The sequence below is a fragment of the Natator depressus genome, chromosome 25, assembly GCF_965152275.1.
Source record: "Natator depressus isolate rNatDep1 chromosome 25, rNatDep2.hap1, whole genome shotgun sequence".
Lineage (NCBI taxonomy): Eukaryota > Metazoa > Chordata > Testudines > Cheloniidae > Natator > Natator depressus.
In genome coordinates this window covers 11,983,958-12,053,445 of record NC_134258.1, presented here as the reverse complement: position 1 = coordinate 12,053,445, position 69,488 = coordinate 11,983,958, and the positions used below count along the sequence as shown (strand labels likewise).

Here is a 69,488-nt window from a genome sequence, read left to right as displayed (position 1 = left end):
CTCTGTGCCTCAGTTTCCCCTCCCACAGGGGTCCTGAGAGGCTCAGCCGATGCTCACACTGGGATGCCACAACGAAGGACCAGCTCACTCAGTTGACTGGCCAGTTTTGGCCGTGCCCTGGTGGCAAATGGAGCAGCAAATCAAGTGCGTAATGAATGTGGGTGGGCTCTCACGCCTGGGGACCCAGGGGGCCCCCTCCCCCTCAGGGGAGCCCTCATCTTAACAGATGAGGACACTGAGCTCGATGAAAGCTGGAGCCAGCCAGGGGGCTGGGTGGGTTCCCAGTGATAGCCCTGCTCTGGGGCATGGCACCACTGTGCAGGAGGAGGGGGGCAACTGGCTACATTGAGGGGGTAGTGCAATCCATTTCAGGGGCATTAAAGTCCACTCCAGGATTTCCCTGCGACTCCCTATCCCAGCTAGTAATCTGCAACCTGGACTGGGAAGGGGACAGACTCCCTCTATCTGACCAGGGATTCCCCTGGGGGGCCCTGAAGCTGGGATGGGCTGGAACAGGGGGGCAGACGCCTGCCCATGGGGAAGAGCTGACGGGGGGCTGGGGGACAGAGTCTTGTGCCCACTTGGGCTGAGCTCTGTGTACAGACCCCCCCAGGGAAGCATCTGGAGGTGAACTCCTGGCTGGTGCCTGCTTGGCATGGATGGGCACAGGGGTAGAGCGCCAATAAACACAGCTGCACTGGGTTCCTGTACCCCCCTGCCCCGCCAGGGCACTGCCTCTAGCTCCATGATCCTTCCCAGACCCTGTGCCCCCCTACCCCACATCCCTGGGTCTCTGAGCAGGGCTGGGTCCAGGGCTGCACACTGCCGGAGGAGGGCTGGGAGCCCGAAGCCCGGAGTGCTCACTGCCACCAGCTAAGACCAAGACATTAGCATCTCGGCAAGTGGGAGAGGTGGGGTGGCCACCAGGCTGGTCCCCATGACTGCAGGGAAGAGGTGCCTGGGGCCTGGGAAGGGGCAGCTGGGTTGCAGCAAAGTCTGCACCAACCACAAAAGAGCAGGGCCGCAAAGCACACTGAGAAGAGGAGTGTGTTGAGTTGCTGGAGCTGGGCACCAGGGATCAGGACTCCTGGGTTCTATGCTCGGCTCTGAAACAGGGGCGTGATCTACTGGCTTGGGTGGGGAGTGGGGAGGGCTGGATGTCAGGTCTCCTGGGATCCATCTCAGGCTCTGCCACTGACTCACTGTGTCACCTGGGGCTAGTCATGACCTCCTCTGTGCCTCAGTTTCCCCATCTTCAAACTTGGTCTAATAAAAGTCGCTCACCACCCTGAGGGCTTGTGAGAGGTAATGAAGGAGAAAGTGCTGAGAGCCTCGCACAGCCGGTGCCATAAAGGGCTGGTCATGATTATTATTAACCCACCCAGGCGTTGAAATGCGGTCTGGAAATTGGGCATGAATATGGGGTAGATGCGAATAGGGATAGAGGGGAGTGTAGAAGGATGGATGGAAACACCCAGCTCTTATCTAGCACTTTTCACCAAAGCACTTTGTTAAGGAGGGCAGTGTCATTGGCCCCATTTTACAGAGGGGGAAACTGAGGCACAGAAGTGCATGGTCTAGGCTTAGCCAGCAGCAGAGCTGGGAATAGAACTCAGGTCTCCTGTGCCCCAGTCCAGTGCTCACCGCACTAGGCCATATTGTCTCCCCCGTCGCTAGCTAAGAATGCAGGGGAGGGGGCCTGGCCAGCTAGCCCGTGTGGACCAGGGCAGAGGGCAGAGCCCCCTCCCCCAGCGCAGCCGGCCACAGCAAGCGGGAGCGCGTCTTGGCCCCGCTCCTTGGCGACGCAGGTTGGAGCTGCGCTCAGCCTGGCTCCAGTCCGGCAGCGCCTCTCGCCCACACGCTGCCGGAGGGGTCACGGCAGTTCAGCAGCAGCCGCCGACGGTGCAGGCTGTGCCGGCCCCCCCCCCCCGCAGCTCTGGGTTCGATTTCCCCTCCGCTTCCCAGATGAGGGCATCAGCTGCAGCCCAGACACGGGCCTGGCCTCCAGATGGGAGAGCGGATGTGCTGGCTGGGCCAGGGGGGTGGGAGATGGGAGCTTCCCTGGAGACATAAGCTGAGGTGGGGTCACCGGGGCGTTTGGGGGGAGGGGTCGTCCGTGTTTTCACGTTTACGTGGGCAGAGCTGAGGGGGAGCCCAGGGCTGGGATAGCAGGGGGCCTATGGGTCAGGACCGAGGGGGCGGGGGGCACCATCAGCGCTAGGACGTGGAGTGGCAGGGCTGGAGTAACGCATGGCGCATGAGCCCGGGAGCTGGATCACCAGGCGTTTCCAGATGCCCAGCTCTGGCCCTGGCTCTGGTGGGGCCTTGCGTGAAGTGAGACATACGCTCCTTCCCTGGCTGGGTCTGGGCACCCCGGCTCCCCATAGCCCCCCCTCTCCTTCCCTCACCTGCCATGGGTCTCCTTGGCTCTGTGGAAAGGCCATGAGAGGACAAAGGCAGCAGCAGGGGGACAGGCTGCCAGAGCTGGGAGCCCCGGGGTGTGTGTGTTGGGGGGTTTCCTAGACCTGCAGCAGCTGGTGGGTCAGGGGTGTGGATGCACAGGGCCCAGGCCAGCCCTGGGGGGCACCTCTGCCCAGACTGGGTGAATTCTCACCTCCCCAGCCCTGAGGAGCAGGGCCCCAGTAATCCCCTGGCGGCAGCTGGTTTGACAGCCCCCAACGCCCTCCCGTCCCAAACAAGTAACGGCCCCTGTTCCTTGTGGGCCTGCCGGCCCGCCCCCAGCCTGGTCGGTGCCCACAGCTACTGTCACTGCCACTGGCCACCTCAATTTTCCCTTCACGGAGCTTGCTTGAAATCCCAAGAGGTGGTGGGAACCGTAGATCTCCATCTGCCCGGACGCTCTGGTGATGGGCTCTTTAGCGACAGCAAGACCTCTGTTAGCAAGCGCGGGAGTCCCCTGGAGACAGGCTCCTTTGCTGCTAGGTCCCTGCTGTTTCCCCAGGCTGGAGCCCAGCACCATTGGGTGCATGCGGGGTGGGGGGGGGAGGTACGTTGGCCCCCATTTGGCACGTGGGGCTTTGCTTCCTGTTTGCTTCACTCAGCTGGCACTTCGCCATCCTCCCCCACGGGGCGACTCTCCCCTGAGCCCGCGGCCGAGTCCTAGCCCAAACCCCTCCGGCTCCATGTCCCCGTCCCGTGCTTGGCCAGAGAAGGATGCTCTGTTTGGTGGCTGTGCCAAACCCCCATGGGCCTCACTGGTTCCTGGAAAGGAGGGACCCGGGAAATCCGGGCCAAGGCTCTGGCTTTCCCGGTGCCAGAGCACAGCCCAGCCTCCCCCAGCGAAACTGGCTAATGAGTGGGTGTGTATGGGGTGGGGGGCTCAAAGACCAGCCCCACCCTGCCAAACTCTGCCTCCTGCTGGCTGGTGGCCAGAGGTTCGGCTGGCCCAGCCTCCAGGCCTCTGCTCGGCTCTCCTGTTGCCGCACTGGGCCCCCTTGTGCTGGCTGCCCCCGGCCCAGCTGGAATGTGACGTGGTGGGGTATTGGTTGTATTCAGCCCCCTTGCTGCAGCATCAGCCCCTGTCCCACTGCTGGAACGGGGGGGGGGAGGAGGGGTGGGGGGGTTCCACAGGAGAGAGAAATGCGAGCTGTCTCCAGAGACTGGCCCGGGGCCATTCCGCAGACTTTCCACACAGCTGTGCAGAGTTAGCAGCAATTGCTTAGGAGGGGCCCAGGGGCTGGGAGAGGGCGGGGGCTGTGGGTTGAGATTGAGGGGCATGGGCTGGGCTGTGGGTGGGAGGACTGGAGTCGCCGTGGGGCTGCAGGACGGGATCGAGAGGCACTGGCTGGGCTGTGGGTGGGAGGGCTGGAATCGCCGTGGGGCTGCGGGTCGGGATCGAGAGGCACCGGCTGGGTTGTGGGTGGGAGGGCTGGAATCCGCCATGGGGCTGCAGGACGGGATTGAGAGGCACCGGCTGGGTTGTGGATGGGAGGGCTGGAATCGCTGTGGGGTGTGGGTTGGGATTGAGGGGCGCTGGCTGGGCTGCGGGTGGGAGGGCTGGAATAGCTATGGGGCTGTGGGTTGGGATTGAGGGGCACCGGCTGGGCTGTGGGTGGGAGGGCTCGAATCGGCTGTGGGGCTGCAGGACGGGATCAAGAGGCACTGGCTGGGCTGTGGGTGGGAGGGTTGGAATCGCCGTGGGGCTGCGGGTCGGGATTGTGGGGCACCGGCAGCAGGTGATGGCACATTGCTGGCTGCGCTAAAATATGTTGACCGCTTCGTAAGAAGGAAAAGCCCCGGCAGGGAGGTGATGTGGCCGGGGCAGAGGAGCCGGAAGGAGCCGGAGCTGGCTGGGGCAGGGTGGGGCGGGAGACGGTGCTGGAGCAGGGATGCCCATGAGGCCAGGGCTGCTCGGGGTTTATGGCTTCTCTCATTGAAACCACAAACATTCCCCGGCAAGTGGCACGGAGGCAGGTTTGGCCCTCGCGGCTGGGCATTGACGCACTCCGGGAGGCATGTGAAGCGGAGTCCAAAGGGCGGGGGGGCTCTGACAATCTGGGGAAGGGGAGCAGAGGAGCATGTGTTGGGAGACCTATAAACCCCAGCCCCTCGTGCCCCATGTAGGCTGGGGGCTCTGAGGGGAGAGTGCGTACTAGGGTCTGGACTCCTGGGTTCAGTCTCTGGTTCTGGGAGGGGGATAGGGTCTAGTGAATTAGAGAAGGGGGGCTGGGACCCCGGACTGCTGGGTTCCAGAATGCAGAACAAGGCCCCTTCTCCTTTTCCCCTCTCCCCACCATTGTCAGAGCACGGCTGGGATGGTCCCAGCAAGCCTGGGCACCATTCCATGCCCCCTGCCCCGGTTGGGAAGCCGGGGGAAGGTCAGGCGCACGGCTGGGTGCCAGGGGTGGTGAGGGTACAGGGACATTGCAGCGTTAGAGGGAGAGTTCTCGGAAGCCCTGTCCCGGGCCCTGGGGCACGTGGCTGGGCAAGGCGGGAGGGTGGCATGCCGCTGAGCCATGGGAGACGGTGGCACTCCAGTTCCACAGCAAGTGGAGCGAGTTCAGGGCCCCAGCTCACCACGGCTCAACGGGCACCATGGCATGGATGCCTCCTAGTGCGGGAGGCCGCAGCATACCCAGGGCCTGAGGGGAGAGTCACTGGCCAGGCAGGGTGACCGGCCTTGCCTGGGGCTTTTAGAGCTGGGGGGACTGGCGATGGGGGAATCCCCAGAGAGCCTCATTCCCCCCACAGGGGCCAGGGCTGGCTCATCTGCACTCGTGCCCCAGTGATCCGAGCTGGCCCTGGCTGGGGCACTGACCCCCCTCCCAGGGCGGGCAGGGTGACAGGCTGGGGGCCGCTGGGCTCCAGGCACAAAGAGCATCCTGTTCCCAGCGCTGGCGGTGAGCTCATCGCTCCCCGGGGCAGCCCAGGCTTGGTCCAGGGCCGGCCGCCCGGGCCGAGGTTTCGTGGCAGTTCCCGGGGAGCGGGGCTGGCCTGGCTGCCCCTGGCTTTGCATTCCCCCATGATATCACTGCCCAGGCATCCCTGGCTAGCTTCCCCTCCCCACTGACTGGCAGCTGGCCGGAGGCCACTGCAGGGAGCCAGGCTGCGGGGAGGGGAGCAGGGGAGGAGGAGAGGGAGCAAATGGGAGAAGCAGCTGGACCTGGGGGCGGGGCAGGGGGAGCACTGATGTCTAATTCAGGCCCCGGGGGATTGTGCCGGTATCTAGTGCGCCTGGGGGCTTTGTGCTCTGCTGTCACCCTGCACCGCCTCCCAGCTCCCCAACTCGCCTGCCACTCCCCTTCACCCTGATGTGTGTCGGTGGCCCACGCCCTCCTGGATGCAGGCTCAGTACATCCAGGCAACACACCTGCTCCTTGCACACATGTGCACTGTGTGGATGCGAAACAGCGCCCCCCCCACCACACACATGTGCGTCCGTGCCACATAGACACGTGTGCAGATGCCCCCTTCCCTGCACCCAAACACGGGTGCACATGGGATGGCTTGGGAGGATGGCAGAGCCGAGAGGTCCTTTGACACAGGCCGGGGCAGCTGACCCAAACTGACCTCATCTGCCTTTGAACTCATGCCCGGTGCCAGGAGCAGATTGGCCTGCGCCAACCTGCGTGGGTCGGGGAGGGGCCCCGTGAATAGGTCAGGCTGGAGCCTGTCCCAGCTACAAAGGGAATCCAGAGGGAGAGAGAGCAGAGAGGGGGAGGACGGAAAGGGGGAGATATCAGGGGTGTGTGTGTTGAAAGCAGGGGGAAGGGAGGATGTGAGTTGACTTGGGTGAGGAGGGCATCATGGGGAGGGGAAGGGGTGCAGGCCAAGTGGGGAGGGTCGGGGGTGCTGCAGGGGAGGCGAGGGGAGAGGCAGGCAGCTGGGGGGGAGGGAGAGGGTCTGAGCCAGCGTGTTTGTTATTTTATCAAAGTCAGTTCCTGGAATGTTTTTAATTCCATGATCCCGTCCCTGCCCTGTGCCAGCCCTATCGCTCCCGGCCATCTCCCCATGCCAGGCGAGGGCTGCCGGCTCCCAGCCAGAGCGCTCTGCAGCTCCCTTGGCACAAGCAGCCTGGTCCTGGCACAACCCCGTCACCTTGGCTGCTGCTCCCGGGGGGTCCTGGGAGGCCGCGGATGCTGGGGGGACGGGGAGGCCAAGCTGGGCCCAGACGGAGGGGACACTGGGGCAGCACGGGCAGCTGCCCTGACGAAGGCCCAGGCAGGCCAGAAGGGGCCAAGGGCCGGAGCCTCCAGGCAGGGCTGGTTCGCTGAGCCGTGGCGCCCCGACACCTTGTCGGCAGCTTCAGCAGAGGCCACGGACGCAGGGTTCATGGCAAGGGAGGTGTGGGGGGCGCTGGATCTAGAGGTAACCAGAGGCCTCAGTCTCCGGGGGTGGACAGCTCGGCCCCTTTTCCCAGCTCCTCCCTCCTGGTCTGGGCGCTCTGGCCTCTGGGATGGGGAGCACGAGAGAGGGGTGACCCCGCCACACAGGCCCTGTGTCCCCATCACCACCCTGCCCAGCTGGATAGATGGGCTCTTCCCCCCCCCCGGCTGGGAACGCCCCCCATCTCCACGGGCGCACCCCCACTTCCTGCTGAGGGCTCTTCCCACTCCCCTGATGAGAGGGACACAGGGCTGCGCACCCCCCACCCCATCAGCCAGCCTCCTTCCCTTCCCCCTCTTCTGTCTTGCTTTCCCTGCTCCCCTGCCCCCACCTCTGCTGGATCCGCCTCCCACCTCCTCCCTGCTGTCTACCACTCCCCCCACCGCCCCCTCACTCCTCATCTGTCTCTGCCACCCCCTCTCCAGTCTGGGCCTGCCCCCCACTCCAGCAGAGCCCGGCTCCTCAATGACTTGAAGGGAGAGAAGGAAGAAAGAAACCAGCTCTCCCTCCCCCCAGCTCCTTTGTGCAGCAGGAGCATCTGTGACTCTGCCTCCCCTGCCCCCATTCTCCCCCCCCCCGCACCTGTCGGGGGGTGGGGGGGTGGGGGAGCAGGACTGTAGCATACAGGGCAGAGCCATGAGCCCAGCGGAGTCACCCCCTGGGCCTTGCCTGGCCTCCTGGGCATTGCAGCTTGTGCAGAGAGTGGAGGGTGGATGGGAAGGGGCAGGAACTGAGCCACCCCGTTCCCCCCCAGATCTGAAGACTTCACAGAACCCCTGCGCTCCTCCAGCGGGCGCTCCATCTCCCAGCTGCTGTCCGAGGCACAGCACACACATAGGAAGCTCACGAGAGACACTGTAGTTTATTCCGCCCCCCTGCCCCCCCGCGAGGAAACTGAGGCACAAAGCGGGGCAGTGACTTGCCTCATGCCACGCAGGGGAAGAGTTGGGATTAAAATCCAGGAGTCCTGGCTTTTAGCTCCCTGCTCTCGCCACTCAGCAACACCTCCCTTCTAGAGCCAAGAATAGAACCCAGGAGTCCTGACCTTCCTCCCCCTCCTACTCTAACCACTGGGCCAAGTTCTCTTTAAAGAAGACAGGCATGTTGTGGCTAATGCAGTCTCTGATTAGCTGGGCTCTCTAGGGTATTCCCTGAGCCAATCATGCCACAAAGGGGTCGGTACCTGGAACAGTTGCCCTCTGGATCAACCCATCCACCTTGTCCCAGCCACTCACTGGGCGGCATGGAAAAAAAGTCACAGCCGGAGGACGTTGTCTCCCGCTCGGCCCAGTAAGCTTCTCAGCTGTCTAGGGGCCGGGGGATGCCCACCCTGGCAAGCAGCAACTGGATCAGTCAGGCACGCTACTCCCAGCGCTGTCTCCATGGCTGGGGCTTGTAGAACTTGCCCGGGGAGTTTAAATGCTCCCCCCCACACACAACAAAAACAGCTGATGAGAAGCAGCCACTGAAGTTGAGTGGCCTGGAGCAGTGAGCTGGGGGGGCCTGGCTCCTCTCCCTGACTCCGGCCCTGTCTAGGGGAGGAAGGTCAGGATCCCCCCGCAGCCTCACGGGGTGACCTGGGGCCAGTGGCTTGGCAGGGCGTTTTCACAACTGGCCACTGATGGGTGCCCAACATGAGCCACCGGGGGCCCCAGTGTCGTCACTGCTCTGGAGTCAGGGCACCTGGCCCCCCAAGTCCCAGGGGCCATGTCAGCGCTGTGCTGCTGACGCAGGGGGCAGGTAGCTTGGGGAGCCAGTGTCTGGTGATAGTGACGGGGCCTCCCATGAGGTGCCTGCCACTCTCTGCCCCAAGCCAATGGCCAGAGAGTGGTTCTAGATCCAGTGTATAATCACAAAGCAGCACTCCAAACTGTCCAGGCTCCCAGCCCCCAGCTCTAACCTCTCGGCCATATACGCACCCGGCCATCAGCCACGGGAACAGAACCCAGAGACTGTGGCACCCAGCCCCCTAACCACTAGACTCCCCTCCCCTCCAAGAGCTGGGGATAGAATCCAGGAGGCCTGACTCCCACCCCCACCCTGGCTCTAACCACTAGTCACCACTCTCAACAGGCAGGGCGTGAAGGGCGGAGGAGTTCAGACAGGCTCCAACCTCTGATAGCACATACCATCTCCCCCCGCCCAAGGACACCGAGGCAAGGAGGGCCATGGGTGGCTGGGCTGATGCCTTGCAGAGGCCCCTCTTAACCTACACCCTTGTCTCTGCTCCCTCCATTGCTTTCCAGACCCCCCTTTGCCCTGCCAACCAAGGCCTTCCGCTCCCCTCCTGGTTCTGCAGGCAGCTGCGTTTTCCTTGGGCAATGCAGCGTGGGGAAGCCCATTCACACACAACCTGCTGGTGCCCAGCACCCATCAGGCTGAGCTGGATGCATGCAGCTTGGGGACAGATTCGCCATCACTTTCATAACCTAGTAGGGCCCGCAAGATTAAGGGAGAGTGACTAGTAGCCCACCATTAGCTCCAGGAAGCCATAAGCAGGTAAACAGAGTTTCTGCTATTAATAGTTTTGTTTATTGGATGAGTCACAAGGTTTTGAGGTGCCACTGGATTACAAAGTGCAGAGCCATCGACTGGGAGGCAGGACTCCTGGGTTCTATTCTCCACCTAAACTCATTTTGCCCTGGGGGCTGCCAGTCCATTCCCTCAGTCACCCAGTTTCCACCCCTCCTCCGGCAGCTCCTGATTCTCTGAGGTTCTGCCCCGCTTTAGGAACTGAAGTTGCCCCAGACAGTTCTGGCCTGCGGCTCTGGCCAGCACTCGCTGCTGGCCTGACTCCTGCAACCTCAGTCCCTGCCTTCCCCCCCGCCCCACACCTGTCGCGTCTGTGCAGCGTCAGGAACAGAGAGCCCCCCAACTCCCACGCTCTGCACTGACCCCCACGTGGCTGCAGCATGACTTCATTAGCAGCTGGGCCCCAGGCTCCCATCCCCACCCCAAACATCCCCCTCCTAGCCTCTCCTAATCACACCCAGACACAGGCTGACCCGCTCTCCAGGTCGCCTCTCCCCATCTGGCCCGAGACTGCCCAGAGCTAAACGCCCCCCGAGTTCTGGGCAGTTCTGAGCTGGGGATCAGACCCACCCATTAGCCAGTGAGGGGTCAGCTGGGAAGTTCTGACCCATGCCCCCTAGTTCTGGAATGCCCTTCCTGGGCAGTAACACGCCCTGGCTCAGGAACTCTGTGAGGGCTGGGGATGGGAATCCCTTTTCTTGGCAGAGCAATGGGATAGTTGGACAGGGCCAGGAAGGGGCAGCCAGTGGGGGCTGCCAGGGGCGGTCAGGAGACAGACGCCCCTTCTGCTCCATCTCTTTCTCTCACACACGCATCAGGATCCTTTCGGTGCTGGGACCTTCCCGCTCTGGAAGCAAAATATAACAGGTCCCGACTTCCCTGCCAGCCCTGTGGGTTGCACAGAGAGAAGGGGCTGGGGGTTGGGGGATTCGGATCCAGGATCCCCTGCTCTGCACAGGCAGAAATGGGGGGGCAAGGCAACAGGGATTGGGCCCCATGCTCCTTCCCTAACATGAACATCTCTTGGTGGGACTACTCTGAAGTTGGGGGAGGAGGGAGGGAGACAGGGCGGCTCTGCCCCCTCCAGTCACTTTCTGTCTCCTCTTTGCCTTTGTGCCTTTTCCTCTGTCCCCTTCCCCAGCTCCAGCCACAGAGAAGGAGGGAGCGAAGCGGGGGAGAAGAGGCTGGAGAGTAGAAGGACCAAACATCCCAATTTTCGGGGCTTTTTCTTATATAGGCGTCTATTACCCCCACACACACACCCTGTCCTGATTTGTCACACTTGCTCTTTGGCCACCCTAAGGAAGGATCAGGCTGAAAACTACAGTGGGGGCGAAGGAGAGAGGGAACATTGGGGCGAAAGAATGGAGCCAGGGTAGATTTACTTAGACCGTGAGCTCTCCCAGGCAGGGACCGGCTCTCCCAAAGTCTGTGTACAGCGCCTGGCACAGTAGGGCCCTGGCTGGAGCCATGCAAAACAGGGCCCCTTGTGCCTGTTTATTAGGGGCTCTCACATCCCTAGTACAAACAGAGATCCTGGGCAGCCATGGGCCAAGGCATCCTAGGGGGGCATGGGGTGGGTTTAACCCCAGCCCAGCTCTGAGCACGGCTGGAGGGCGGCGGCGGGGGCTGTCGATCCAGGACTCAATTCACCCCGACAAGGATCGTGGGTTTCCGAACTCCCAAGCAGACGCCGTGTTCTCCGCTCCTGCCAGGAACGTGCTGGCAGCTCGGCCGCCCACCCGGCGTCTGGCAGAGCCGCGCCAGCCCAGTCTCTCACCAGCGCCCGCCTCAGACGCCAGGTGCCAAGGCACAGCACCCAGGCAGCTGCCAAGCCGCGTTCGGGCACCAGCCTGCTGGGGGTGGGGGGCGGAGGCGGTGCCCGCGTGTGGGAGGTGGATTCGTTCTGACTGGGTTTGGATTTTTCCTGAACAAATCATTAACCCTGGAAGAGAAAAACCCTGAAAGCAAAAGGCAGACGGGGGCTGGGGGAAGCACAGGGGAGGCTGGGGCGGGGGGCTGGGAGCATCCTGATGGGGCTGGGGTATAATAGCGGGGGAGGGGACTGGCCAAGTTACAGGCACTATTCCCCCCCACACACTCCCCCAGTCCAAGGGGGCCCCTCTCTGACTGACCCCATCAGCCCCAGCCCCCAGGGGCTCCCTCACTGTCCTGCCCTGGTGCAGATGTCCCTGCTTCCCAGGCCTGGGGCTTCTGAGACATGGGTCCCCTGACGCCTCTCACCTGGCAGCCCCTTCCATACCAACATGGCCTGGTGGAGATGGGGGGGGGGGTCAGTGCCGGCCGGGGGTGGAGTGGGAGTCGTTCCAATGGGAAAAGGCTTGTTATAAGAGTGTTTTCTAACGCCGGCCGGATTCTGGGTTCATCTGATCCCCTCTTGGAGGTCGTCCCACCCCCCAGCCCCCTCCCCTGAGAATCCTTCATCCCCCACAGGCTAGAAACAGTGAGGGGAGCAGGTTTCAGACCAGGAGCCACCCGCCCAGGCTCTCCGGGCTGCAGGCTGGGCTGATGGGGAGCTCCGAGGTCAGCTGGAGGGGTCAGGGCGAAGCAGCCAGGGCTGCAAGTCTCGGCATGCCCGCCCCCGCCCCAGCAGCCAGCATGGGGCAGAGGTCGTGAGCTGCACTGACCCGAGGGGGCAGGGGGAGGTGGGAGGGCTGGGAGATTGCCAGACAGTCCATGTGGGCGTGTAGCCCTGTGCATGCCAGAATGGTGGGAGATGGGCGGGGAGGGAGCCCAGGGGGAGCCATCGGCCTCTTGACCCTGCAGGAATCCAGGGCGGACAGAGGCGGACAGTCCAGACTTGATCAATGAGATAGGAGGGCCTCGCTCAAGCTGCCTTGCCCTGTTTTGTCCCAGGCAGCCCCCCTCCCACCCAGCCTGCTCTGGATCCATGGACCCCCCCAACTGAGCTGCACCTGCATGGATCCATGCCCCCCTCCAGCCCCTACCTGCACTGGATCCGTGCTCCCCCCACCTCCAAAGACCCATACCCCTTCCCCTGGCCCCCGCCTGCTCTGGATCCATGGGGCCCCCCCCCAGCCCCCACGGGACCTGGATCCGTGCCCCCCAGCTCCTCGCCTCTCCATAACTTGTATGGTCAGGTACCAGGCAGCAGCTCCCATTCTAACCCAGCTCTGCAGCCTGGCAGCTCCCGTCACCTGTTCCCCCAACAGCCGGCCCGGGGGCTGTGTGCTCTGCTGAGCGCAAGGGGCTGTAATGGAGCTTCTTGACCCCTAAAAGCCCCATAGATGTCATGTGACCTGGGGGGGGCAAACCCTGGGAGTGCCCCCCCCCTCCATGCAGCCACAACAGGCCCTGGAACTCCTGGTCTCCTCTCCAGCCTGCTGTGACCCCCTCCGGCTCCCTCCCACAATCCTCCAGCTCCCCATTCTGATCCACCCCATGCTTGCTGCCAGCGCCCTCCCCTGCCACAGCCAAGCACCCCAACCCTGGCTGGAAAGCCCGCCAGGTGCCAGCATCCAGCCCACCCCCTTGCCAGACCTTCCTGTCTCCTGCCCCCACCCCAGAAAGCAAAGGTCCCCGGCTGAGAGCTGGCTCCAGGTCGGGAACCGGGTCTAGCCTGGTCTGGGGAGTAACAAGGAGGGTGGGGCATGGGTTTTTGCACACCTTAGGGCTGGTTCGGGTCTGGGTTGTGCATGATCGGAACCACCCCGAGCTCAGGGCATAAATGGGCCTGACTTGGCCCGTTTCTGCCAGGAGGCAGCTGCTGTGAGTGCTGAGACACTGTCTCCCCATTGCCCCCAAGGCTGGGCGGTATTTTACGTAGGCCGACAGAGTCTAATCTACGGCTGTGCTGCTGTGAGACGCAGGAGGAAAATTAAACACAAGCTGCCTCCCCCCCCGCCAGCTGCCTGGAAAGGCTCAGCTCGAGCAGGGTCTGGGAGGAGCGGGTGGCCCCAGAGATTTATAGGGGTCTGCACCCAGGGGAACAAGAGATGTGGGGAGTGTGTGTGTGTGTTGTGTGCTCTGGCTGCATGTGTGCGTTCTGGGTGTGTGCAAGGTCTGGGTATGTTGTGAGCTGTGTGTGACAGCTCTGGGAGTGAGCTGGGTGTGCAGGCTTCCTGGGTGTCAGCTGTGTATGTTAGAGATCTCTGTGAGTGTGAAAAATGTGTGATCTGTATGACTGTGTGTATGATCTGGGTGCGTGTTTGTGTGATCTGGATGTGTATGATATCTCTGTGTGTGTGAGAAATGTGTTCAACCTGTGTGCTTGTGTGTGTGTGATTTGTGAGCGTGAGAAATGTGTATGATCTGGGAATGTGTGTATGTTTGTGTGATCTGGGAGTGTGCGTGTGTTTGTGTGATCTAGGAGTATGTGTAATCCCTCTCTCTGTGATCCATGGGTGTGCGTGTGTGAGCGCTGTGTGTGTGAGCTGTGTGCATGGGTGTGTGTTCGCGGGGTGTGTGATTTTCTGTGTGATCTGAGTGTAATCTGGAGGGCTTCTTTCTTCTAGTCCCATAGTCCCTAGAGGCCCCCATGGAGACTGAGCCCCCAAAGTGCTGGGTGCTGCACACATGGTCACAGTCACTCCCTGCCCCAGGGAGTTTACTATCTAAATGGACAAGACAGACAAAGGGGAAACTGAGGCACAGAGCAGGGACGTGACTTGCCCAAGGTCACTCAGCCAGGCAGTGGCAGAGCCAGGAATAGCACGCAGGTCTCTGGACGCTCAAGCCACTGGAGCGTTGTGCAGCAGAGGCTAAGTGCAGCCGGTGGTCCTGTTCAGACAAGTGATTTGGTCCTGCTGGAGAACTGGGTTCTGCTCATGTCTCTGTCATTGATGGGCTCTACGAGCTGGGGCAAGTCCCTCCCTCTAGTCTAGACCTCAGGCAAGTCATGCCCTGGCTGCTCCCAGGTTATTTGCACTGGTGTACCAATACCCTTAGTTCACACAGGGCCCCATGCCTCAGTTTCCCCTTCCGCCCACTGCGGGCGAAGACACTGGCCCCCTGAGTCAGAGACATAGAGAGGGGCAGATGAAAATGTGGAGCATTGTCATTAGCTGTCACGGGACAGATGCGGGGGCTGGTCTCAGACCTTTCAGCCTCCCACTGCCCCCTGCCCATGCACCCCGAGGTTTCTTTGCATCCCCAGTGACTAGTCAGTGCTGTGGAGGGCCCTGGCTGCCTGGCAGGCACCCTTGGGCCTGAGTCTCTAGCTCAGCCTAATGCCTGTGTCTCTCTCTATCTAGGGTTCCATGCCACTACCGCCCCCACCCCCTCATCCAGGTCACTCCCCAACTGGGAGCAGGTGTTGATTATTTAAGGCAAATATTTGCCCTGGCCCTGCCTGCCCAGGCCCTTCTCCGGGGTGGGGGCCTGAAGTGTTTGCATTGCTCAGTGGGCTGCTCCCTCAGCCGCCCCCGCTACCTGCAGAGGTTCAGGTAAATCAACCTGGGTGCAGAAGGGAAGGGGGGCCAGGGGGATCCGGGAAACAAGCAGGGCAGGGTGAGGCTGCTGCAGGCTGAGCGCCCCTCTGTCCAGCAGGGGGCAGCCACGTGCACCAGCCTCACACCCTTGCCACAGGGGATTTGCTGCCCACGGGAGCAGGGGGGAATGTCTGCCCCTAGCAGGGGCAGGGAGTTCACCTACTCCCCACTGCCCCGCCGCCATACAATGGGTCTCGGGGTTGGACCACACACTCCCCACGCTCAGACAGGAGGCCTCAGACACAAAGCTGGAGGGTAACTATGGAGCTAGCTGGTACTTTGGTGACCCCTAGAGCTGAAGTGTCTGAGCACCTCACAGTCTTCAGGGCATTTATCCTCACATCCCCCTTGTGAGGCAGGGCAGGGCTGTGATTCCCCACTGGGGAAACTGAGGCACAGAGCGGCTAAGGGACTTGCCCAAGGTCAGACAGGGAGTCTGGGGCAGAGCAGGGAATCAGACCTGGGGTTTTCAAGTCCCCAGCAGGCCTACCAGCATGGCTACAACCCCTCCCCCACTGCACACATCTCACCTGGAGCCATGGGGCACAGGTGCACAGCCGGCTTTGGGCCTCAATTGGACGGGCCCTGTGAAGGAAGCAGGGCTTGGGGAGGGTGCAGCCAGCACTCCCCCTCCCCCCAGGTTGGATGCTTGTGGGTGGCCTACAGGCCCCCTGGCTGGCCCCATTAGATTCCTATCCCACGGCCCCTGCACCCCCCGAGTCCCACATTCCCGCTGAGGTGTGTGCAGGGGGATGTCGGTCGGAGGACTCCCACGCTGCTCCCTGTGGGCCCCACACTCCTGATCCCAGCTCTCCCTCCTCAACCCCCACCAGCTGCAGGAGTCCCAAAAACTACCTGGAACTGGACAGAGCAGGAGGTTCCACACCCCCCCCAGGCCTCCCGGCCCAGGTGCCATTGTCCATCTCATTCCCGCACAGATGGCCCAGGAGCACATGTCACGGCCTGTTCCCCCGGCATCCCAGCAGCTGCTGTCACCCCCCCCACATGCCTTCCCTAAAGCAACCACTGGGCCCCAGGGTCAGCTCCTCCCTCCCCAAAGCACCCCCCATACACACAACACCCCCAGGTGTCCTCGGGGGGGGGGGGTCTGATTTCCCCCTTCCCCCAGACACCCCCTCCCCAAAGCACCCTCCCATACACACCCACAAAGCATTCTCTGGCCCCCAGAGAAGATCCAAATCCAGGCCCCTCCACCGACGCTTAGTCCAACGCCCACCCTCCAATCAGCCATTGTGCCCCTGCTTTCCCCACCCCCCGCCGCCCCCCAGATGGGCAGAGCTGACAGGCAATCCCTGTGCCAGCCTCCAAGGATGTGGCTCGTGCCTGGCCTCCCAGGTCCTGGGCTAATAGCAAGCAGGCTCTGGTGCCCCGCCCCTCCTGCCCCCCATCAGGCCAGTCAAAGTGGTCGTTAGCCCAGCAGTGGGGATGGGCATAATGACCATAATCATGTGCTGCCCTCCGAGCCGAGGAGCCCGAAGACCATGGCACCGCCCTGCCTAGCTTTGTAGCCCTGCTGTGAGGTGGATGCCATGTCATTATCTCCACTGCACAGAGGGGGAAACTGAGGCACAGGACAGGGATGTGTCTGATTCAGGATCATTAGACCATCCTTCCCCATCAAACACAGTCAAAAACAGACGGGGGTGGGGAGGGGGGCATTTGCCAGAACTAAACCAGGGCTGGTTTGGGTCCAGATTCCAGTTGATGTGGACCCACAAAATTCAAGGGAGGGATTCAGATGCTTCCCCTTCCCCCGCCTCCCCCCCAATGTGCCTATCATAAGAGGAGCCAGGCCAAGGAAGAGCTTCTATTACCACTTGATTACTCAATGTTGGGGTGGGGCAGACAAAACTGACCCTGGCTGGGGAACTCCTGGGTTTGATTCCCAACTGTGGGAGGAGATGTCTGGTGGGTAGGGCAGGAAGGACTGGGAGTCAGGATGCCGGGCTTCTATCCCTGGCATTTGGAGGGGAGTGGGGTCTAGTGGTTAGAGGGAGGGGAACTGGGAGTCAGATTCCTGGGGTCTAATCCTAGCTCTGTTGCTGACCCTCCTTCCCCTGCAGCTAAGGGAGTCCCCTTCTTCCCCACCCCCGTCACCTCCCCTTCCAGGCCTGGGTGCAGCCGTGTCACCCCAATGCGGCGGTGCAGCCTCCCATGTCCTGGCTGGGCGGCTTCCCTGCCGCAGACATCTCCTCCCGGGAGCGCTCCCGGTGAGCACGCAGCCCTGTGTCACTGCCATGAGCGAGCAGCTAGTAATCGCTGAGCCAGCTGAGGCACTGCACGCCCTGGGCCTGTGAGACAGCGCTGAGCCACCCCCGCGAGGCTACATGGCCCCGGGTGTGTGCATCTGGGTCACACCTTGTGTTAGAGGGCTGCTTCTCCAAAGCCCGCAATGCCTCTAGGATCCCTGACCCTCCCCTTCCCAGGCCCTGTTCCTGGGCTCACTCCCACCGGGGCGGAAATCGAGTCACAGCGGCATGGCGCTGGCTGTGAGAGAATCAGGCCCACTGGGCTCCTTTAAGGGCTGGGAGTGGTCAGGGAGGTGTCTGCAGGGACCGGGTTGGGCTGGGGCTGCACTGGGGACGGAGGTCCCCCCCCTAAATATCCATCATTAACCAACTTTGCTCCCATCCCCCTCCCCTCCTCCAGACCGGCCTGTGCTGGGCTTTCAGTCTTACAGAGCAGCTGAGCGGGATGGGCGGGGAGGAGTGTTTGTGTGAACACTGGGGCCCTGCACCAATAGCCGGGGTGGCGGGAGGCTGGATGGCTCCCTGCCGGTGGGAGAGGCGGGGAGGGGAGGCTCATCCCACAAGGAGCTGCCTGGCAGCCCGTGCGTGTACACCATCCTGCAGGGCTTGCCTTAAAAGGTCTCTGCCATTTGCTCCCGGAGCAGGCACCGCGTGCCTCTTCCAGTTGCCAAATTTGGCGTGACTCAGGCAGCGAGCTGCCGGGGAGGGGGGTGTCCGGGCGGGGGACACAGGGAGGAGGCCCCGGGGCTCGCTCTACTCGAAATGACGTCAAAGACCGGGAGCTGGCAGCACAGAGAGGGACCGTGTTTCTGCGTGTGTCACTGTGGTAACCTGAAGCCACTTCCTCTCCGGAGGGCCCCGAACTCCGGCACTCACTCCCCTTCTGTAGAAATAGAGCCGAGCTCGAGGAGCTGCCAGGGCCCACCGGGAAGCTGCCGGCTCTGCTTGACGGGGGATCGCTGGTTCCCCCCCGCCGCTGGTCCCATCCGGGGAAGGGCTCCGGTTCCACCCCAAGGCCTAGTCTGTGCACAGCTTTAACTAGACCGCTCCCCCCAGTGTGGACGCAGTTATACTGGTATAAAGACACCCATTCCCATATGGGACGAGGAATAAGCGATGCCGGTGTAAGGCGCCTTAATACCAGCACATCTGCGGCCACGCTAGTGGTTGGAGGGTGTAACTATGGACACAGGTATTGGGGACCACGGCCGTTTAGGCCAGGTCTGAGTGACGGGAAGCAGCCCTGTGATGTGATCCATGCAGCAGGGAAAGCCCTGCTGTCCCCAGACAGAGAGCCCCTGGGTGTCACATTGCAGGCTCGGGGCGAAGGAGCAGCGTGGGGCTGTTGTGGGTGGGGTGGGGAGTGGGGGAATGTTGTGGGGCTGTTGCCCAATAAAGCATCAAAATTGAGCAAAGGAAATCTGCAGACGCCGCCCTCAGCCACATGGTAACCCTGGGTAACAGGGCACTTACGGTCATCCCCAGCACTGCTTCTGACATGCTGTATGACGCTGGGGGAGCCATTGCCCCTCTCTGCCTCAGTTTCCCCTCCCACCCTTGGTCTATTTTCCCTGGGAGATCTTTGGGGCAGGAGCTGTCACCCACCCTGTGTCTGCAGAGCGCATGGCACAGCAGGGCCCTGATTGTGGCTGGGGCCGCTAGGTGCACCCGTACTCCAGATAATCAATAGTAACCCACAGCACAGCGAACAGAGCTCAGGGCTTTTATACGCTAAGGTATTCATCCAATAGCTTGCAGCTGGTATTTCACACCCACCCTCCTCTGCCCAGCAGGGTCCCCCCAACCCATCTCCACTTTCCCAAGCATCTCGGTGCCAAGGGAAGCCTGTGCCAATCACTCACTCCTCACCCTCCCCTGGGGAGAAGGCTCTGATCTCCAGGAACATGTCCCCTTCCATAGAGCCAGGGTTGGTGGGAGGGTGGGTCCCAGGTGGGGAGAAAGCAGTTAACGCCTGTGAGTCAGGAGGGTGTGAGATTGCACAGTGGCCTGGGGTTGGGGGTGGGGCATCTGCCACCCCCTTGCAGCAAAGCCACTGGGACCCCCCACACACAGGACAGTGAGAGCAGAGCACCCCTCCTTTCTCTGCCAGGCCACCCGGCCCCACAGCATCGGGTGCCAAAGCACAGGTGCAGGTGGGAGGGAAGTGAAGTATTTTCAGTTGTGACAGGAAGAAGGGGCCCTGGCTGCACGGGCGGTGGAGGAAGGGAAGCTGCTGCCTCCCACGCTGTCACACAAAGGCGCCCCTCCGCCCGCCCCCATGCTGGCCAGCTGAGTGCCTGGGCTGTTCGGAGCCGCCTAAAGAGGATGTGAGCTCAGGCAGGCCACCGCGGCTCAATGGCTGCATCGCCTTGACAATCCCCCAGCCCCTGTTGGCCAGAGGGGGTGAGAGTCCACCTTGATCCTGGAAGCTGGCCTGCTGAGCCCCAAACCCACACAGGGGCACCACCCAGTGCCACGCTCATGGGCCTCTGAGCTGCCAGGAGGAGGACAGAGGGCAGAAGGGAGTGAGGCAAGGGTCAGCTGGGAGCAAAGCCAGACCCACAGGGGAAGGAAAGTAGCAAGCGCTGAGTGTGGCGAAAGCTGCAGAGCGTGCAAACATCTGCAATGTGCAAAGAGCTGCAACGTGCAAGCAGCTGCGGGGGGCAGGGGGGGCGGATGACTTGTGCAAGGGAAGAGACAAGAAAGCATTAGCCATCCCCGTGTGAAGTCATCCCCAGTCTTGTGGGTCCCCAGCACCCCCCTCAGCCTGAATAAAGGGGCAAGCAAGTGTCAGACGCCCATGACCATGGTTCGTTGTGGGTGTCTTCTCAGTCCCATGTCCACACACTGGTATGGAGGCTGTAGGCCCAAGTCGCCCTCAGAAGGAGGATGCCAGTCTCTGCCGGACACTGGCTAAGGGCAGGGAGTCCTGGCGAGACCCAAGGAGCCGACGCTGCACCCCTGTGGGCTGGGATTACTCAGCGGGCCATGAGTGTATCGGAGAGCGCTGTCTCCCACAGATGCTCTCGGGCTGCAATTAGCGCTCTCCATGCCGTGCTGTGCATGGCTGGGCCTTGATCCTTCCCCACCCCCCCCATGACCCCCTGGTGGAGGAACTGATGCTGAGAGCCCACAGCCTGTCACCTTGCCCTCTCCCTCGCCACACCAGGGAGGGCGAGTCAGCCCTTAGCACAGGTTATTCTGGCAATCCCCATGTGGCCCTATTCAACAGACAAAGGAAAGGTTATTACTCCTATTTTACAGATGGGGAAACTGAGGCACGGGTTAACTGAAGTGACTTGCCCAAGGTCACACAGGGAGGCAGAGGCAGAGCTGGGAACTGAGCCCGGCTCTCCTGAGTCCCAGCCCAGGATCCTACCCATAAAGCTAGCCTTGCCCGCCGTGTGCCAGCTGTTCGCATCGGTTCCCTGTCACGGGCATTCCAGCAGCGCCCACGCCACACCAGGCACGGTGCCCACACGCACGACACAGCGCTATCCCTGCCCTCAGGCATTGGAGCAAAGGGCAAACCCAAGCAAAGAATTCAGAGCCTGCAATCCATCGAATCGGGGCCCCCTTCAGCTCACGTCTGAGCTGCGGCAGGGAGCTGAGGGCTCTACCTCCCTCGTCCGTCCCCTGTGTGCTCGGGGCCTGGCACCTTCGCCAGCATCATCCGCCCTCCCTCCAGCCTAGGCGTCCCGAGGCCCTTCGCAGAGAGGCGGGGGGGAGGTGAGACAAGAAGGAGACATGCTAGACATGATGAAGGAACGGGAGCATTAATGATGGTTGGACAGTCCTACCACCATTCACCCGACAGCGCTGGCGTGTACAGCCGGGAGCACCCAGCTCTGAAATGCAGCCACCTCTGGGGGAGGCCGCGGCAGCTGGTCAGGAGCTGCACAGTGTTTCCGGGCAGGAAGCAACGGCGCCTCCTGTGGTCCAGCTATGGCAGGAGGGCCGACAGGTGGTCCTTCAGCAAACTGGCCAGTCCCTCCCTGGCCCCCTGCTCTCCTTCCCCATTGGACCCAGCAGTGCCCTCCACAGCCCAGCCCCACCTGCCCCATTATCCTGCACTTAAAGGGCCTTTTGACAGCAATGTGGTGTGAGTTCATAGGGAATGCCTTCAGGGCTCCCCTTCCCACTCAAGCCAGGTGCCCCTGTTCCCCCCGAATCCTGTTCCCCCCCACCTGTCCCCTCCCAGCTTCCGCTCCCCACCCCCAGCCCCCAAGCTGGGCTCCCACCCAGCTCCCCCTCCTCCCTGGAGCTGGGCTTCCTTGCACAGGTCACCAACACTAGTTGCAAAGGCAGGAGCTCCTCCAGTCACAGGTGGATCCCTGCTCTGGCACAGGCTGAGTTTTTGTCCCTGGCATTGTTCTAGGCGGGGGGTGGTTGATGCCAGCATGGGGACGGGGGACGGGGGGTGGATAACCAGCGGGGGGGGGGGGCCTGAGGCGAGGGAGGTGAGTTCTGTGTCCTGCTTTGATGCTGCCATGCTGCCAAAACTCAGAGTTTGAAACCAGAGACTCCCCTCCCCAGTGTCACCCTGAAAGATGGCACCCTGGCTTGGAGATGGCGGGGGGTGTCTGGCTCAGCCTTGGGCAGCATCTCTCCTGGCCTCGGGGTCCCGTCGCCATCTCCACAACCGCCTAGGGAGACTTTGCACTGGGGCTCCAGCGGCAGGACCCTTTGATGGCGGGTTCGGGTGGGGGGAGGGGGGGCATTGGGCTGCAGCCTCTGGGGATGGCACCTTCCCAGATGGAAACCCCCCCCCCCATTTCCCCCCGCCTCCAGCAGGAGCGAGTTGGCTGGCTGGAAGGACGCCGCGTTCTGGGCCACCTGGACGTGGGCTGTGCGAGGCGGCCAGCTGGCTGGGGGAACACTGGCGGGGGGGGGGGGGGGGGGATGGAGGCTGGGTATGGATGGGAAGCAAATTAGGTTATGGGGAGGCACTAGGCCTTGGGCATGTGTGCACCCTAAAGGGGAGTGCAGCATGTTTGGGAACCTGCCTCTTCAAAGAGCATTTGTGCGTGTGTGTGTGTGTGTGTGTGCGCGCGCGCGCACCTATGCATGCATGCATGTGGGGGGGGCTGTGCATGCATGTGTGGGTGAGTGGCTGTGCATGTGTGCGTGCGTGTGTGCGTGCACATGCATGGGGCTGTGCATGCGTGTGTGTGTGTCAGTGCATCTGTGTGTATGTGGCTGTGCATGTGTTTGTGGCTACTCATGTATATGGGGGGGCTATGCATGCACGTGTATGGAGATGCATGCATGTGCGTGCAGGCAGCTGTGCGTGCGTGCGTGCAGCTGTGCGTGTGTGTGCGTGGGGCTGTGCATGCACAATGGTGCCCCAGAGCTGGTTCCTCCTGCAGCCCTGCTGGAGCCTTTCCGGCCACAGCTGGTGGGTGGGGGGAGGGTGGTTAACGCAGGCGCCCGGGTAGCAAGCCAAGGCCTCCTCCTGAGAGGCTCTTACCCCATGGGTGCTTCACATCCCCTGGCGTGGGGGCTGGGGAAGCCATCCTAGCTGGCTTGGCTGCAAGCTATGGGAGGGTCCCCCTGAAAGGGGCTCAACCCCCACGCCAGGCTGAGCTGGGGCGGGTGCTGGGCACAGCGAGTGGCATTCCTGGAAACAGGCCTGCTGGGCCCCTCACCAGAGCTGCCCTAGAAAGACCCTGGCAGCCCGGCCTCCTGCTTGGGGCGGGGGGGGGGGGGGCTAAAGGGGGGTTCAGGCCTTTCACCATACCTTGGCCAGGGCACTGGACTGGGACTCAGGAGACCTGGGCACGAGGCCCAGCTCTGTCAGCGATTTACAGGGCTCCCCTGGGCCAGGTGCAGCGGGCTCTCCATGTGCACGGCGCCGATGGAGGCGAGCGGCAGTGACTAGGTGGCTGTCAGCTCTCACCCTCCCCCGGCTTCCTGCCCTCTACCAGGAACACAGACCCTGGGCCAAGCGTGCAAGGCTTGTGCAAAGGATGCGTGACGCCCAACTGCTCCTCGATTGCAGTTTCCTCCTTCCGGCCTGCCGAACCCCGGCTTTCCACTAACCTCTCCGGTGCAGGGCTGTGACTCCGAGGAGCCAAGGTCAGCCCTGGGGGTGCGCGTGGGGGGAGGGAAACGACTAGAAAATAAACCCAGGAGTTATAAATCCACAGCTGTGGCTTTGTTTGTGGCCAGCGAGTATGCTCAGGGATTGGGCTGGCACTGCTCGGTATTCCAGCAACCACTGATGCACTAAGCCTGCCAGCCCACGCTGCTTCACCCTCATGTCAGAGCTGGGGAAACTGAGGCACGGAGTGGGGAAAAGTGACCGTACCCAGGTCACACAGCAAACCAACAGGACTAGAACCCAGGAGTCCAGCTGCCTTGTTCCTTGCGCTGTTAAGAGCCCAGCTGAGACCAGTGCTCAGAATCACGAGCCTTCTGCCTCTCCCACCAAAATGCCGCTTTCGGCAAAGGCGGAAGGGCGAAGTTCCTGTCCCCTGAGCGCTGACAGCTGGGAGCTCAGAGCCACCCTCTCCCCCCGGCCCAGGGTGGGTAGGCCCAAGCCAAAGCCAGATGGACAATGGGGGGAGAGGGAGAGTGTGAGCTTCATCAGGCTCAGCTGGTGGAACCAGAAGGTCTCCACCTCACACCCAGTCCCTGCTAGAAATGTGTGTGTGACAGAGGCGGGCGGGCCAGCACCCAGCCCTGGGGGGGAAGGTCAGCGGGAGAGCAGGCCAGGAACTGGTTTCCCCAGTTTGTTAGTCATCCAGAGGAAGGATGGTTCCTTGTGGGCAGGGAACTGGGCTAGGAGTCAGGAGACCTAGGGGGCTGGTCCCAGCTCCCCTGGTGGGATTTACAAGCCCTGGGTGCCTCCAGTTGCGAAACCAGGCTAATGATCCTTCCCCCCGGCCCCCCTGGAGGCTTAGGGAAGTTGCTTCCCCTTTGGCTACTCAGCCTGTGAGCTATTCAGGGCAGGGCAGGAATGGTTCTCACACCTGGCACTAGAGGGCCTTGATCTCCGCCGGGGCCTCGAGGGGCTCCCGGGATGTTCACGACAAGGATCAGAGCAGATGGGGATGGAAAATCGCCAGCCGGTCCCAGGGCAGCCGATGGAGCCTGGCTCCACTGCCAAGGGTGACCCTAAGCAGGACCGTAGGGAGACGGGGCCCAGCTCGAGGAAGGCTGTCACTCAGCTCACCCCGAGGGGGAGGGGAACTGGTTCAGGTTTCTCTTCCTCATGCATGACCCCGGCCAGTGGCTCAGGCACCGCCTGGGTGGGGAGGTTGCAAGCGCGGTGACTGTAAGAAACGGTGCGGGGGGGAGTTGTCGGTACAGTTTCTCAGCAAGCTGGCTCCACAGTTTCCAGATCTCACACAGTGAAACTTGCACCTAGCCGCTCAGCCAGCCCACGGGCCGCCGCGTCGAAGGGCAGCCGCGACCTGGCCCCGGCACCTGCCCTTCGGGACATGCCCCCACGCCCGCTGCAAAGGGCCTTGCTGGGGGCACGGTCCAGCGGCCCTGGGGCCCTCCAGCGGCTGGGCCGGCTAGTTCGTTCAGGCATCCATCGATGGGGCAAATCACTGCCCTGTTTCAGACACGCTGATCGGTCCGTCAACGCCCCCTCCGGGTCGCCAGGCGATGACGCACCGAGTTCATTTGCATGCAGCCATCCAGCATGCTTTAGCCAGCACCAGGGCTGGTGCTGGAAGTCCTGGGAGGGGACGGGGGAAAACCCTGACCCAGGAGCGCTGACGTACACAGTGGCCTCTTACACAAGGGTTACTCACCCGTGCCTCACCTCTCCAGGGTGGTAGCGAGCACCAGTCAGGGAGGCAGGGGCTGCACTGGGAAGCGAAGCCAGCAAAACGTGTGCGTGTGGAGGGCGGAGGCTGAAGGGGAAAGACACACTAGGCCAGATCCTCAGCTGGAACTGGCTGTAGCCCCCCCGCAAACGTAGGCCTTGTGCACACCGGCCAGACCAGCTGGGTTATTTACCCTTCATTCCCCACTTCCCCCCACCCCACGCACACAGCTCTGCTTGTCCGGTCTTCGCAAGCTGCGAGTGAACCAGTTACCCCCGGGCCCCTCCAAAGGCTGCGTTGGGGGTAGCTCAGCCGGCAGAGTGCCTGCAGGGACGCGCCCCAGGACCGCAAACCCACTCCGCTGGCGGGGCAGGACAGGACCCTCCGGTCAGCCGACCCGGCTCTAAGCAAGGGCAGGCGGCACAGTGGTTAAAGCTCCAGCAGCCGCCCTGAGTCCTGTCCCACCACCGGGAGCTGGGGATTGACAGTGCAGACGGGGCCTTGGAGCACAATCAGCCGAGTGAGGCGGAAACCACGTGCCGCCATGGGTCTCTGTCCATGACTGTAACACTTCCCGCAGCGGGATGCCTTACCACCTGGCAGAGGGTGACATCAAGCCTGCAAATCCAGGCTGCTTAGCAGGAAACAGCCACCACCTGGTATGATGTGGGGGAGGCGCCCTGGGGATGCCCCCCGTCTTTTGGGTCTTATAAGATCAAAGAGGACAAAGGCCTGCCAAGCGTCCTAGAAGTAAGAACCCCACACCAGGGGACTACCCGGGGTCCAGCTGCACCCCTCATGTATTACCGCCCGTTCTGCACCCCAGCGAGGACGGCTGTCACTTTGGGCACAAACCAGGGGCCTGCAGAGTTTAACGCTTGAGTCTCTCCAGCTTGAGCTGAAGGGTCGGACACGGGAGCTGGGGGCCTGTATGAGACTTGCCCCCCCCATGGCTCCGGCCCAGAGGCCGCTGCATCGCGCACATAGACCAGTGGGCCACCTGGGCACCAGAACTGCATTAACGCCCCCAAGAGCTGGTGCCATTGGTCTAAAGCAGCTGAGTCACCACGGCCAGCATCACAGAGAGAGCAACTGGTTCCCCACAGGAGCAGCTGGCCAAAGCCTTAGCACGCCCTGCATTCCATGTCCCCATATCGCCCCCACAGAGGAGGGGTGTGAGCCAGGGACGGTTGGTCCCAGCACCCCCCCCGGCTGGGCTAGTATAGGATCCTTTCTCTGCTAACCTTGAGAAAGTCCAGGGTTGTTCAGAGGCAGGCAGAGCTGTCCTTGCACCCGTGGAAGGGCAGGGCCCCTTCCCCTTATGAGTTTATTTGCTTAGCTCAGTGGAATCGCATGCAAAATAAAAAGAGACTGAAACTCGATTCACTCTCCCAGGCTAGGGAGCTCTCCAGGAAGCTGGGTGGGGACAGCAGGCATGCAGGAGTGGGGGGAAGACACAGGTGGTCCAACACAGATGACAGCTTCATTCCAACCCAACAGGGCAGGGGCCTTAGCGGCAGGGAGAGAAGTGACCTCAAACCCTCCCCCCTTCATTCCTCCAGGTGTCAAGTCAAAAGAGGGAACAGGCCCGGCCGACCCCTTCCCTTCCCAGTGGTACTGAGTTCAGTTCTCCCTCTCCCCTAACTAGACGGTGACTAATGGGAGGGGGGAGGATGAGGGATCGCATCCCCCTTGCCCCTGTGGATGGACACACACACAGACTGACAAGCATGTCCATGTACACACCCAAACAACATGAAGGCAGCCTATTAAAGAGGACCGATCTCCTTGGCCCCCTCACCCCACCCCCAAAATATCTCCACCGTCCAGAGAGCAGCAAGGTCTTAAACAGCCTCAGCTCCGATTCACCAGTCCCGGCCCCACGTGCAGTCAGAGAAACTCTCTAGCTAGTAGTCTCTGAGCCCGGAGAGGGATTTGCACTTCCCATCACCCCGCCGGGAGGTAGGGAAGGGCTAGCGTGTGAGGCACAAGAGGACGTGAGGCAGGGAGGCTCCACCTGGGCCACAAATTGAACCCAGCTCGCCCACGTCCCATTCCGCCCCCTAGACGGGCTCCCCTCCTTTTGCATTGGTCAGGGTGCCGTTGGAGGACCATTCCCACTCGCACCCAGCCAGGGTGAAGTGCAGGGGCGCGCTCGTTTGCTCCCGTGCAAAGACACAGCAGAGAAGCGAGGCCCGCGCCCTTTGCCCTGGTGTACGCCCTGACACAATCCAGGCCACCCCGCCAGCTCCCTGGGGAAGAGAAAGTAGACACTCAGCCGGCCACACGCCGCTCAGCTTCTGTGCGGGAGCTTTGCTCTGGGCCAGACCGCAAACAGCAGCTCCGCCGACCCCCGAAGGCCCAGGCCACTTCCAGTCCAGCAATGAGAGAGGCGTCTCGGCCTGACTGAAGCACACTGGGTTCATTCTGTGTTTATTATCTTTTAAATCATTATTTTTTTATTTTATTTAATACAGGTAACTTAAATGAGGTGATATAACATGAATACCCTCCCCACGCACACACCTGCGCACACACCCGCGCACACACGCACACACCGGAGAAGGTTAATGCTTTCCCCCCCCTCCCCATCATGATTATTTTTTCCCATTATATTTTATTTATTTATTTTTTTAAAAAACCCAGGCCAAGGAGGGGATGATGGCAGGAGTGCACACACTGTACAAAATAGTACATTTAAATATTGAATTCAAAATAAAAAAAAAAAACACAAAAAATTACAGCAACACGTACAAAGGAAGTTCACAGCTGGGGCAAACAGGATGTGTAATGGTGTCATGTGACCAGAGGGGGCGGGGTCCCGTCACTACTCGGAAAGCGGCCGAGCCAATCAGCTAGCACCGAGGCGCTAGAATAATGGGCCCGTGAGGCTGAAGGAATGGACGTTACCGAGGACTTGGTTTCTACACAATAGAAAACCGGACGACAGCTCACGGGTGGGGTTCTTGCTACAATTGTGGGGGATAAAGAAAAAGGGGGGGGCTGGTGTTTTTATTGGGGGGGGCATGGCCGTATCAATACATTTGGGGAGAACGGATTAAAAAAAAAAACCAACCCGAAACCCACAAGTGAGTTTAAAAACCAAAAGGACCCAGAATCTGGGGCCAGCTGTGCTCCTGCCTGGATTTCCAGGGCACTGTCGTTCCAGGGTAGCGATGCCCCAGTCCCCATCGCCCTCAAACAGACATGCTACTCCGAGACACCCCCTTAGGGATACCCGTATGGGCATCGGTACAGCCTGCTTCCCCCTCCCCCCGGCTAAAGAAATAGGGTGGGAAACAGGGCCGCGGGTGGTACCCAGCTAACAGGATACACTAGTGGAAAGTTGCTTCAAGTTTTTCCTTTCATGGGGCAGGCGGCTGCAGAGGGGAGAGCGCTGGGGGGATACAGCAGTAGAAACCCAGACCAGAGCACTTCTAACCCCGGACAAAGGCTCGGGCCCAGAGCAAGACCAAAGGCAAGGGAGTAGCCCCTCCCTGCCGCCCTTCGACTTGGAGAGGGAAATAAAGCTGGGGGATGCAAGGGAGGGTTTTTTTTTGGAAATTAAAAGCACCAACTCCTTTCAGCCCCACTTTGGCCTGAATTAACTCATTCCCCAGCAGCGCCCTTTGTTCTGCAGATAACATTCCAACTCGAGTCCCCTTGGAGGGGGGACAAAATCAGGTTGTTTTCCCAACCCCCACCCTCCTCCCCACGCTATCTTCAGCTAACTGTGGTTCAAGGGCTCCTGTCTCCCCAAGTTTGAGTTAATGCTACCAAAAAAAAGGGAAAAACTCCAGAAAAATCCACAGGGACTGCTACTTTCTTTCCCGATTCCCCCCCGCGATCATTCATGTTATTTTAAAGTTTATTTGCATCCATACCACCCAAATTTAAAAAAAAAAAAAAAAAAAAAGTAAAGATGGAAAATTTGATCTCCCCCTCCACCCCCCACCCCCTCCTTTCCCACCCCTCCCCCAAAACACACAAAAAAGACTTTTACAGACAAAAAACACATCACGTGGGGTTTTCTATTTGCACAGATCTCCTGACGGGGAAGGAAGAAAAAAACAAATGGACAGGAAAAAGGATTTCTACAGTCTAGGCAACACTAGGTCAGTACTGGCTCAGTCAAGTTATTAATGTCTATAAATATTAGCCCCAAGGCCTGCAAACAGCCATTACCAAGTACTGGATTTTATTTTATTTTTTTTTCTTAATTTTCCTTTTTTAAGTTAAAAAAAACACACAACCAACAGCTGGGTGGAAAAAAAACCTTCTGAAATTAAAAAGTTGGTCTCTACAGCAGAGGGGAAATCTATTTATTTTACCCTCCCTCTTCCATAGAAAATAAAGCAAGCCACCTTTGCTGCCGCAACGAGTCAGAATTAAGTACACACACACACACACACACACACACACACACACACACACACCAAAAAAACCCAAACAACCAAAATAATTAAAAAAAAAAAAAAGGATAGAGCTATTGCATTGTAATTTACAATGCAAAGCAGGGGGTGGGGGTTGGGAATAAACAAACTGGGAGGATGCCCCTAGCATCTCCTCTGAGGGTCCGTAACAGAGATCTCCAAAGCCAGCACAAAGCTGTTACTGGTGGGGGACGGGGGAGAGCTGCCCCGGCACTACTTCACAACTGAGACCTGTAAAGTGCATGTGGGTTCTGCAACCTAACTGTGTGGAGTTGGGACAGGGTTGGATTGGTTTAAAAAAAATTAAATTAAAATTACAAAAAAAAAAAAAAAAAACAACCAACAACAGCTGAGCAATGCTACATATAAAGAGGGAAGGAAAAATAAACAGCCCCCAAATTCTGGGATCCCACGTGGCCCAAGCATGCACAGCTGCCCTCCCCACGCCCCCCCCCCAAATATATATATAGCGAGCGCCAGGCTCCGAGCCTACAGGGAGCGCTTGCTTGTACTGTGCATGCTTGGGTCTTTCACAGCGAAATGAGCAGCTTTGATAAACCACAGTTCCCCTCTCCCATCCGACGAGCAAGCACTCCGCTCTGCGAAAAAGTAGGAAGTCTGGAGCCTGTTGATTCGTCAGACGGGCTCCGTTCAGTTTCTCGTGCGTTGGCTTTATTGGTTCGGCGGCGGTGTAAGGCAGGCATGTTAGAGTCCACTTATTATTCAAAACGGGAACAAAACAAAATCCAGTTCGCCAGCTTGAAACTCCAGCGCTTCATCTCCCCGCATCATACGTCCGGGAGAGCTCCCTTCCCCACCCTCATCCCATCCCCTTCCCTCTGAAAAATAAACCAGGAACAAAAATCAAAAGTGGGGCAACCCCTCCACGCTTTTCCGACAGACGTCACCCAGGTCTGCCCCAGGCATCCGGCGAATACAGAGGAGATCCGAGCGATGGGACTGAAGAGACGAGAGTCCTGGCTCTCCCCGGCGGGGTCTGTCCCACCACAGGCCCTGTTCGTTCATATCAGCCTGGGGGGTGGGGGGTGTGTGGTGTGTGTGTGTGTCTATGCTACGACAAATTCTGATTTCAGGTCTGCCTTGACTTCAGGCTTCCATACTGAATCCTCGAAGTCTAGGTCCAGGCTGCCTTCGCTAGACACGCTGCTGTTGCTGTTGGTCCGGCTGGACTTGCGATTTGGCAGCCAGTGGTATGGGGCCCGGGCGTCCCGCCGTGCCTTCCGACGCAGCCTCTTCTGCTGCATCAGCAGCTGCAGGCGCTCCACCTTGCAGCGGGTGGCGCGGTTCTCGGTCTGCCGCAGACGGTCACCTGAAACCAAAGAGCAATTGGGGGCATGTGTTAGTTTTATGGGTTCACATTTGGAGTCTTGCTTATGTTACCGCAGCTCCCGGGGGCTCCCACGATGATCAGCGCTGTACAGCGCATTGCAAAGCCATCGGGGCGGGGGATCTCCCTTGCTAGCTCAATAGATTATTATCCCCATTTTACAGATGAGGAAGGCAGATGCAGAAGTACCCACCCCAGTTTCAGTGGGATTTATGCATGCATCAGCTCCTCAGATGCATAAAGGGGATGGATTCAATGAATAGGGGTCTGGAACAGCTTCTGTATGAGGAGAGATTAATGAGACTGGAACTTTTCAGCTTGGAAAAGAGACAACTGAGGGGGGATAGGATAGAGGTCTATAAAATCATGACTGGTGTGGAGAAAGTGCATAAGGAAGCATTATTTACTCCTCATAACACGAGAACTAGGGGTCACCCAATGAAATTAACAGGCAGCAGATTCTAAAAACAAACAAACAAAAGGAAGTGTTTCTTCATACAACGCAGTCAACCTGTGGAACTCCTTGCCAGAGCATGTTATTATGGCGAAGACTGTAACAGGGTTCAAAAAGGAACTAGATAAGTTCATGGAGGACAGGTCCATCAATGGCGATTAGCCAGGGTGGACAGGGATGGTGTCCCTAGCCTCTGTGTGCCAGAAGCTGGGAATGGGCGACAGGGGATGGATCACTGGATGATTCCCTGTTCTGTTCATTCCGTCTGGGGCAGCTGGCATTGGCCACTGTCAGAAGACAGGACACTGGGCTAGACTGACCTTTGGTCTGACCCAGTGTGGCCGCTCTTATGTAACTACCGCCCTTCCGCCCCTTTGAAAATACCTGCCGAGGAGAATTGCCCAAATGGCAGAGGTGGGAGTGAAAAAACACCTCACGACAATCAAGCATCCCAGTCTGAGAGCACCGTTTAGCAAAGGATCTACAAGCACTGCGCGAACCACTAGGCGAGAATTATCCCCTTATCCACAGATGGGGAAACTGAGGCGAGGAGCAGGAACAATTTAAATACTAGACCTGGCAGAGCACTAAAAAGACATGCTAGAGGGAACAATGTTGCCTTTTTTGATCCAATAGGCCTTTTAAAAAGCGTTACAAGGTCATCTGGTAGGTCAGCAGCAGAACTGGGACTAGAACCGAGGAGTCCTGAGTCCCAGCTCCTTGCTCCAACCACTAGACGCCATTCCTTTCCCAGAGCTGGGAACAGAACCCAGGAATCCTGGCTCCCAGTCCCCCTGTTCTACTCCCTGGATCCCACCACCTCTGGCAGTCTAAGGAAAGTTCAAATTCTAGCACCTTTCCTACCAGCAGGATCCCAAAGGAGAGGGAGAACCTGGACCAGGAACTGAGACGGCTTAGGGCAGCAGCTGTGATCAGAAACTCCCGCTGAACTGCCATGCGGCCGGAGGCCATGCACCGAGGACTCCCCTGTCTGGCCATCAGGAGTAATCCCGCCCCAGTGCCGAATGCTCGCTAGCTGCCCCACTCCTAACTGAGTTCCTCTGAGCTCCCCCACTCCGTTCAGTCCCTACCCCCCAAAGAATTATTTACCCCTCCCAGAGTACAGGCCAGAAAGCTTCATTCCCAGACGTCCCAAAATCGACACAAATCTCCCCAATTCACAAGCAGTGTCATGTTTGTTTTATCGCCATGGAAACAGCAGGGGGTTGGGAGAGGAAACATACCCCCTCCCATACACACACCTTCTTCCTTCCTATACCCAAGGATAAATAGAGCATGGTGTGTCTGGGAGGACGCGGGGGGGACTGCTGGGAAAGGAGAACCATTTTGTACAGGCCCTTCCAGCTCCCAGCATTCCCCCTCTTCCCGGTGACCCACGCAAAGAGCACCCAGTTTGATCCCTAGTTCTGGCTGTACCAGGCCCCCCCCCCCCAATCTCTGCTTCAGCCCCCCAAAATGCCGCTATCCCGGGCCTCCAAGAGGCGGACAGACAGGAGACTGCACAGCAGTGGGGAAGAGCCTGGATCCACAGCCTGGCCTCAGCAGAGCGGGGAGGGGGCTATTAAGACCCCCTCTTCCCCCCAGGCTGGATCCCGCCTCAAAACAGCTTCCGGGGTGGGGTTGGGGGGCGCTACAGCCAGTGCCATCCACACAGGAGAAGGCCCCACAGTGGAAGAGCCCGAAAAGGGTGGTGTGGAGGCCACAGAGAGCATGGGGCAGCTCTGTTTCCGGGGAGGAAGGGGTTGGAAGGAGTGGGCAGGGACGCTGCTCAGGTGCTCTCCCTGCGAAGGGAGAGATTGTGCCAGGGGCAGAGGTAGGTTTGTTGGGCATTTTAATGTGGGGGGCTCCCCCTTACTGAGTGGAACAGAAGCCACTGGCTGCTTCCCACCCACTCCTCTCCATCAGGAGCGCAAGCGCTCAGTGCCGGGGAGAGGGCGCGCCAGAGAGCGAGCGCCCCGCTTGGTTTAGCAGCGAGTGGGAGGATGAACAATTGCACATTTATAGATATGGGCTTCAGTGCCGGAGAAAGAGGAAAAGAGGATCCCACTCAATAATAAACTTGGCCGTGAAAGCGGCTCTCTCCCCCCCCAGCGCCGGGGGAGGGGAGGGAGCATGTGGCACCAGGTGGGGTGGCGAGAGACAGAGATGGGATTACAGCAGATCGGTTCTGCAGCCTGGCAGAGAGGAAACTAGAACCGACGAGGCCCCGAACCATACGGGCTGCGAGCGGACAAGGACGGTCATTGTGTGCGCGCATGGGGGCAGGAAAACGGGCCGTACAGAACCGAGGCACAGAAAATATGGGTTCCCTGTTTCCCCCATTACAAGGAGGGGAATCAGTTCTCCCCGGTCTCTGTGCCTTGGTTTCCCCCCAATCTGTGAAGCAGGGGTAGCACTCTTCCAGCTCTAGGGGGAGGAATGTGGCTAGGAGGAGAAGGCTGGACATACTGGTGAGGGGCTCCAAGACTGGATTGTCGGGGCCTGGCGAGAACCTAGAGACTCCAGAGAGTTAATATTCCTTATCTGTATTGGGGGAGGGCCAGAGGCCCCAGTCCCGTGGTGTTAGGCATTACCCAGACACAACGAGACTCTCCCGGACCCATGGCATGTCCAATCGCAAGTCATCCATCCCAAACCCCAGATCCAAAGCTCACACCTGCTCAGGTTTCTGGGGAGGGGGGGTCCCCAGGTGTGATCCATCCCACTTGGCCCCCCAGCTGTTTTCTGTTGCAGGGTCCTGATAGCGGCTCGGCTAAGAACCAGGGGTGCACAGGGAGATAGCTATGCAAGAGAGCCCCGTGGCAGATGGGGAAGGGGGCCCTGAAATCAGTTCCCCTCAGCTACAGCCACACCAAACCCTCTCCCCTGTAGCTACAGCTAAACTGCCCCCTGCCCACTGGCAGCAGCTCTTGCCAGAGCCCTCCCACCAGAGATCCCCTCAGCGCCCCCCCCGCAGAGACCCTCTCCAAATGCTACTGATGCCTCAGGCCCCCTTGCCGTCCATGGCTGCATCAGTGGGCGGAAAGGCATGCTCGGCATGCACAAGCCTTAAATATTTAGGATCCCCTCCAGGGGGAAAGGGAGGAAAAAAATCCCTGCAGAGATACTAGCCCTGTTTGTCTGGCATGCGAGCCAGCGGGGCGCTGTGGATAGCCGGCTAAACACAAGCAACAGTGTTAGTTTGTGTGCCTGCCCTCCCCCCTCGCCCCTTCCCTCCGTGAGAGCTCTCTGAGCGACTTCCCCTGCAGCCAGCAATGCAAAGAAACAGTCTGGGCCAGATCCGTCCTCACACAGCAACGCTACTGTTCCCAGGAGCTCGGGACAGCCGAGTACGTGGCTAGGGGTCACCGGGGCTGGGGTGATTGCTCAGAGAGAAATGGAGAGCTGCCCCCCCCCCCCTCCAGCCCCTACCCACGGATATGCCAGCTGCAAACATGTCTGAGCCAGGTTCTAACACAGGGCAGAAGGGATTTGCAGGGTGAGGGTGTCTATGAACCTTGTTATTAAACCCCCAGGGTGGAGGAGGTGGAGCATCTATCTCCCCTCTCTCACACACTAGAGTTTCACACGAATGCCAGAACCAGTGCCAGATCCTGCACTGGGGCTGAGCAGGCTCTGGAGAAGCCCAGTTAAAAGGGTCCTAGGCCATGATGCAGCTACCAGGCTTTATAGCCCATTTCAGACTGGGCTATAAAGTCTATATAGCCCTATATAGCCCTTGTCCATCCTGGAAGAAGTTGCTACATCGGGAGCAGGACAACCGGGTGACTACATGTTAAATCTGCCCCATCCCTCCCCCCCTTTTTTTTTTGCTGGTCAAACACTGTTTCACCTTGTGGCGTAGATGGGACCACTGTCCCTCAGTTGCATGCAGACCCACGCGGATGCCAGCATTTCTATAGTGTGGACAGGTCCTTGGAAACCAGCTCAGCCTCAGAGTAGGACTGCCACCTCTGAGACACAGAAAACCCAGCCAACCCCGAGGGGCCCCCTTAATGTCCGCCACCCCGCTCCTTAGCCCTCCCTGCTGGCGAGCCCCGGCTCTGTCCCGCTTCCCGGGCAAGGTGGTGCCGAGAGGAGCCACCGGAGTTGGGCTGGTTGAGGGCCGAGCACGCAGAATGGGACCCGGCCGTGCTCCCAGCCACGTGACGTGCAAAGCAGCCGCAAGATGGCTGGGTGGCCGTGCAGCACGCAGGTGCCATGAGCCCCAAGCGAGAAAGAACCCACCCTACTGTATCTTTTCACCAGTAAGGACAGTGCAAAAGCAGCTGGGGAAGGGGGCGGCAGGGGGGAGAAAACAAGAGACTGGGCAGCCCCGAGTCCTCCAGCAGCAGCCATATTTCAAGATGGCTGCCGTGGCCTAGTTCCCATCCCACCAGGCCTCGCTCAGGCTCTCTGGGAGGGCTCGCACGCGACGTTCGGGCCCCAGCGAGCTCTTGTTTGCATTGGCTGAGAGGCAAAGACCCAGTGGGCGGGGGGGAGGGCACGGGAAGAATCACATTTGCACAGCACACCACCACGCGGCCCCCGCCTGGGGCTTCAGAAACGCGAGTGACTTCCAGTTTCAGTTCTTTTCTCTAAGCAAATCATTGCAGAGAAGGAACCTCGGGGCGGCCAGGAGTCCCGGCTCCCTTCCTGCTTCGAGCAGTGCAGGTGTACAAAGGGGAGCGACTGCTTGGGGGGGGGGGGGGGGAGGAGAGATGCTACCTTCCACGCCTGAGCGAGTGCGTCTCAGACACACCCTATCCGCCGAGCCCCTCCCTTCCACCCAGCACCCCCTCCTGCCCTAGTTTCAAACCCCTACTGGGAAGAGGAGAGAGGGCTGTTCCCACATCCCCGCTGCTGTCCTCCCAACACAGATCATCTCCAGCGGAGAACCAGCCATTTCCTACTCTAACCATTCATGGGGCTTTGCAATGTGTGTGTGCGGGCGCGGGCTTAAAGGGGGTCCCAGAGTCAATAGCTTACAAAAGCTTCCTCCACCCTTGGGTACCGATGGAGGGTGAATTAAATGGGGTGGGGGGAGGAGTTGGGTTCCTGCCCCCCACAATCACACGCAGAGTTTAAGCAGCACCGATCGGGGGGCACGGGAAGAGGCTGGAAGCAAGGTGTGCAATGTTATTTCAAAACCAATCAGTGAAAGGCCCACGACCCCTCCCAAACCCTAGGAACGGGGTGGGTGGGGCAGCTGGAGTCGGCTTCCTGCAGGGCTCAGCACATTTCCAGCCCCTGGAGCAGGGCCTTTGTTGTTGCCTCTCCCCCCCCCCCACCCACCCACCCCGCCTTATCCCCTTCTTTTTCTTCTTCTTCTTCTTCTTCTTCTTCTCCTCTCTCTCCCTCCCCCTCAGTTTCTTTTCTGCAGCGCCCACCTCCCTGCGCCGGAGCCAAGTGAAAAAACAGAGCAGGGAAGCTGGGGTGGATGGAATGCAGCTTCCCCCCCGCCCCCAGGACGCTCTGGGGGGGGTCGATCCCAGCAAGGGGGGCTTGAAAGGACTTTGAGAGGGGCTGCGGGGGGGAGGAAGCAGCATTGCTCCGAGTGGAGGAGGGGAGCTCACCCAGAGAGGCCTCCCCGGGGATGGCGGAAAAGGAGAACGTAGGAAGGGCTGAAGCCAGAGGCTGGGGTTTGCTAGGCAGCCTGCAGCAGTGAGCTTGGGAAGGCAGGATGGAGGGGAAAGGAAAGGAGAATGGAGAGAGATGGAGGGAGCTCATCTGAGGACGACACCCCCCCCCTGCACCCCTCAGGTCCCCACAAGCAGAGAGAGACCCCCGAATCCTGCCCCGGCCCCAGGGCAAGCAGCCGCCAGCATCTGGGCGGCTCGGAAGCTGGTTGGTTGCCACGTCTCATTTCTCTCTCCCCTGCCAAGAGACGCTTCCCTATGAGGGAGGGCAGCTGCCCGTCTCACATGCCGGTGACGTCCCCGGGCGCAAGAATCCTGCTAAGCCCTGTTCGGCGGCTCCGGCGTCATGAAAGGAAGAACAAGGAGGGGGCGGGAAGGAAAGAAATTAACTTTCTGGGGATGGGAGGGGGCGGCACAGGGCCCAAAGCTCAAGGTGAATAAAGAGCTGCTCCCTGCAGATAAGTGGAGGCCTCCTACACGCATACCCCAGCCGAGCCCTGCCATGGGAACGGGTGGGCGGGGTAGAGACAGGGCCCTGCCTTACCAGCCGCATACACAGCCTCTTACCGACGCTCTGCCCTTGGAGGGACCTCAAAGCCCTTGGCTGGCAGCGCATAGGTTTGGCCGCAGGAGCCACCCCACCCCCACCCGTGTGTGATGTCAGGAAACGGTCCCACACTGGGGGGAAACTGAGGCACAGAGAGGGCGAGCCACTTGGCCATTGTGAGCCATCAGCGAAGCTGGGAATGGAACCCAGGAGTCCTGACTCCCAGTCTCCTGCTCTAACCACTGGATCCTGTTCCACTCCCGGAGCTGGGGATAGAACTCAAGAGTCCTGACTCCCAACCCTGTGCTCTGACCACTAGACCCCACTGCCTCCACGCAGGTGCCTGAACAGACTATGCCAATGGCTTGTCTGCGGCAGCTGCAAGGCTCATGAGCTTCTGCAGAGGTGGCAAACTGGTTCGGGGCTGGGGACACACGTCTGACTTCTAGGATCCTGCGTAACCTAGGGCAGGCCCCAGCTCGGGAAGTGGTGACGGCAAATGCAAAGTCCTCTCCAGGCAGATGTCTGGCTGGAGTCCACCTAGAAGCACCCCAAAGCTTGGCACCCAGACAGAGGGCTCTGCCCCCAGCTGGGAAAGGGCCCAGGGCGAGGGGTGGGAAGTATATTTTCAAGTCTGCCAGGAAGAAAAAGCAGGATTGTTTTGTGTTGACCCCACACACAAACCCTCCCCCCGACTTCTATTTCTGCAGCATGTCCCCAGCCTACAGCTTCCTCAGGGCCAGGCCAAAAATGCCAAACCAGAGGCCAAGTGCTTTCTTCCCCACCCCTCCCCAACCAGCCTCCCTGGCTCTGAATGGGGCCCTTTGTCTCGCCCTGGATTTAGACGGCAAGTGGAGAAGGGGGTGTGCGTGTGTGGCTGCATTGTAGCCAGAACAGAGGCGAGAGCAGCAGGGGACAGACAGGAGAGATTGGAGGGAAAGAAGGAAGTGGGAGGAGATGGTGGCCTGCTGAATGAGATCAGAGGAAGGGATAAAAATCTTTCTGCACCAGGAATTGCTGGGGGGGGTGGGCGCAGAGTCACCCCCATTCCAGGAGTCCTCCAAAACCCATGCATGCACACCCCAGGCCAAGTTACCCATTGGTAATGCCACCAATCCGAATGGAGTCACAACGCCGGCACAGAACACGGTTCAACGAACACATAGAACATACAAAAAACGGCCAGATAATTCTGAGAAGAGTTCAGCCAGCGGCCACAACCGGGGCCAGCGCTTGGTTCCCCCATTTTAAAACATCTGAGTAAGTGGGGCAAAAGTTTCCCAAAGGCATTAAGTGCCCCCTATATACGGAACAGTCCTCAATGTCACCAACTGTGCCAAACAGTGTTGGAGACCTACAATAGGACACACACGTGTTCCTTCAGAACCATGCCACCAAGCCTCAAGGTCACACCTATGAACACCAACTTATTTATATCACAGGTAACCTGATCAGACTTAGGACCCCTCCTCCCTTAATGGGTGCTGTACACACACACACACACACGTGTTCGCAGCCCCTGCCCTTGAAGAGCTTCCACAATCCTTAGCCAAGATTCTCACAAGTAACTAGCTATTTTTGGGGTGTCCCCCGCCTTCTGACTGGGGACACCTAGTGGCTAGGGCACAACAGTGGGACTCAGGAGACCTGGGTTCTATTCCCAGCTCTGCCATGGCCCTGCTGGGCAACCTTGGGCAAGACTCTGGGCCTCAGTTTCCCCATCTCTGAAGGGTAGGGGGGAGATCATAAAACCGACATCCTTTGTAAGGCACTCTGAGATCTACGGATTAAAAGTGCTAGGTAGTATAACAGAGGGGCCTGATTTGCAAAGGGTACTTTTTGAAGATCAGATCATGTTGGAGTCCCAAAATTCACCAGTGAAAATCTTGGCTCTTCATTTTAAGTCTTAGGTTTTAAAATTTTATTTTATTTTCAATGCCAGGACTAGTTTCCCCATCCCCCTGAGTCCAATTCACCAAACAGGAAGCGAAATTGACAGTCTCTTCTTCCAGTGACATTATTTGGCAGCTTTTAGAACCCCATTTGAGTAATCAGCCAACTATAGCCCTTGCCCATTGAACGGGTTAACACAAGCCCTGTGGTTTTCCACATTAACTCACTGGGGCACACACACCCCTTACTAGGGTTGAAGGGGAAAGGTAAACACACATAAGAAACAGGTAATAGGTTTGCAAATTCCCCAGGGAATCACTGAGCGCCTTAACTGCACGCCTTAACTGCATGGATGAGATGCAAATTGGGGGCAAAGAGATTTTTCTTTTCTTTTTTTTTTTTTTTTTTTTTTTTTTTTTTAAAAAGGAGAGAAACTTGCACATTAAATGCATAGCCCCCAGCTTGCCCATTGGAGGGTGAGAGCATTGATACTGGGTCCCTCCAATGGAGCGATTATGCATCACTCCAAATCAGTATGTAGCCAAGAAAGCATAGGCATAACAGTACATTTTAATAGGCAAATCACAAGCAGAGGACCTAAAGATAATAGCACTGTAAGACTGTCAGGGCAGGGACCTTCCATTTCTATAGGGCCAGATCCTCACTGGTATTTTGGCCCCTAGCTTCCATTGAAATCAAGGAATTAGGACCCTAAACACCTTTGAGCATGTGGGCTATTGTGCCTAGCACACAGTGTAAACAGAGCGCCCTATCACACCCCCCGCCCCCAAGTCAATCAACACCCTCCATTGGTTTAATTATTCTGCTGTTAAGCCTTCTGCAGTCTTTACAGACACTTGGGGGGGTCCTAGGCGAAGAGGCTTTTGGAACAAGATGGCAAAGGGCCAGTCATTAAAATAAATAAATAAGCAAACAAACAGGCTCTCTTTACTCTGCAGCAGAGGGTGGAGTCTGAGCGCAGGCAGCTCTACCAGGGGAGTTAACCTTTGGCTAGAAGTGCCGGGGTTTCACCCAGAACCAGGCTCAATCTCTCGGCCTTCTTTCGGCGAAGGGCAAATCGTGGTACTTGGGAACACTCGGCTTTTCACCCTCCCCCTTCGCTGCCCCCCCTTCCGCGCCAGTTGGCTGGAAGCCCCATCAGGACAGTTACAGAACAAAGAGGCAGACGGAACCGGATACACAGAGGAAGTGAATCGGAGCAAGCAAATCCCAGCTAGGGACCCAGCCTCCTTCCTTCCCACCCCATCACCCACACTTCCTCTGTCGTCAGCAGGGGCCCTGCAGCCCATCAAGACCTAGGCCTGGGGAGAAAGAGATGCAAAAGCCCCCTCCGCCCCCTTCCTTCTGAGCGCCACACTAAGATGATCAGCAGAACCATCCTCCTGCCTCTGATGGCCTTTAACTCTCACTCAGCTGCACCATTGAAATCAATGGGGTGCCAGGACCCAGCCAGCACTCTCAGCATCACACCTGTCTTGGGCCCGTGGTGGGCCTGGTCCAGCCCAGTTGCCATGGACATGTCACAGCTTCCCTAACAATGAGGCCTGCGGCGAGCGCCAAAGCCATAGCTCAGCCAACAGGGACAAGCAAACAGCCACAGGGCCACATGGGGGGGGGGGGGGGTCACGGGGCAGGACTCACCACTGGGCTTGCACATCCTGATTTGGCTCTGGCACTGGACCACGGAGTGCAGGGGCTGCGAGGCCATGGCGGTCGCGGACGTCAGTTTCTCTGAGGTAGTTTTGCCGGCGGGGTCCGGGGAGGGTGGGGGCGAGGAGGGGGCGCACTGGGTCTGGCACCGCAGCTGCGTCAGGGACTGAGGCATGCCCTGGTAGTGCCGTGTGGCGCTCAGGAGGTCATTGAGGATCTGAAGGATGGTGCCGATATCACGCCGGGGCCGCCCGCTGCTGTCCTGGCAGTTGGGGTGCAAAGTGCCTGCAGGGGAGAAGAGTTGGGGGGAGGGGGAGGAAAATGGTCAGGAGGTATGCGTCATGCCATGGTGCCTGTAGGGGATGCTTGGGGGGCAGTAGCTGAGCCCTACCCTTGGCACACTCTGTCCCACCACCCCTCAGTGGCTCCCCATAAGCATCTTTGTGTTCTGGGGCAGGTCACAGTGCAGGGCCCTGGGTCGAGGGGGGTCAATGCACTGAATCTCCCAGGAAGGCTGGCAGCCAAAGCTGGCACGAGCCCCCATCCCAGGCAGGATGCTGAGGTAGGAAGAGATGCATCAAACTCAGCTCTCATTAGCCACCAAAAGTTGCCCTCACTTGGCAACAGCTTCTGGTTACCACGCCAACCAACCTGGGCCTTGGTCCAGCCCTGGTTCTCCCCTCCCCATTGTTCTGCACAAGCAGCGTGAAAAAAAGACAGTTTCCAATTCCCCAGCCACGCACACCGGCGCTTGCCGATGGCATCGCACCGGAACTGGTGAGAGGAGAATCGAGCGCACAGTCCCCTGGGCTCTCAACATACCGGAGAAGGTCCCTGAGAAGACCCCAGGAGCGTGGTTAACGAAGCTCTCTATGACTGCGCCAGGCTTGCGGGATCGGCTTGTTGGGGCTGGGTTGCTGCTGGCAGAATTGTTACTCCGGGTGCTACAGTCCACCTGGCAAGTGGCAGGAAAGAGACACTTATTAGCCATTAAAAACAAACAGACACTAATGGGCCTGAAGGCTCCCACTAACCCGCAGCCACTGGGGCAGACCCTAGGTCGACGGGTGGCTGGGGGAAAAAGTCCCACATCCAAACTCCAAAGTTACAATCTTATTTCCTTGGCCAGCATAAGGCGTGAGGTTTCCCTCAACCCTTTGGGACAAGGCAGTACCCACACCCACGCAGGGCGATCCCATAATCATCATTGTCCCTCGGTCTTAACTAGTGCTTGTCACCCACAGATCTCAAAGCACTTTACAAAGGAGGGCAGCGTCATTATCCCCATTTTACAGATGGGAAAACTGAGGTACAGGGCACTGAAGCAACTTGCTCACCCAGCAGTGGCAGAGCCAGGAACAGAACCCAGATCTTCTGCATGCCAGTCCAATGCTATATCAACTAGGCCATGCAGTCACAGGGCACTTCCAAAAGCAATACCAGAAATCAGCCAGGTTTCAAACCTGCATTGACCAAGCCCCATTCAAAACCATTCACAGTGAAGAAAAAGGATTTAGAGGGCATCTTCATTGCTAACATCTGCCTTACATTTGGGTCTTGAGCCTCCAAGACCCATGAACCCATTTGGGCCAAGAAACCCACTCACTTGGAAGGGAGCATGGTCTAGTGGTTAGGGCACGAGAAGACCTGGGCTCTACTCCCGGCTCTGCTGCAAAACCTTGAGTAAGTTGCTTTCCCTTATCTGTGCCTCAGTTTACCCACCTGTGAAATGGGGATAATGTGGCTGCCTGCCTTTGGGAAGTGCTTGGCAATGAAAGATGCCAGCCAAGGATTATGATGAGTCTGATAAGCAGTGATCCTACTTTGAGACCTGAGGGCTGCTGGATATTTCCTCCCATGGCAGGCTGGGGTTTTCCTTGGATTACAAGCATTTTGCAGTCAAAGCACAAGAGGCAGTACACAGACCAGACTGGATAGCGTCTCTCACACAGGGAAACGCTCTCCCCCGACACCCCCTACCAAAATCTAAAGCAGGAGACCTTTGCCTTACACTTTGCAATAAAAAGAGAATACTATGCCTTTTTCTGGCACCATTTGCCTCAGGATCTCACAGCATTTGGAAAAATGTAACAAGGCCTCACAACACCCTCGTTCTATAGATGGGGAAACTGAGGCACGGAGTTGGGCTGTGACCGGTCAGTGGCAGGAGTGGAAATAGAGAGGTTCTTGTTCTAACCACTATAGAGCAGATACCTTCCAGACCCAGGACTAGAACCCAGGAGTCTGGAGGCCCAGCTCCCTCCTTTTCTCTCCCCACCTGACTTATTTTTTAAAGCCAGACTCACCTCTGAGCAGGAGGAGACGACGCTACTGTTAACTGTTTGCGTGCTGGCCCCGTGTGACCGGAACATCCCGGCTGTGACAGGGGCCGGGTGGGCGGCGTTACAGTACATGGGCGTGGCCTGTGCCGAGGGGGCGGGGCTGGGGGCGGGGCTCTGCTGGCAGGTGGGCACCACTGGGATGCGGGCGAAGTTGGAGCTGCTCCCTCCGTGAAGCGTCCTGCACTGGGGGGTGGGGCCGGCCGCTGCCCCGGGCTCCCCCCGGCTGGCGATGACGTGCCGATGCTGGAGCTGCCCTCCGCTCTGCTGAGCCGCCAGCTGGAGCTGCACGAACATCATGTGGTCGCCGACCCGCAGGGCTAGCGTCAGGGGGGACCTTCCAGACAGGAAGTCATTGACCTGAAGAGAGGAGAGGAGTTAGGATCACAGTCTCAATCGCGGTGCAGCAGCTTTGGGTGAGGTGGGGGCACCAGCAGAGTCCGACCCACTGCAAAGGGGCAGGAGAATGGTCCCAGGTGCAACCGGTTCCAAGATATGGGGGCGAGGAATGGGACAGGACAGCTCGGGGTTGCTTTGACTTTGCCAAGTGGCGCTGCCTTCTCTCCATTGCCCAGCTGTGCCCCCTGGCCCCCCGATTCAGTGAAGGAACAGGAGTCCTAGAGGGGGGCACCCATGGGCTTCCCCTGAGTAGACTGATCACAGGACTGGGGGGGGACGATGGACGGGGGGTAGGGATCTGAAAGGCTGCTTTGATCATTTAGGGGTGGGGAGCTGGATTTGTGCTTCTGGGGTAGGTACTTGGCCCAGAAGCCATTAACCCCCCCCCTCCCCCCCCCCACACCCCCAGTCTGTATCCCACTCTTCCCCCACCATGATCTCACCCCCCATGCCCACACTGTCTTCTCCCAGCCCACATACAGAAGGCCGCGTTCCCTGCAGCAGGGCAATGGACCCAGAAGGAGCCTGCAGCCATCCCAGAGCCACATGGGCATCAGCACCCGGAGAGCTCCCATGACTGCTGACTGAGCAGAAGCAGGAAAGGGGGAGCGTGCCAAGAGCCCAGCAGGGTGGGGGCAGCTGCCTTGGATAGGCAGGGGCCACGTCGGGGCTAAAACTGAGTAGCCAGGCCTTTTAGAAGAGGGACCCCCTTGCTCCTTAGGAGTTTCTAGCTGCAAGGTCCTCCCAGATCCCCGGAACTCCAGCAGGACACCAGGCAGAGGGGTGCAGGGGGTGGGAGGGGACCCTGATGGGTTAAAGCTCAGGACTCTCAGGACTTGCCTGCCACATCTCATCCTTGCGTGACCCGTGGTGCCAGGGGAGCAACTGACGGAGGCGGCTTTTACAAAAATAAAAACAGGGGAGGGTCGCCACCCCACCCTGGTGATAAACCTGCCCACACAGCCGCTCCCCGCAGTGCACAGGAGGAGATTAACCAGAGCTGGGCGGGGGGGGAAGCGGGACAAGGTCCAGCAGCGGGGGCTGGAATCCACCCTCTGACATACTCTTTATGGCTCTTACTGTGGACGCTTTCTGCCCACCCCCACCCCAGTGACACACGCACCCCTTTTCATTTGCACAGCTGTGCATTTGCATTTCCCTATAGCCTGAAAGAGGCTTCTCTTCCCTGGCGAGTCTAGCATCTGCCAAGCCCGCTGCACCTGAGACAGTGGCAGGGGATGGAGACAATGCCAAGAAAAGTCACCTGACTCCCTCCTTTCCAAGGAGGTCACAGCCAATGCTAAGGGGTCACCCCCATTTTCCCTGCTCCTCGCCCCACGTGGAGCGATAGTAGCCCTTCCAGGCGCTGTAATATGACTTGGCTGGCATGTCCAGACCTCCCACTACAAAGCACTACGTAAGGATCAGAGGGGCTACACCTCTCCAGCCCAAGGGGCTAAGCACACTTCTTTCATGGCTAGGACTTGGGGCCAGTCCCTCAGCGGACTACTTGCCCTGTTCAATCACTGGATAAACCCAGTTTCTGGGCATGGGGGCCCATCTCACACACCCATGAAACAAAGGCAGATGACACGTTTGATCTTTAAAAGGGGAAAGGAAACATCTGGGTCTCCCATGCTATGGAGGCTCTCACGTGAGACACCCAGGACTGGACTGTCTTCCAGAGACGCTGAGCACCCACAAGCACACCCAATGTCAACGTGAGCTGCCAGGGCCCAACACCCATGGCGGGGGTATCAACTCTGGGGGACCAGAAACAGACACCCAGACAATTCAGTGGCCATTTCTGAGTTAGATCTTTGGGTCCCAGGGCTGCATTGGAGCCAAATCCCTGCACAGTGACTCAGTCGAGAGGGAAACAGCCACAGAAGGATTGCAAAGAAGTACCCACTGAACTATCAGAAGACTCCTGGAGAGGTGGTTGGGATTTCACAGCATCTCTTTCTTGTTCACTACCCCAGCTGGAGGGGGATGCTGGGAAGAAGGGGAATTCCCCCAGCAGCTGGAGATCTCCAGCGGGACCTTTAACCTGGAAGGCCAAGCCCAGGGGGAAAACCACTGTGGATTTCACACTCAGGAATTTTCCTCCATCTGGGGCTCAGCACAAACATGCGCCACCTCGCCCCAGCTCTATCCAATCTCCTGCTAGCTTGGCCCTCATTAACCTGAAGGCTCATGAGCAGGACCGAGGAAATCCAAGCTCTCTATGTATCAAACTGCAGCCTGCCCCACATAGCACTTGGTGTCTGGGCACCCTCAACAAGGTCCGGCAGTTCAGGAGGGACACCCCCCCCCCCCCCATCTCCCACATTGCCTTGTGATGTATTCCCCACCCCAATCAGCAAGGCTGCAGGAAGTGGAGGGGCCTCCAGGGTTTGAGCTGGGGATGGGGGAAGAAGTCAGCACTTGGGGGGAAAAGAGGGAAACATGCATCTGCTGAACCCTCGGACCATTCGCCGGGGGAGGGCGCGGCCAGAGACATTAATCTCCCTCATCGCTGATCAGATTCCATGGAGTCGGGTGACCAGGAAGGGGAGGAAAGAGAGACAGAGGGAGGCTGGAGGGGCGTCACTGAGTATGTCACCGCAGAGCCCCCACCTTGAGGAGCCGTTGCAGTGGCATGAGAAGGGAGGCCGGCCATACAGACTCAGCTGGGGTGGGAGGCCCATGCAGTCCCTCCCACCCCACAGGGGTAAAGGCCGACAGGATCCTTGCTGAAGGGGGCTCCCCCGAAGCCCTGCCAGCTCTCACGCTCTGCCCACCCAGCAGCCGTCACCTACGAGCCGTTAGTCACCCTTTCCCAGCTCCCCCTACACGCACCCCTGACCTTTCTGCAGCCAAGACCACCGGTGTGGCGTGTCACTCGCTGAGGGCGACCACAGAGCGCCTTCTCAGTGAGCCCCCACCCCACAACCCTGTATCACGCTCTGTGCGAAGAAGGGGGAAGAGCCTCACACCCCCCATCCCCGCCCGTGCAGATCCCGCAACAGAGGTTACCGCGGCCCAAGGCAGCTGCCATCGCAGCCACCAGGAACCCACCCTGTGCCAAGAGAGCGTGGGTGCCCGGGCCACCTGCAGCTCAGACAGGCAGGAAAACCGCGCAGAGCGAGGCGAGGAGGGGGGCCAGGAGCCAGTCTGAAGGGCCTCCCCACTGGCCCCCAGCTCCTGCGATACCCACAGCTCCGCTGCTGGACACGAGAAGTGAAGAGATGGGGGAGCCTTTCCCTGAGCATGGGGGGCACTTCTGCCCCCCCCCCCCCCCCCGCAGCCCGGAGCAGAGCCACCAAGTCACGCAGAGCAAGGCAGGGTGAAGCAGCCCTGCCAGGCGAGCGTGTGGCCAGGGACCGGCAGCGACTCAAGAAGGTGACTAGAGGACAGCGAGGGGGCAGGCGAGGACACACACCCCCCCAGCGCAGTGCTCCGGGGGCGGGCGGGCCCCTCTGCAGCGTGACTCAGGCGAGCGCACACAGTGACAAAGGCCACTGCGAGGCAGAGCACCTCCATGCCCCCCCCCAAAACACCTACAATGGGGAAGGGAGAGGAGTTTGTCACCCTCCCCCATCTCCCCCCCCAACCCACAGGCTCAGAGAGTGGCAGGTGATGGAGCAGCTGGGAAGGGAGAGGAGCAAGGAACTCCCATGAAAAGCATGGGATGCCCAAATCATAGGGAGGTTGGGGGGAGAAAACCCCTCCCCATGCCCCCAACAGCTGCTCTCCGCCCCCACAGCTAAACAAGGCCAGAGATCCCAACGTGGCTCGGCTCCCCCCCACCCCATTACTTATTCTAGGAGGTGCCTGGCAGCGTAAATCACCCGCCATCTGCTCTGGGGAAAAAAGGCGGGGGGGAAAGAATATTAAAGGCCCAGCTTGAGGGGCTGGCTAGTGCTGCCCCAGGGCCCCCCAGCCCACACCCCTCCCCCCATGCTGCCACTTCACATTCCACCTGCCTGGGGGGCCGGCTTTAACGCTCGCCAGGCGGGGGGGGGAGGGGTGCTATTCCTCCAGCCTCTTCTCCAGCTCCTCCCCCCTCCCCCAGCAGTCAGGGGAAAAGCACAGAGGGAGGGGAGCAGGACAGACGCACACACAACAGTCCTGGTTGTGGAGAGAAGGCCAGGCCGTGCTGATGTCTAGTTACACACACGGGAAGGACACCCCAGCAGGGATCGATCACGGGTGCACCCCGCGCCCTCCTAATGCAGAGGGAGGGGTGGCTTTTCAATCAGCAGCGGCCCAACGCTGGGCAAGGGACCGGGCAGGATCTGCCCCTCTGCTTCTTGGTTCAAGAGGGTCCCGGGAAGGGAGGGGAGGATTCATGAACAAACACTTTGCCCCCCGCCTTTCGTTGGCAAAGATGAATATTTGTCTAAGCTGGCTGGCACTGGGCTGCAAGTGCCTGAGAGGCGGACAGACCCTCCTGCCCTCAGCATGCCAAATGGGGTGCAATTCATGCACCCCACAGAACAGAAGGGAGGCCTCTGTTCTCAGGCCAAGCTTCCAAGGGGGCACCGAGACAGGGACAGCTGTGCACCCAGCCAGCCCTGCTGTCTGCAGCTACCTCCGTTCCCAGCACCAATCTCCTCCCCAGCCCTAGCTTGTCCAGCAGTGGAGACTCCCCCTACACCCGCTTCTCCCCGGCCCCAGCAGTAGCTTCGGTATCACACCAAGACCCCCCCCTTCCCCCCCCCATCCAAGAGAGACGCTGAGTTCTGAGAAGCCGTGGGAAAAGCGGCTTAAAAATAACAGCGAACCCCCAAGCGCGTCAGATGGAGGCCGCAGAGGAAGAGGTGGGCGTGAAAGAGATGCTGCAACTTCGGCCATCGAGGTTACAGCTGGGGGGGAGGGAACACTCCTCCGGCCCAGGGGAGAGATGTGTGCGCCCACCTACCCTGCACAGAGCCCTGGATGTGGGCGGGGCGGTGGGGGGGGGGGGAAAAGAGGATCCCCAATCTAATCCCAGCCTCTGTGGCTTTCATGACCCTCAGTTTCTCCAGCTGTAACGGGGTGGAGGGAAAACTCAATGTGCCCCAAAGCAGGGGGGTTGGACACCCTGCCCCCCCAAACGCACATGCACCCGATAAACCCACAGCCCCAGCGAGCGCCTCATACACACTCCCGGAGAGAGGGGCCAGCTAAGCCCTTTTCTAACAGCAGAGTCCTCTCCCGGGCCCGCCAGTCACGATTCCCCTCCCTCCAGCCACAAAAGATTCCCCCGGAATCAAAGGCCCAGCAGTCACGACTCCCAGCCCCCCCCCCCCAATCGAGCATCCAGCCATTCAAACACACAGCGCTCGCCCCCGCCAGCCAAACAAAGGGTCTCCAGTGCGGGAGCATCGCTGCCCGGGAGAGAGGCATCTCGAGAGGGCTCTGAACTAACCAGGCTTTGGGGCACCCCAGAATCCCCTCCACCCCTCTTCTTGTCTCAATGGAGACTGCTCCCTTGTTCTCCAGGAGCGGGGAGGGGAAAGCCTCACAGGTGGGAAATTAACATATGGAGAAAAGCCTGGATCCCCAGATGGGAGGGAGCTCAGAGAGCCTCCCCCCGCACAGCTTCCTCGCTCACCCCTAAAGAAACAGGCACTGCTGGGTATCAGCCCCACAGCACACTGGCCTTCCCCTCCCCCATGACCTACAGACCCTCTGCTGATCACCCCTTACTGGCTCAGGTGCAAAGAGAAAAGGGGTGGAGGGGAGCAGCCAATTCCTACACCCACCCCTGTGGGCTTCCACCAGGCAAAATATTGACCATTTAGGGTGGGCCAGACTTTGAGGCTAAATCAGAGGGACTCAGAGAAAGCAGGGTTCATTTCCCCCTCCAAGCTTAGAGTAGTTTTGTCCATGCTCTCTCATCAGAGATCTGAAAGCCGTTTATGACCACGATCTTGTGAAACCTCATGAGCATCCCTATGGCATGGGGGAGGAAGCCAAGGTGGAGAGAGAGAAGGACTCCCCTGTGAGTCAGTGGCAGATAATCCAGATGTCCCAACTACCCTCCACACACACACACACCCCTCCCCAAGCTGAGAAGGGAACCCAGGAGTCCTGCCCCCCAGGCTCCCTGCTCTAGCCATTATACAATCCTGCCTCCCTCTTAAACCAGTCATCCCCTCCCCCCCACACCCTCAGTGACAGTCCCCAAGTCTCTCTAGACTCCTCCAGGTCCCCTTGACGTCAGCAGCCACCCAAGGCTCCCTCTCCTTCCTGGCAGAGGGCCTGACTCACACCTTCCTTCTTGCGCACCCCTTCCTGACCCTTGGCTGTTATTAGCCAAGGAAACTGGAGAGCCCGGAGCGAGCGTGAGCTCACCTCCTGTCGGCTCCCAGCAGCACTAAAAATAATCCCTTCCTCTCCGAGCGCAGGGCCAGGAGTTGGGGGGGGGGGGCGCGGGGGGCTGTTAGCCAGGCCTCGGCATCACACACGTCAGCCGGTTCTTGCAAACGCCAAGGAGGGAGGAGCAGGTTTAACAGAGGTAGCACCGAGATTAGCAAGGAACAGCTCCAGATTCCAACACTTCTGCAGGAGACACCCCATCCCCATCCCCTCTCCCCTGCCCCAGCCCTGCAAGGAAGGGAGTGGAGACAGCCAGACATTTCACTAGCCACGTACCAAACCCATAACCCCCCTCTCCCCTAGCCTGGCAGCCAGTGCCAACCCCTCCCACAGCCCAGCCCTACAACCTGCCCCCCGGCCTTTCCATTCAATAACACCGGCCCAAGTCCTGAACCCAAACGGGGGCTATCGAGCTAACCCAGCCACTCTCCCCCACCCCATCCCCCTTCCTCCTCCAAGTGCTCCTGTTTGCGAACACCGGCACACCGGTCCCTCCCAGGCTCGCTAGTTACCTAACCAACCAATCCCCGACGCCAAATGAACGCCCCCTCCGGGTACCCCCACCTTCCGAGCAGGGGCAGGGTGGGATGGCTCCCCTCCCCCACACTCCGGCACATTCCTTCAGCCCTCCGTCCTCGCCCCCCCACCAGAAAGCAGGATGCTCCAACATAAACACATCCCGCCCAGCCAGCCTGCTCCAACGCCCACAGCAGGGATGGAAAAGCTCCCACTGAGTTCACTGGCCATTGGAGCAAGGCCACCGGCCCTCTCCCTGTCCAGCCAGCACCCTTGTTAACACCTCATGGATGGGGCAATATCCCCCCCACCCCCTCAGGTAAGAGAGGAATGTCTGCACCCAGGATGGGAATGGTGGTGCTAGGTCCCAAGGGATCCTGCCAGTTCCCCCCAGGGATTCTGCTGCCCTAGATCCTTTGGGAAGCCAGGGAGGGGCGGAGGAGAACCACCAGCAGCAGGGACCCTGCAGGCTGTTGCCAAGTCAGGGGAGGGAAATCTAATTTACTGTCTCCGAATCCAGCCCCGGAGATACAGGGAGCGCGTCCCTGCTGATTCCCAGAAATGCAGATGACTCACAGAACGTTGCATTCCCTCCTCTCTCCAAGCGCCTGCCCTGATGTAACCTTTGCTCTCCCCCCCCCCCCCGCCCAGCAGGGGATGAGAACAGGGTGGGTGCGAGTGGATGGATGGATGGCTCAGCAGGGAGGCACCCTCACACCAGCGCAACAGGAGACTGGTACTGGCGCGGGCTGGGAGGGGGCAGGAAATCAGAGCCCTCCCCCCATGTTATTGGCAAGACTGTCCTCTGCCCTGGTTACTCAAGCGAATACAGCACCCCACGCAGGGCAGAGCCCCCTTCCCACAGGGCAGGGCCCAGCGCCCCACAAAACACAGGCTTGATGCTATGGGTCAGCCCAGTTCAGAGCCAGAGGAGAGAGGCCAGTCCAAACCAAGGGGAAGCGGAGGGGGAAGGAAACAGCCCCTGCCCTCCCCCAAAATAGACTTAAAAACCTTCTCTCCAGCTGCACACAGCTGGAGCAGGCAGCTGGAACCCTGACACCGGCTCCCGCACTCCACCAGACACTGCCGCTGAGGGATTTTCCATCCAGAGGAAGGAAAAAAAGAGGCGGGGGGAAGGGAGGGCGAAGTACCAAAACACAAAAAACTTCCACCATTGAGAAATAACATTCCTCCTGGCAGAGCCACCTAGTGACCTCAGACCCGGAGCCAGGCCCTGGATCCGCGCTGCTGGGAGGGGCTGCTGGGCCTTCCAATGGAAGCAGAGATCCCTACCCTCTCTGGCAGGGTCCAGGATGGTGCCTTGCGCCCCAGAGACACCAGGACCCTCTTCCCCAAGACCGGCAGGCAGGCTCAGCTACGCTGGGGTGGAGAAGGTTGCATGCATGGCTGAGGCTGCTGGACAAGGCGCAATACCCCTCCACCCCCCAGCAGCTCTGCTGAGCAGGAGGGCAGCCCCCCTGGGAAAGAGGCATCATCCGACCCCTTGAATGTTGCAATGAGCTTTGGAAGGAAGTTTATCGGCAGCTACCAGGACATCAGCAGTGCCATGGGAATCCAGCCCCCAGCTTGGGGTAAGCACCACGCCTCCTGCCCGGTAGTCATTTCCTTAAGGTACCGAGGGGAAGGCTTAGATGGCATTTTCTCCCCCACCCCCCAGAGGAAGTCTAATAGCAGGGAGATCTGCTGTGCTCGAGAGCCCTACGCAGGCAGAACCAAGGCGAGAAGCATGAATGAGAGGCGTGGTTTCCTGTCCCCCGCCCCCAGGTGCTGGCTATGCCTCTGTGCTCAGAGAAGGCTTCCTGAGGCAGAGATCCTGTCAACAAACCTATGGGGGGCACGGAGGGGGGGTCACCACTTCCCAGCCTTGGCGTCCCACTCATTTTACTGCAGTAGGGAATAGAGACTAGAGGCATGTGAGGCCTTTTCCAGCTCCAGCTTCTGTGAGAGAGAAAGGGGTGGGGGTGCGAGGGTGGGGGAATGCAGCTTTGACGGGGGACCTGCACTTTGCATCCAAGGCGCATGGGACACAGACTGACCCAGAGGAGCCGACATCTCTGCAATTCAGCACCTCTAAGGAGCTACCTTCTAACCCCCTCACTCCCCCGCCGCCCCGCACTTCTGGCGGTCTGCTACCAACACGCCACAAAGGAGGAATAAACCCTTTCGCTGCGAGGCCTGGAATGCACCGACTCCATCCTGCACACACAAGCACGGTAATCAAAGCCAGCCCCGCTCTGGGCAGGTCGGCCAGCTCCCCCCCACTCCCCCTTCCTTAAAGCAGCCACCACTCCCCCATTACCATGTTGGCTGGGCGATCACACAAGTTTTCAAGATGAGACAACGCACGCACACACCAACCACGCAGGAGGACCCCGCCCCAGCCTCTTTGCCGGCTCTGCCCCTGCCCACCCTCCCAGGGCATGAGACAGCAAGCCCCAGCCAGGAATCTTAGCCCGACCCAGGAGGATTCCTGCCCTCTGCCCCTCCCAGGCCTAGAAAGAGGCATTGTGCAGGGAGATTCCTATGCTGCTCAGGGCTCCTACCCAGGCTGCAACCGGAGTAACAGCTCTCCATAGAATGCTAACAGGGAGCGTCTCACGCCCCGTGTGCTCGGCCCCCACCCTGAAAGGAGGGACAGGGGGACAATTCTGAGACTATCCCCGAGACAGGTGAGGGGTGGTCGGGGAAGGTCTCAACTGACCAGACACCAAACCAAGCTGAGGAACTGGGACCCAAAGCCTTCTGCCAGAACAAACCACGGTGCCACTAGCATTTCACCAATGCCAACCCAGAAAAACACTCTTGCCCAAAAGCCACGTAGCAGATGGCCTACAGCCCTTTGCCAGAACCCAGGAGTTCACTGGCTAGATTCACAGGGAAGCCACATCCGAGCGCAGGGGATGGGGTGCTCTGTTGCCACTGCAGGAAGTCGGGGAACCCTCCAACCCCAGAAGCACCCAGCTGGCTTTGCAGCAGCTCAGTGAGCAGCGCGTTAATGGGCTGTACAGAGTCAAGGTTGCCCATGGGAGGGCCAAGAGCATCCACGTTGCCAAGGCCATTCCTCGCTCCAAGGTGACTTGGGGGAGAGCCGCACTGCACAATGCATGGAGGGGCTGGGTGGCTCCGCCACCCTTCCAGGGGTCTGGTCCTAGAAAAGCATTAGGTGCCCAGCAGCAGAGTCCTGACAGGCAGGTCTGCAAGGAAGCCCTGCAGCCAGCCTCATGTGATTTTCCCCCCCACTCAGATCCAGAGGAGAGCATTTAAAAAGGTACCAAGCAGGGCTGGGCATTAGCATGTGTTTGCCCAGAGCTTGGGGGATGGAAAGTGGCTCCCAGCACTATGCTGGTGGCTCAGAATTAAACTAGGGACTTAAAAAGTCTTTTAAAAATAAACTCAAATGCTAGCCAGGGAGGAAGGAGAGAGGTTTGTTTGTTTGTTTTTAAAAAGAGGCCGAAAACAAAGAAGCAGGAGCTGCTCAACTTTAAAGCCAGAGGGAGGTGAAGAGGTGAATTCCACACCCAGCTGCAGTCTGCCATTTCCTTCCCTCCCCACCTCCCCCCAGACACACATCAGAGGGTCACCCAGCAATGGGAGGGTTTCCTTGAAGCGCAAGCCAGGGGTAGGGAGAAGAAGGCGGAAAAAAAAAAAAAAAAAAAAAGACACCCTCCCCCTCTTTTTCTGATTAGCAACCTCTCGTCTTTGGGAGCGCAGCCAGTGATCCTAACCCAGAGACACCTCCTGCCCCCTCCCCAGCCATAAGCTCAAGACCATGGTGCAGACATTCGAAAGCTGCTGCAGCCGGTTTTCCCGAAGGGCCGCTCAGGCCCTGGGAGAAGAGCCCCCCCGTTATGATCTGAAGGGGCAAACCTCCAACACAAAGCTGTGTCCTGGTAAGATCCGCATATACACACACGCCCCCCCCCCCTCCCCTGCCTGATTCTGCAAACAATAGCAAGAGGCCGTCTTCCCTCACGCAGGAAAGGCAACTGTTAGGGTAGGAATCCTGCTTTTGTCTTTAAATTGGGGGATGGGGAAAATCAGTCCCAAAATACATCCGCTGTGTCGAGAATGGGGATCCCACATCACACCTTGAGGTCAGGACCTTGGCCTAGACCCTTCACCGTCCTTTGCCTCGGTTTCCCCTCCCACTGACTGTTTAGGCCAGTGGTTCTCAACCTATTTACCATTGTGGGCCGCACCTGCAGCTCTCTGTGTGGTACGTGGGCCGCATCCACACAATATATACACACATGACCTGTATGGCCCCTGAGGATGTCACGTGGGTCGCAGCTGGGTGCTGACTGGGCTGCAGGTTAGGAACCCCTGATTTAGGCTGAACTCTTCAGGGCAGGGACTGTCTCTCCCTAAGTGTTTGTGCAGGGCCTGGCTCAGCAGGGCCCTGATTTGGATCATGGCCTTTAGGCAGTACAGTAACAAATCCCTTCACCACAGACACAGGCCTCTAGGTTTCTCTGTTGCGAGATCTCTAGCTTTCAGTATATCCAGGAAGCTGTGGGGGGAGGAGGTCAGATACAAGCCCCCTGCAGAGAAATCTTTGCCCATGTCAACGCACCAATATTTCGGCTTCTCACCTGAGTTTCAGTTAAGCTTTCCAGAGCCTGCATCACCGACTGTTCTGGTCTGGATGCCTGAGACTGAAAGAAAAAATAAAAAAGGGGGTGTGTGCGCGCGTGTGGCAGGGGGGTGGATTACAGGTCACTTTCACTATTTATACACCGAGCTACTGAGCAACCAATGAAATATTCAACTTGCTGGCGTTCCCAGCGCCAGCGACAACCCCCCTCCCCCCCCCCAGGACAAAAGGGTTTGTGTCGGAGGAAGTGGCATCGATTCTGCTGAGCCAGATCACATTCTAGCCCTTTAATAATAGATGAGCCGAGTGCGTGTGTGTTTGGGGGGGGGGCGGGGGGAGATAAAAGGCCATTTACCATCAAGCCAGCTTCCACTGTGGGGACAAGCGTCAGTTTGCTTCCTTCCACGACCCCCAAATCCTGCAGCTTTCCAGAACTGAGACGACTGCAGAAGGGAAAAGACATAGACCGAGAGAAGGACATCAGACTTCGAGCAAAAAGGGACAGTTAACGGAAGGGGGCCTGGTTTGCTTTAGAACCCAACCCGGGTACCCTCCTTAGCTCCCTCATTGCTCCCTGGAATCTGAACGGCCTGAGGCCGGGGGGTGGGGGTGGTGGTGGTGGCAGATACAGGATCAGTGGTGGGGTTTTAATTTCCATTTAACACAATGCCCCCCCAGTTATCTTTACCCCCTGAATCTCATTCCAGCCCCTGCCCCCACAACGTCCAATTGTGTCTGTGTCTCTCCCCCTCCAGTTTATCATGTAAACATTCTTTCCGAGGGGCAGGAGGCAGGGAATGATGCTGCAGTAATCAGTCAAGCAGCCATTGGCACTAACTCGTGCAGTGTCTGTAGCTTTTGTGTCTAACAAAACCTCCCCCATAGGACAGGCAGAATTCAGATGACTGGGGGTTGGGGGCAGGGAGAAGAGGAAACGTTGACCAGTTTGGGGAGGACGAGGGTAGCATGGGGGGGGGGAACTGACACCCGCCCCCCCTTTCTTTTTTCAAGTACTGTAATCATAGATGCAAAGGCTCTCTCCCCCACCCCCACCACACACAGCCACCCCCCTCAATTAGACAACAGGCTCGGGTGCTTAATTCACTCAACGCAGCTGCTCAAGCCAGGGGGAGCCAATCAAGAGCAAAAGCCCCCTCATTTTAGTCTCGGAGGTTCCTTTCTCCATTTTGGCTACTGTTTGGAGGGGGCTAGAGGGGAAGGGGGAGTGCCAAAATATCCCACAGAAAGCCCCCCCCCCCCCCCGCACCTTAAGCATTGACCAGTCTCGGATCTGCAGCAAACCTGGCTCCTGTTAAACAAAGGACTGTCCCACCTCCCAGCCCTGACACGCCAGAATTCAGCTCCCGAAGAGCTCCCCCATCCCCGTCCCTGCCCTCGGCTACATTTGGGGTTTTGGAAAAGGGGGTGGGGGGGGGGCGCGTCGTGCCGAGAAAAGGCCGCCTCTGGGATCCCACCTCGGTTCAACCTTTAGAACAAAGGGCACCGCGCCGCGCACTCACTCGTGACTCGGTGCAACGCGGCGACCGAGCGGGGTGCAGCCAGGAGGGGGCCCCGCACACACACACACAGCGCCAGGGGAAAGTTTTGTGGGATCAAAGCCCACAGAGAGGCTCCATTTTAGGTCCAGGGTCCGTACCGCAGAAGCTTCCCCGGGACCCCGCTCAGCCCAGCCGTGCTAAGGGAGCCGACTCGAGGGAGGGACTGGAACACATCCCACCCAGTGCAGGAGGCTAAGAAATGGGGCCACACACATACACCGGGGTGCGGGGGGGGGGGTGGCAGGAGCCAGGGCTCTGCAATGGAGGCGAAGAGTAAACCCTCCTCTGCCAGCCACTTTAAAGAAACCAAAGCACCAAGGGGCGGCGGGGAGGGGGGGATCCTTGCTTGCCCCCCCCCGACACAGATTGGTGAGCCCCTGAGTTGGTTCCCTCCTGGGGTAGTTTAACCAAGGCGGGGTGGGGGGCTGCCAGACCTACCTTTCTTTATGTAAGAGCGCCAGCCTTTCCTTAGGCACTTTGAGCCTCTGTGACAGTCTCCGCTTCAGTCCTTCCACCGTCTCTTCCACGGGGACGGAGAGCTCATAACGGGTCCCGGTGGTGGTGTTGATGTACAGATTCATGGAGGGCTCGTTCGGGACGGCCTCGCAGGCTGGGGCACCCCGGCTGCAGCTCCTGGCGCTGGGCTGCTGGTCCATTCGGTGACCTGGGGGGGGGCGGGCAGGGAGCAGCGGTTGGTGTGGCAGGGGGAATCAAGGTCGGGGGGGGGGGGGAGGCTTGGGGGACCAAAAAAGGAAGTGGAAGGGAACAAAGGAGCGACCAGAGCGCCTGGTTCTGCTGCGCGCACAGATTCTCACACACACACACACACACCAGCCGGGGTGGGATCGCCTTCCCGAGTCCTCCCTCGCTCCGGTTTAATATCCAAGGGTCACTCCGGATCCGCGTGGTCCTTCCAGGTCTTCCTCGCGCGGGGTTCTAGAGGGGACTTGGTGCGGGAGGGGAGGGGACCAGCTCTCCCTGAACAACAGGGGAGTTTGCCCCGATTTAAACCTCCCTCAAAACCTAAACCCCCCCCCCCACGTCACTCTCCCATCCGGAATTTCCCTTCCCCCTCCTCGGATGCCTCCTGAGGACGCGGATCTCGCCGGGAGACGCTGCTCGCAGGGAGGGCTCGCTGTGTGGGAAGGAGAGGGTGCTGCCTCCGTGGTGTGGGGGGTGCAGGAGGAGAAATGGGGAGGGGGTGGCAGAAAAAGCTTTTTCCTTCCTGAATCCCCCCCTTTGGGGCTGAACCCGGCAGCCGCCGCTCCGAGCTCCGCCGGTGTCGCGGTGTGAAAGTAACACACACGCGCGCACACACACACACACACGGTACCAACACACACACAAAAAGTTATAATGTATCAACGTTCTATAGGGGGGCGGCGCTTATTTCCCCCCTCATTCACTTCTTAGTCCTTGGCGCAGCCTCCAGCCAATCCGGGCGCTCTGAACGTTGAGACAGGCAACCCGGGGCCAATCGCAGCCGGCCCGGTGCTCCCCCACGTGGAAGGCTGACTCCACCCTCCCTTTCAGACCTCTCCCCCCCCACCCCAGCCACCCCACTTCCCCCCCTCCCCTCCCCCTACGCCTTTGCCTAGCAGATCCTGACCCACTGGAAACAGGAGGGTTGGCTGGTGCCTGGCTAGATTCCTCCCCCCCTCCCTCGCCAAGCCAGCCCCCTCCCCTTTTTAAAAAAGCCATTCATAATATATTAGCCCTTTGTTGTGAGGCTACGCAGAGAAGCCTCGACTCAGCTGCTCCCCGGGCTTGGGAAGCGGGGGGAGATTTACACGCGCGCTCAGAGGCCAGGTCTGCGGGCTGGTCTCCGTCCCGGCGTGGGACGAGACCCCCCCCCAGAGCGATTGCACCTTGCAGCTTCTTCTTCCTTGTTTCTGCGGCGGCTGCACGGGAAAGGCGAGGGATGACCCGAGCCTGCGCAGCCCAGCCATTGTTCTAAGGGGGGGGGGGTATTTACAAGATGGAAGGAAATCCTTCGCGCCCCCCCCCCCCGGAGATAACTCGGAGGAAGGTGGTCGCTGCAGAACACGCCAAGGGTGCAGCTTATGCCAAACAATGGCTGAGCTGCGGCTGTGGGGTGAACGCGGGCCGGGGGTGTAAAAAGCCCCGCTTTGCCGCGGAGGCCTGACTGGGGAAGAGGGTTACCCTTGTCCTCAAGCCGGGCGGGAGCTCTGGGGACGTTTATACACACCTCCCCCCCCCCCCCCGGGGCTGACCCAGTCCGGCTGGGAGCTGGGGGGAAACGTGGACGCACTTTGCAGCGGCTTTCGCATAAGCCGGAGTGAGCGGAGGTCACGGAGAGAACAAGTTGAGAGAGAGAGACAGACAGAGACACACACACACTGACGTGAGGGAACCGGGAAAGGGGGGCCGATGGGGAAATATCCAAATGTTACAAAATCCAGATGCGGACTGAGCAAACCCCAGACTCGGATGCAATCCTCCTTGGGCAAATTCCGGTTCCAGGCAACTTCAGGGTTTTCTGGGGACAAGGGCCGGGTTAGATTTCGGGCCCCCACCCTTCCCCCCAAAGGCCGGAGGTTAAAGCCCTCCCTGGCAGTGCGGAATGGCTCGGTGTTATGGGGGGGGGGGGATTAGCAGCGGCCAGAGACGCTGCAGAATGAGTCAGCAAAGCAAGGGCGCCCTCTGCCGGGCGAGCCGGCCTGGAGTGTGGGAAACCCACAGGGACAGTGAACAGTGTGTCCTCTGTGCAGATGGGAACGGTCGAGCCACTTAAAAACACACACACACACACACACACTCCCAACGCCACCCGACACAAACGCAAAGATACCTGGCAAGCTGCTCCTTTGGCGGTTAAGACGGGCGTTGGCACCAAAAATCGCCTAAGCCCTATTAGATCCTGTGTGCAAACAGCCTGGCTTCGGAGGGGGAGGTTAGTGAGCCAGCCAGATCCGTGTGCAGGGCCAGAAACGTTGCAAGGAGACATCCAGGGCTCGGCCAGGGCTTAAGCCCTTTCTGGCACCTGAAGGCAGCCGGCTGGGTTCTTCTGGACAATGGGGGTCATAAAAGATCACACAAGGGAGCCGAATTGCTGGGAAACGTGCCCCCCTCCCCCGGGTGGGTGCTGACCACTTGAAATATCCGGCCTGAAATAAGTAGCCTTAACTCCTGTCCTAGCCTGGGAAGGAGACAGGATTTATTTCGGATGTTAAACAAAACCAAGGCACACGAGAGCCCCCCCAAGAGCTGGAGTCACCCCCTCGTGACTAGTCTCTGATCTCTTTCTTCCACACAGGATGTCTCCCATTCTCCCCGAGGCATTGGATTTGAAACTGTAGATTTTTAAAAAAAAATCACCTACAAACTCTCTCAGGGCTTTGTCAGGAAACTTTAAAAAACAAGACCACCCAACCCTGCCAAGTATCTCAATGACATATGCCTTGTTCGATTAAAGCAGAACTGCCAACGAAAAGTAAGTCCAATCGACTCAGACTGGCTCCGGTTTCGTTGAAGTCAGAAATAAACTTTTTTTTTTTTGGGGGGGGGGGGGGAAGAGCCCTAAGAGACGATTACAAATAGGATCTGGCCGTTGTAGGATTCCTGGAAGGTTTCCCCGGAATGGGGCAAGGGAGTTTTCATCCTCAGTTTAATTTGCCAAGGAGTCGATAGATGCGGATCAGACTGTGGTGTGAACCAGGAGCAGCTCCAGTGGATCTACATCGGCAGAGAGGTCAGAATCGGACCCAGCGAAGCTCTCCCCTACAATCCGCCCCCACTCCTTAAAAGACACCGAGACCCCCGTTAAAAAAAACGGGGGGTTGTGAGTTGTCTTTAAGAGCAAAAAAGAAACCAGCCGGAATCTTGTGTGGTGCCTAGCCGGGTTCCTCGGGGAGCTTCCTCAGTCGCTGGCTTGGTAGAAATCAAACCCCCTTTCTAGAGAGAGACTTGAAATCCTGTCCCCCCAGGGAGAGCACAAACCGACTTACCAGGTCCAGCGAATCCTTCCCCTTCGCCTCCTTTACACTGCGCGCAGCCGGAACGGCTCGGGCCCCCAAAAAGAAACTATATCCCGGTAAAGCACGTGATCCAATCCGGCTCCGAATCGTCCCCCAAGGCAAATAAATCCGGGGCTAGTCCAGAGCTCGCACAGCAAGGGGAAAATCCAGCTCCCTTCCCAGCCTGGGTCTCGGGCTTTTGACGCTGCTCCGGGGGAGGGCAGCCTTAGTCTTTAGCGTTGGGGAGGCGCTGGAGAAGTTTTATTCCTCTCCCCCCCGCGCACACACTCGCCTGGGTGGAGCCCGAGCGAGGAGCAGCAGCCAGCCTCGGAAAGCCTCCCAGCCTTGCCGAGTCAGCAGTGAGATTGGAGGTGACGCAACTCCCACACCTGCCCCGCAGCGCCGGAGCGCGCCAGCCCCTCTCCAGTAACTCTTTCACAACCCGCGCGGCCCCTGCCGCCTCGGCCTTGCGGTTCCCCGTTCCGCCTTCCAGTAAAGCGCCGCTGGTGCTGGCTCGCAACTCGCCTCCTTGCTACCCACACCGCAGGGGCGGCCTGCAGGCCCCGGTGCTAGGCGCTGTACATAAACCGAGCGGAGAGGATTGGCCCTGAAACGTGTATCAGCTGAATAGAGACGAAGGAGGATCAGGGGAAACTGAGGCACGGAGCGGGGAAGTGACTTGCCTGTGGTCTCACAGGCGCAGAGTGGCAGAGGTAGGCGCTGACCACGGATCTCCCGGCCCAGTGCCTTAAAAAAGGCCCATCCCACAGCCAGCGGTTCTCAACCTGTTTGCCATTATGAGCCGAATAGGCATCCACACACTATCTCAATGGTTCTCAGACTTTTGTACTGGTGACCCCTTTCACGCAGCAAGCCTCTGAGTCCGACCCAATAAATTAAAAACACTTTTTATACATTTAACACCATTACAAATGGTGGGGGCAAAGCGGGGTTTGGGGTGGAAGCTGACAGCTTGCGACCCCCCCATGTAATAACCCCTGCACTATATTATATAGATACATACGACCTGTATGGCCCTGAGGAGGTCACAGAGGCCGCAGCTGTGTGCTGATTGGGCTGCACGCAGCCCACGGCCGTGGGATGAGAACCCTGCTACAGCTCTTTGTTTCCCGCTTTCTCATCATAACTTAGCTTTAAAGGGACAGTCAGCTCAGCTAGGGCAGGGGAGAAAAAGACCTTTCGCGGCTCTAAGGCCAGTAGAAGTGTTGCTAAGTTTGGTCTGGCTAATAAAGCAAAGCGGGTGTTAGATCAAAGCCCCCACACACATCTATGCCCTGCGGCGTGAGACCCGCTGCAGCTTTGGGGAGCAGACAGGGGCTGGCACTTTCACAGGCCCCACCCACTCATCTCCTTGCTGAAGGGGGCATAGAGCTTCACAGTGTGCCCCACCCTCTTTTTGGCAGTGATCAGCTGTGAAATAGTTCACAGCCTTGCCCTGGAAATGGTCACTGTCAGAGTTCAGGGCTCATGCCCCTTGGGATGGCATGAGGTAGTCCACCCTTCTCCTAGGACTCAGGAGACATCACCATCTGGGTTACACGCAGTTCTCCTATTGAAGAGTTTTCTCTGTAACCATAAGGGCTAGGGACGTGTTATTTTTATTTTAATAAAAGGCCCAGATTCTGGAGCACTAGCTGGCAGAAGCTAGGAGAAAGTAGCATTGCCCCAGACAATCACCTAGCCCTAGTGCAGGTGACCCAGAAAGTGAAACTGACTAGAAACAAACGTGAAACTGACTAGCCTGGCTTTATGATGCCCTAAGTGAAATGCAGAAAGTAAACAAACCGCAGCACTAGGGGAAAGCAAATCAGATTGTGAAATATATTTAAGGCTGAAGAATCTAACATCCTGTCCTAATGTAAGTCGTATTGAATGACACCTAGTAGCCCAAGTCATGGCCTGGGCCTGCAGTGTGCGAGGCGCTGTACAAACACAGAACAAAGAGATGGTCCCTGCCCCTCAGAGCCTGAGGGACAGGAGTGGATACAGACAGGGGAGCACAAGGAAACAAAAACCGTTGCTTTGGGATTTTTTTTTAATCTGATTTTTAACATTATCCTGTCCCTTTAGTACAAGGCTCCCTACCTACGATGGCTAATGCGGGGACGGCGAGCGGAATCATCGTAAACGAGGCAATCTCACATTGGAGACAGGAGGCTGAAAGCAGCGTTTCTGCCTGGAGCAGGGGAGAGTTTACCTGCATGGGCCTGCAGCGTCCCTTTGTGCAGCCCTTAAAAACTGGAGTCCTGGCAAACGGACCTTAGGAGACGGTTGTTTGCAGCATTGCTGTAGCTGTGTTAGTCCTGGGATATTAGAGAGACAAGGGGGGGGAGGGAATATCTTTGATTAGACCAACTTCTGAGTTGAGCTTTCCAGCTCCACTGAGCTCTTCTGCAGGTCTGGGAAAGGCACCCAGAGTCTGTGTCCCAGCTCCAGGTCACGGCTGGCCTCTGCCCCTTTTCTGTCCACCCACCCCCTCAAAAAAAACCCTGGTGTGTCTGCCTAAAGGATGCCAAGCAGCTGGGGCAGGGGATTTGTGAGGGCAGGGGCAAGGAATCCCGGGCCAGACGGAGCAGAATGCATTTTCCCTACAGCGCCGTCCACAACCCAGATGTCCCAGAGGCTCTCAGATGCCTCCCCCACCCCCACAGGATCTCTGGATTTCCCCTGTGAAAGTGGTAAACTGGGGCAGCGCAGGGTTGGGGGGAGGGGAAGCTGTCTGTTCTATCTGTAAACGGTCGGTGCTCCTGGGTTGCTAGGGATGGAGAATCGGGTCCTTTGTCCACCGAAGAGCGGTTCTCAAGATCCCCCACATCCACAGACACTCCCAGCCTCCCAATATGCCCATCTCTGCATTCTAGTGTCTGGATTTCTCAAGTGCTCCCCCGCTTCCATTGTTCTAAGTGGGAGAGGTAGGGGCAGGGGGAGATTGTCTATTGTTCTCAATGGGGGAGGGGATTCTCCATCATTTCCAGTAGACGCTTCTGAGTGCTCGGTGCTGATGGAAACCTGGCACCTAAACCCATCTCTCTTGGGGGCCTCATGTAGACTCCCCCAGGATGATAGGGGATGAGGTTACCCACCTTCCTCCCACTAATACCTTAGACAGCTGGAATCAATTGTAGGTTAGCAGGTGCCAAGGCAAAGCCTGGGGCATGGGAGCCCTAAGATAAAGCCTCAGACAAAGTCTAGAAGTTCAGTGTGAGGGAGAATTGGGGGGCGGCATTTGCTTTGGGAATCTTCCGCTGGTCTTGTGCCCCCTCTGGGTGTTGCGTTTTCCAGCTTTTCTCTGCAGCCACGAGGGTGAGGTACTTTGCTCTTTTCTTTTTTTAACTAGGAACTGAGCTTCTCCCATCACCCCATGACTCCGGAAGCTGGGGCTTTAGGAAAAACCCAGAGACTGCAGCCTGATGCAAGAGGTGACAGCAGGGAGAAGCCAGGATTCCCATCAACCCAGGGTTTTGTGTGTTTAGTTGATTGCGTTGCTCTGGGAATCCTCCTTAACGAATAAAGACAGACTGGGGCGTATTGTCTGTACTGTGTCAGAGGCGTTCGAGGGGGAAGTTCTTCAACCTGCCTTTGGCTGAGGAGCTTTGGGAGAGAGAGACTCTCAGAGGAGCAAATGCCGACAGAGATCCCGTTGGCGGCTGCATGAAAGCTGCCTGCAATCTGATTATTTGACCCCGGCCGGGGATTACTCCCATCTGCAGCGCGCTGGCCACATGAAGCCAGCAGATTATGCAACCCCCTTCGCCAGAATCCATGGGGCTGAGCTCACAGTGGGGAGCGGGTGCCCCCCACAGCACCCCCAAGCACGGCGAGCACTTCCCAGTATGTCTCTGGGGCACGGTCTCTTAAGGAGTTCTCCTGGCACAAAGGTCCCCGATTGTATGATCTTTAAAGAGTCTGTTTGGGCTGGGAGTTCCTCTGACACTCCCATATCTTTAGGGGGTGCCTGAGAACCCGGCCCCCTGAAGGGGGGGGCATGGAATCCCAGCGCTCACTGTTTTGGGGAGGGTCCCATAAATGGTAGGGCATCCAAGCTCTTTTGTCTTGAAAGAGCTAATCCCGGCTGATCTCAGCCTTGCCAACCCTGGTGATTTGATCAGGCATCTTGATGTATTTCCCTGAAGCCCCAACTCTAGGAGTCAGGGGGTGAGGGGGGAATCACAGTTTTCATTAAAAAAACAGCAACCCACAGAACCAGTTTCCAGCCCTCGTGGCTGCAGAGAAACGCTGGGAAACATGACCTGAGGGCAACCTGCCACGTGCTGAAACCAGAAGGCAATGGGGGGGAAAAACCCCAATGTCAGTTAGTTAAAAAACCCTCCTGATTCTTAAGTCAAATCACATGATCTGGTCAGGCCCAGTTCTGGGCGTTGGCGATGCAGCTGATGTGCAAAGGGGCCAGTCTCACTGTGCTGGCAACGTCAGACTAGCCCCAGGGTGGGTACAGAGAGGGCACCAGCAGGGCAAGCGCTGTCTCACACACACCTGGTGGGGCATCCCCCTCTCTGCAGCCGGACACAGGGCCTGTTCCCAAGCTCATGAAGTTGCTAGGAGTTTTTCCCTGGGCTCCGCACCAGGCCCACAGCCAGCCAGGTTCAGTTCCCAGACGAGGCCCCTGGAGAGACTGGAATGAGGGATTGTGGTGGACGGTCTCACCTCTGGGTCCCCGTGGTGGGGGTGCCCGGTGGGGCGAAGTCAGGGACATGTGAGAGCAGCCAGTCCAACACCGGCCCGAATTTCTGTCCCACAGTCATCATTGCAACCCCTCCCCCTTTGAGCCCCTTTAAGGTGCTTGCTGTTGGGTCTCATTGCACAACTGCTTAGTCACGGGGGGAGAAATTACTCTGGTGAGTAGCCCCATCGCAATGCCCTGCGCGACTCAATAGCTCCCATGAGTAACAGGCTGGCAATCTAGGCTCCCGCACAGGCCTCTGCTGCCCCGAATCAAATCCCACCCCAGGCCCCTTCCCTGCCCCAGTAAGCAGTGCCCCCTGGCAGGCCCTGACAGTGGGGTGGGGGGTTTATAGCTGCCGTGGGACAGACCAACCATCCCCACTGCCCTGGCTCTCGCGTGCAACGTTTCCAGGGCTGTCAACACCTGTTTGCGTCCGTGGAAATGGCCAGTGTGTTTCCTTGATGTTGGTACCAGGTTTTGGTGGTTCCTAGCAGCGGGACTGGCCTCCCAAGGCTGGCAGTCCCTGCGTTCAGGACCTCCCGTGGGTCCAGAACAGCCAGGGCAGTGCCAGGCCAGGGGGCGTTAAGGGGTTCGACAGGACTGGTGACCCCACAGTGACGCCCCCAGGACCTGGCTGTGCAGAGGGCACAGAGCCCCCCATGCCCAGGCAGGGCATTTCCCAGGGCTCTGCGCCCCGCCCATCTGCAGGTGAATTGAGGTCAGGGTCAGGGAGGAACTGGAAGTGAAGTCACTGAGTCAGGATGAATCAACAAGCTAGGGGCTGAAAACAACCCGCAGGCAGAGTGGACGGAGGGGGGGGGGGCAGAACCCTAACAAAAGTCTACCCCCAACAAGGGGGCTCTGTCCTGAGACACCTGCCACCCCCTGCTCCTTCCCACAGGCAGTTCCCAGATGCCAGGGGATGGGGATCATACCTCCATCCAGGTGACCGTGGCTGAGGGCCAGGAGCCCCCTCCTGATGACTAGCTCCCCTGGACCGGCCTGGCAGAGGGGGTGTCCTAGGCATGGAGTGACAGAGAGCCAGGGCACTGTATTGGAAGAGGAGAGATCGGGGCCAGATGCCCCCAGCAGTACCCGTGCCCCCGAACACTGCCCGAGCCGAACTCTCCCTCTCTCAGTCTTTCTCCCGGGGCAGGTGGGGGTGGGCTGTGAATGGGGTGTGGGGGGTTCTCAGAATGAAGAATATCTGGCCTCAGACCCCAGCAGCTGCTCCCGCCCCGCACCCCGCCCCCGGCACTCACAGCCAGCGGGAGCTTGGGACGCAGGTAAGCACTTGGGAAAGCCGTGGGTGGCGAGCGAGCAGGAGCTGCCAATTCCCAGCCGAGCGAGCATGGCTGGGCCTGGGGTACCGGGGTGGGAGACGATCATTCACCTTCAAACCTGGAGTCTTTGGGGGCGGAGGGGGCTGGGAAGGCAGCAGGGGTGCCCCCGCCCCTTTGGGTCCACTGTCTTCAATGGACAGACCCCCCATCCCCTCCCACAGGCTCTGGATCCAGCCCGCAGTCCCGGAGGGAAGGGGTGGGCATCTTATGCCTCCCTCTGGAGTGGAGCTCAGCCCCCTTTGGCTAGTGGGGGGGCAGCCATGTGTATAATTGGGGGGGTCTGCTGCCCCCTCCCATGGTTGGGGCACCCGGCTCTGTTTGACCCATGGAGGGAGCACCACCCCGCCCTGCCCAGAATAGGGTCTGATGTCACCCCCGCCTCCAGGGACGGCTGAGCCTCCCCCGGGCGCTGCAAGGAACCCCGGGGCAGGAGCTGGGAGGTATTTTTAGCTCTTCCCTGGTTTGTGTGTCAATTCCCTGCATGGCCGGGATGATGCAGCTCGTGGGAGGGACCCTGGGCTGTGACGTCCCAGAGCCAGTATCTGTGGAGCCGGGTTGGGCTCCCCAGGCTGAGTCACCATAGCGACTCCCTGCCACCATGGGCTGGGGCGCAGGGCTGCTTGTCACCGCTCCCTCGAGTGGCCGGGGAAGGAAGACGCCAGAGCCACGCTGTCCGGAGAGCTCGGGGGTGAGCGGGTGCGGCTGACACCAGTTCCCGGTTCTGTGCCCCATACAATGAATCTCAGGCCCGATCTACAGCCCTTCCCCACCCCCACCCCAGGCCTGGCCTCTCCCACACAGAGAAGCTAATGCATCTCCAGCCTGAGCATCAACCCCCACTCAGCCCTAACCCAGCCTCTCCCCACACAGCCCTGCTCATGCACCTCAAGCCTGACCCACAGGCCCCTGCTCTTCCTGGCCTCGGCTCTCCCACACGCAGCCCTGCTCATGCACCTCACTCCTGACTCGCAGCCCCCTGCTAACCCAGCCTTGGGGCCTCACTGAGCAGCCAGGTGGCAAAACTAGGTGCGACAACAGACAACACCCTCCCTTCCTGCCCCCCGCCAGCAAGGAACCTGGGGCTGGAGCGGTTGGGTTTGCTCCTCCTGTGCCCAAAGTCACCTTCAGAGGCAGGTCTCCGGGGTGACGCCCTGTCCCTTAGAAGCATTTCTGCTCGGACCTGGCGGACAGGAAATTGATCTCCCGCAGGCAGGGGCCGCGCTGCCGTCACGGCTCCAGGGGCAGACCCGTACTTGGATGCATCAGGTCCCGCCTGGCAGCGCAGTGGGGGAGAGGCCAGGGGCTATTCTCAGAGCCATGAGGTCACTGCTCCCATCTGGGAGGCCAAGTTTTCCATCTCCGCTGGCACAGGCCAGCCACCATACGTTCCTCAGTGCGTCTGCTCCCCTTTCAGCTCATTGACTCACAGGCTGAGGTCCTCTGGGGCCAGGGCTCCCCTGTGCTGTGGCAGGGACCTGGTTCGATCCCCCGTCCCGACCGGAGACAGGAGCTCTGGGGAAGCAGCACCCCGCTCAGCAGTGTCTCTTTCTAGCTGATGCCAAGGCAGCGAGGGGAAGGGACACTGGCTGGGCCCCTTGGATGCTGGGTTAAAGGCTGGGGAGCTCCTGGGGAAAGGGCATCAAGTGCCCAAGGGGAGGTTGTAGGGTTGACCCTTCAGGGGATTTTGCCTTTTTGTTCCCAGTCCCTCCCCAGTGGTGATCTCTTGCCGGAGCCCCTTAGTCCTCCCGACCCACAGCCCCGCTGCTGTCCCAGCCCTGGGCTCCCCACACCCCACAGCTCTGCTGATGCGCTTTGGTGCTGACTCAAACCCCACCTCCTGGGACAGTCTTCTGCGGGGCAGGTGGTGGTGCCCCTTTAAACAATTAACCCTTACAGCTGCCTCATGTTAACTGTCTCTATCCTTCTCCCGCTCCTGGGACACATGGCAAGACCACTGGAGATCATCCCACTGGCCCCTTTGCTGGGGAGCCCCAGACTGGGTAGCAGAACCCCACAGCAGTACTATTGTATGGGGCTGGGGGGCTGCCCCAGCATAGCATGGTAACCACACCCACCCTGGAGAGTGAGCTGGCCTGCCTGGGTGCTGCAATCCCAGAACCTGTGGGTCAGAGGAGGTCTTGGCTCTGGGGTCCGAGCAGCCACCACTGCAGTTTCCGAGGCCCTGACACCAGTGCTGACGGGGGAGTCCGGCCTTCCTTGTCAGCCCAGGAGTGTTATTTGCCAAGGCCAGCCTCCCGCACCCCAGGATCTCAACATGCTTTGAAGACGTGTTAATGTAGCTTCACCCCCACCCCACACACCCATGAGGTGGGGGTCAATAATATTAGCTTTGCTTTTCAGATGGGGAAACTGAGGCATGGAGAGTGGGGATGGGGCAGTGACTTGCTCAAGGCCATTCAGTGGGTCACACAGAGGGGAATGGGGCGCAGGAGCCCGGGCTCCCAGTCCTATTCTACCACTACACCATCCTCCCTCCCAGAGCTGGGAATAGAACCCAGGAGTCCTGATTCCCCACTCGGCCCTGCTCTAACCTCTAGCCCCCATTCCCCTTTCAACCCTGGGAACGGAACCCAGGAGCCCTGACTCCCACCCTCCCCACTCCAGACACGCGACTGCACCGCCCCAGAGAGGAGAGGAGCCCATGCAGCTGCCCAAGGTTAACTTGCTCTAGATCCCACCGGGAACACCCCATCATTTCCAAAGGGGGGGACGGGGACTAGGTATACCCCCCCAAAGCAAAGGAAGTCTCGGAGCCATGCTCGCCAGACTCCCGGCAGATGG

General features: G+C 59.1%; 1 protein-coding gene across 4 annotated transcripts; it reads right to left on the bottom strand.

Annotated features, from left to right (window-relative positions):
* Positions 1-29,335: 29,335 nt before the first annotated feature.
* Positions 29,336-62,878, bottom strand: MIDN (midnolin). 4 transcript variants are annotated; one of them, XM_074939279.1, is made up of 8 exons: positions 62,857-62,878; positions 57,100-57,325; positions 55,458-55,545; positions 55,101-55,163; positions 43,192-43,584; positions 41,708-41,840; positions 40,877-41,170; positions 29,336-30,663 (listed from the first exon to the last, which is right to left on the bottom strand). In XM_074939279.1, the coding sequence occupies exons 2-8, from the start codon at positions 57,315-57,317 to the stop codon at positions 30,401-30,403; spliced, it is 1,452 nt and encodes a 483-aa protein (XP_074795380.1). In that variant the 5' UTR covers positions 57,318-57,325; positions 62,857-62,878; the 3' UTR covers positions 29,336-30,400. The 4 variants fall into 4 exon arrangements, with proteins under 4 accessions (XP_074795380.1, XP_074795378.1, XP_074795381.1 ...); XM_074939277.1 differs by lacking the exon at positions 62,857-62,878 and adding an exon at positions 60,630-61,000; XM_074939280.1 differs by lacking the exon at positions 62,857-62,878 and adding an exon at positions 59,474-60,079.
* Between the last annotated feature and the right edge of the window lie 6,610 nt (positions 62,879-69,488).

Coding starts and splice junctions, on each gene's coding strand:
- MIDN (XM_074939279.1), bottom strand. CDS start 57,317: ATGGACCAGCAGCCCAGCGCCAGGAGCTGCAGCCGGGGTGCCCCAGCC. Junction 55,164..55,457: donor CAGTGGAAGCTGGCTTGATG/GTAAATGGCCTT, acceptor TTTTTCTTTCAG/TCTCAGGCATCCAGACCAGA. Junction 43,585..55,100: donor AAAGCTTAACTGAAACTCAG/GTGAGAAGCCGA, acceptor TCCTCTCTTCAG/GTCAATGACTTCCTGTCTGG.